The 71,438-nt window shown below is 45.5% G+C and overlaps 1 protein-coding gene across 2 annotated transcripts; it reads left to right on the top strand.

Moving 5' to 3' along the window:
* The first annotated feature begins 32,061 nt into the window (after nt 1-32,061).
* On the top strand, nt 32,062-71,217 carry ANP32A (acidic nuclear phosphoprotein 32 family member A). Of its 2 annotated transcripts, none has more exons than XM_012768352.3 (7): nt 32,062-32,275; nt 62,499-62,648; nt 62,854-62,976; nt 65,266-65,464; nt 67,427-67,524; nt 69,675-69,738; nt 69,988-71,217. In XM_012768352.3, exons 1-7 carry the CDS (start codon nt 32,222-32,224, stop codon nt 70,047-70,049), a joined length of 750 nt encoding a protein of 249 aa, XP_012623806.1. In that variant the 5' UTR covers nt 32,062-32,221; the 3' UTR covers nt 70,050-71,217. The 2 variants fall into 2 exon arrangements, with proteins under 2 accessions (XP_012623806.1, XP_012623805.1); XM_012768351.3 differs by lacking the exon at nt 32,062-32,275 and adding an exon at nt 33,164-33,479.
* Nucleotides 71,218-71,438: the final 221 nt, after the last annotated feature.

Genomic DNA, 71,438 nt, shown 5'->3' with positions numbered 1-71,438 from the left:
TTTTATTTTTTGTGTATCTGTTTTTGGTTTTTTGATTTGAGATTACTATGAGGCTTGCAGAAAACATCTTATAATCAATTATTTTAAACCAATGATCAACTCTGATTACAAAAATAAACAAGCAAGCTAAGAGAAAGCCAAAAAACCACAAAAACCTCTATGCTTTAACTCCATCTCCTCTGCTTTTTGACTTTTTGTTGTTTCTATTTATGTCTTTTTATACTATCTCTTTAAAAGTTGTAGTAGTTGTTATTTTTGATATGTTTGTCTTTTATTCTTCCTACTCAAGATATAAGTAGTTTACACACTGAAATTATGGTGATAGAATATTCTGTATTTGTTTGGGTACTTCTGTGGCCAGTGAGTTTTATACCTTCACATGACTTCTTATTGTTTGCTAACATCCTCTTTTTTCTGATTGAAGAACACCCTTTACCATTTCTTGTAGGACAAATCTGGTGTTGACAAAATACCTCAGCTTTTGTTTGCCTCGGAAAGTCTTTATTTCTCCTCTATGTTTAAAGGATATTTTTGGAGGATATAATATTCTAGGATTATTTTTTCCTTCAGCACTTTGAATATATCATGCCAGTCTCTCCTGGTCTATAAGTTTTCCACTGAGAAATCTGCTGCCAGATATTTTGAAGCTTTTTTTATATGTTAGCTTTTCTCTTTCTACTCTTAGAATCCTTTCTCCATCCATAACCTTTGGTAGTTTTTTGTGGGTTTTTTGTTGTTGTTGTTTTTGACACAGGGTCTTGCTCTGTCACCCAGGCTGGAGTGCATGGGAGTTTGATTATTAAATGCCTTGAGGTAGTCTTATTTGGGTTAAATCTGCTTGGTGTCCTATGACCTTCTCGTACCTGAAAGTTGATATCTTTCCCTAGGTTTGGAAAGTCCTCTGTTATTATTTCTGTGAGTAAACTTTCTACTCCAATCTCTCTCTCTACCCCTCTTTAAGGCCAATAACTCTTAGATTTGCTCTTTTGAGGCTATTTTCTAGGTCTTCTAGATGTGTTCATTTTTTTTTTCTTTTTTCTCTTCTGACTCTGTACTTTTATATAGCTGGTCTTCAGGGTCACTAATTCTTTCTTCTGCTCGATCAATGCTGCTGTTGAGAGACTCTTATGTATTTTTCAGTTGGTCAATTGAATTTTTTTAGCTCCATAATTTCTCCTTGACATATTTTTATTATTTCCATCTCTTTGTTAAATTTTTCTGATGGGATTCTGAATTCCTTTTCTGTGTTGTCTTAAATTTCATTGAGTGTCCTTAAAAGAGATCATTTGAATTCTCTGAAGGGTCACATATTTCCATCACTCCAGGGTTGGTCACTGGTGCCTTATTTAGTTCATTTTGGTGAGGACATGTTTTCCTATATGTTCTTTGTTTTTTGGGTTTTTTTTTGAGACAGAGTCTCACTCTGTTGCCCAGGCTAGAGTGAGTGCCGTGGCATCAGCCTAGCTCACAGCAACCTCAAACTCCTGTGCTCAAGCAATCCTGCTGCCTCAGCCTCCCGAGTAGCTGGGACTACAGGCATGCGCCACCATGCCCAGCTAATTTTTTCTATATATATTAGTTGGCCAATTAATTTCTTTCTATTTATATTAGAGACAGGGTCTTGCTCTTGCTCAGCCTGGTTTCAAACTCCTGACCTTGAGCAATCCGCCCGCTTCAGCCTCCCAGAGAGCTAGGATTATAGGCGTGAGCCACCGTGCCCGGCCTTCCTATATGTTCTTGATACTTGTGTGTGTTTGTCATGTCTGAGCATTGAAAAATTAGGTATTTATTCTAATCTTTGCAGTCTTGGCTTGTTTATATCCACCGTTCTTGAGAAGGTTTTCCAGGTATTCAAAGTGTTGTGATTGTTGGTCACTGCAGTAGTACCATCACCAGAGGGTGCCCCAGCCCAGTAACGCTGCGACTCTTGCAGACTCCTGGTGGTACTGCCTTGGTGGGCTTGAGTAAGCTATGGGAGAATTTCCTGGATTATCAGGCAAAAAATCTCTCATTCTTTTTCCCTTCCTTTCTCCCAAACAGAAGGAGTCCCATTCTCTGTGCTGGGCTGCCTGGAGTTGGGGGGGTGGGGAGTTGAGTCAAGTACTCCTGTGGCTATTCCAGCTGGGACAGTGCTGGGTCACATGTAAAGCCAGCACAGTATAGGGTCTTGCCCAAGGCCCATGGTGACTGCTGCCTGGATACTGCTGATGTTTATTCAGGGTCCAAGTGCTCTTTAGTCAGCAGATGATGAATGTTGGCAGGACTGAGTCCTTCCCTTCAGGGCAACAGGTTTCCTTCTGGCCCAGGATGGGTCTAGAAATGCCATCCAGGAGCTAAGGCCTGGATGCAAAAAACGATACCCGAATGCAAAAAAAGCATCTTCATAAGAACCAAAAATCAGGTCAGCAATCGTGGTACCTGGGCTTAATATCATCAGGAAAAGAGGCACCAAAGAGGGCAGGAACAACAGTCTTGCATTGCCTGCACAAACCCTTCCCTTCCCTTAGCAGGGCCACATGGAGAGAGAATCTGTATGCTTGGAGGAGGAAGAGTGAGGTGACTGTGGGACTTTGCATCTGTTTGGTACCTGATAGTGTTTTGATACCTTTATTTTACTCAGGATGAGCTTGTACCCCCGTTGTAAGACAAAGTCCTCTGTGATCTTTCCTTTTATTTCCCCAAGTACAAAGAGTCTTTCCCTGAGCTGCACTTCCTAGAGTTGGAGGGGGGTGACACGGTTACTCCATTGGCCACCACAACTGGTGTTTCACTGGGTCATGTGCGCCCCAAGTCCACTGGCTTCAAGCCCAGCACAGCACCAGGACTTGCCCATAGACTACAGTCCCTGCGGCCTGACTGCCTTTCCCAAGACACTTTAGTCAGCCTGTGGTGGAACTAGCCAGATTCCTATCCCTGGAGCTGAAGATTCCTATCCCTGGGGCCGAAGATTCCCTCTGGCTAGGGCTGGTATAAATGCTTGCTCCGCCTGGAGTGGGGGCTTATGCCTATAATTCCAGCATTTTGGGAGGCCGAGGCAGGAGGATTGCTTGAGCCTAGGAGTTCAAGGTTACAGTAAGCTATGATTGCGTCATCATAGCAGTGAGACTCTGTCTATAAATAAACAAATACTCCCTCTGCAGGCACCAGCAGAATTCTGCCCTGTGTTGTGTTCCACTGTGACAGGGCAGCCCTGAATTCCAATCACAGTCACCTCACTCTTCCTCCTCCAAGCATACAGATTCTCTCTCCATGTGGCCCTGCTAAGGGATAGGGAAGGGTTTGTGCAGGCAATGCAAGACTGTCTTTCCTACCCTCTTTGGTGCCTCTTTTCTTGATGATATTAAGCCCAGGTACTACGATTGCTGACCTGATTTTTGGTTCTTATGAAGATGCTTTTTTTGCATGGATAGTTGCTCAATTTGGTATCCTGCAAGGGAACAATCACTAGAGGGAGCATTCTATTTGGCCATTTTGCTCCATCTCCTTCCCCAAAGTTCCCATCAATTTTTGAGCACTTTTTAGCATTCAGGCACAACAATATGTCTCAGATTTCCTTTGGGCTCATTACTATTGGGAGGCTTCTTCTCCCAGACTCCTTCAGTAGACAGAGCAGGGGAATATGTATGTACAGACACATAGTACATATACATAGATATGGATATAGATATATATGAGGGCACTTCAAAACATTTGTGACAAAATTGAATTAAAAGATAAAAATAGAAAATATAAATTTTATTTCTCAACATAAACTCCATCAAGTTCAAGGCACTTTTGTAAGTGATAAGACCAGCCTTTTAGTCCATCCCTAAAGAAATGAGGGTCCTGGAATTTAACCAGGTGAATTAAATATTTTTTATATTATTATTATTTTCTTTTTTCTTATCAAAAAATTACTGTATAATTTAAATTTTTTATATTCTTAACTTAAAAAAACTCTTTTTTTTTCTTTTTTTTTTTTTTTGAGTCCTACAGGCTTGGAAAAAAAAACTCTTTAAAGGGAACAAAAAGAAGTCAGAAGCCAAATCAGGACTGTATGGTGAATGGCTAAAGATTTCCCAACAAAACTCTCACAAAATTTCCCTTGTTTGATGAAAGGAATGAGCCAGGAGCATCGTTGTGGTGGAGAAAGATTGTCTAGTGAAGCTTTCCTTGGCGTTTTTCTGCTAAAGATTTGGGTAACTTTCTCAAAATGTTCTCCTAATAGGCAGATGTTATCATTCTTTGGTGCTCCAGAAAGTCAACAAGTAAAATGCCTTGAGCATCCCCCCAAAACTGTTGCTATGATCTTTGCTCTTAACAGGTCCAATTGTGCTTTGACTAGACAGGTCCTCCTCTTGGTAGCCATTGTTTTGATTGTGCTTTGTCTTCAGGATCATACTGGTAAACTACATCTCATGTGTTACAGTTCTTTGAGGAAATGTTTCAGGATCTTGATCCTACTTGTTTAAAATTTTCATTCTAAGCTTTCCTCTTGTTGATAGCTGGTCAGGGCACAAAAGTGCCTCAAACTAGACCCTGTTCAGACATGTTATAGCAAGTCAGCATGAGTTTATTTTGGCACACACAAAAAATTAAAATTTAAGAATAGTTTTATCATAATATGCACTTTCCATGAACATTTTGAAGACCCCTTATATAGGGCCACACACACATACACATATGTATTTCCATCTATACTTATTTCTATCTCTATTTATATAAATTGAAAATTGTGAGCTCACACTAACACCTTGAACTCCAGTCCAACATCTCAAGAGTTCATTCATGTTTTATCCCTTTCCATGTTTGTAACTCCCTTCCCTGACAGTGAGAAACCTGGCTCCAGTCATTCTTAATATATTTGGTTCTTCAGCATCTGACTAATTTTTCAGTGCTGCCACCCACCCCTCCCTCATGCAAAACTCACATTCAGATTTCAACTTTTCACCTTGGACTAGCTTCCTGCGTGAACACCCTCCTCTCTCTGCTCGAACTCCGACACCCAGTACCTTTGACATGCATACCCTCCTTTCCCCCGCTTAGCCTCTGAAACTCCAATTGTGGCCTCCCCCAGTGCCCACATGCATGCCTTCCTCATCCTGCTCAGGCTCTGGTACCCACGACAGCCCTTGCCCCTCCCCACAGATTTCTTCCTCACCTTGCCTGGGCTCTGAATCCCCAGGATGGACCACTCCACTTGAGAATGTGCCTCTCTCCTGGCTCTGGGCCACTCCCCGTGCCAGCTTGGCCCTCCCCTCACCACACAGACACCTTCTCATCTGCACTGGACAGCTTTCCTGTGCAATGCCCTCGCCCTCCTCCCGTTGTTCTGGATCTGACAACGTGCCCTGGGCCCCCTCCCCCATGGATGCCATCCTGGCTCTGTCGGACAGAGAAGTGAGAGTAAGGCAGATCATCTTGCCCAGCTGAAGCTGGTCTATGTCCGGTTTGCACAGGGCATAGCCTGTTCACAGGTCTCAAGTAAAGGGCCTGGGTTTTACCAGAGTGCTTCATCCATGGCGAATTCTGAATGCCAATATTTGTCTCCTCATAAATAGGAAACTGCCAAAATCTCTGCTTAGCTTTTTAGCCCCTTGGCAACTTTCTGTTCATTTGCTAGGAAACTTATGAACCCAACTTCAGTGTCAGTCAAATATCTTAAGAGGAGATTATAAATAGAATCTCAGGCTCTCTTTTTTTGCATTTTCCTTTTTTTCTGGGATCTTGACCCCTCAAATCCTGGCTGCATAGGTAGCCCTGAACTAGAATATTTGTTTGCCTAGCCCAGTAATGTTGCTAAAGGTTCTAGGCTGCTGCTTTATATTCAGGCTTTAAGGCCAGAACTGTGAATTTGTAAATGCCCTGAGGGGGAAAAGCTACTGAGAATGTGGAACACAACTCAATGTACTTCTCTTTGCTTCAGGATATTGGTCCTCCAAGTCCTCCTTGTCTTGCTTACTCTCCAGTGCTTTCAAACAGCTTTCATAAAATAGCTTTTTAAAATCTATTTTTCATAGTGGTTCTCAGTAGGAAAGTACACATAATACCAACTATTCTGTTATAACTAGAAGCAAAAGTCTACATTTGAGTTTTGGTTTTGTTTTTTGTTAAATATTTCTTTGAGTTGGTATGTCTATAGGTTCACCGATTTCAGGGAAGGTGCGTAGGATTAGAGTGTGTGTAGACAACCACCTTCTAGAGTAACTGCTTACTCTTGTGCTAGAAGAAATAAGGTATATTCTGTTTCTCCCTTTAAAAAAGCTAACATAAAGGGCCAGGCATGGTGGCTTATGCCTGTAATCCCAGCACTTTGAGAGGCTGAGCTGAGCAGATCACTTGAAGCCAGAAGTTTGAGACCTGCCTAGGCCACATAGCAAGACTCCATCTCTACAAAAAAAATTTTTCAAGTTAGCCAGGCATGGTGGTGTATGCCTATAGTTCTAGCTACTCTGGAAGCTGAGGCGGGAGTATCGCTTGAGCCCAAGAATTTGAGGTTACAGTGAGCTATATGATCACAGCACTGTACTCCAGCCTGGGAGACAGAGTGAGACCCTGTCTGTAAAAAATAAATTAATTAAACATTTTTAAAAAGAGCTAACATGATGGTTATCCATATAGGGTTCTCTGTATCTTGAATGACTCAGATGTAGAAATTGTTTCTCTTGGTAGATAACCTAGTTCTTCCTTGTATCAAACCTATATTATAAAATATAGAAATTTCAAGGCAGAATTATAAAAATTGGAGCATATTTTAAATGTTTATATGTAATGAATATGACCTTTAAAATACAGAACAGATACAATCTTTACATTATATTATTTACTAGGTAATTATAAGAATATTAATTCACAAAGCACTATCAACACTGGCGTTCAGTAAAGAACCACAAGTTTAAAGTTATAAGAAAAACATCATTTTCCTCTACTCATGAATGTGCCCTATGAAGAGAGATATAATCTCATTTGGATACAACATTCCTATTCTAAATGTGAATGTCATTCTGTGCAATGTGAGTCCCTGGCCATGACAGTCCCTGGGAGGACTGTCCCAAAGCAACAGAGGTTAGAAGAAAACACTGACCATGGACTTGCCCCTGGACATAACTTTGGAAGGAAAAGAATTCAGATATAAAAAAAAAATCACCAGCTTTAAAGGTGTTTTACCATGTCGTCTTCACACCAGAATATGGGTACGGAATTACATTCACTTCCTGGTCTCACTGTGAGTGTCCCAGTTGCTGCAGGACAGTGTGGTCTAGTGGGAGGGTAGGCACGCTGGGTAGCACCAGGGCCTAAACCCCAGCTCCACCCACCACTCACTCACGGCGTGACCTGGGGCTGTTGTTTAACCCATATGGGTTTGTTTCCCCAGAAGTGAAGAGAAATTAATATCCACCTCACAGAGGTGTTGTGAGAATTAAATGACACAATAGTACACAAAAGAACCTGGCCAATAGTATTTGCTTTTTTAGTGACCGTTTTCAAGGACGGTTTAAGATCTGATTAGTAATTGCTAAAACTATGTGAATACAATATCTGGACTATTGGTTCCACATATAGAATATTCTAATTTTTCCAAAATGGCCAGCAATAAATTTCATTCTGTAGTCTATCTTGGTGAGCATGGCTGTATATAATGTACATATATTAGTAGTTTTCATGAACATGAAACAGTAAAGATCTAGAAGATTCTTTAGGAATATCCTGGTTGGCTCTCTTCATCTCACCGATGAGGAAACCAGGCCCAGGAGGTGAAGCACCTTGCTCTAGGTATCCTCATTGTTTACCGGCAGAGCCAGACTGGTGTATGGAGGCCCAGACTCTAGTGGTACTTTATCTTGTCTGCCTCATTCTAATGACCAAAGCAAACCATGCGGCCAGCCCACACTCCAGTCTGGGAAATGGACTCCACCTCCCAGTGGGAGGAGCTGCTAAGTCACATTGCAACAAACATGGACATAGGACAGGGTGAAAAATTGAGAATATTTTTGCAATGAATCTACCATAAAAGGCCAACGTCTTCCACAACCCTGATCTTTCCTCTGGACACTTTTTGAAGTGTGAGTATTACATGTGTCTTTTGACTTTCTAAGCATCTCCTTTCTAAACTGTGGGGAAGCCATAGGGAGGTCTGTGTCTACTGAGTGCCTTTGTGAGCTCAGCACCGCTTGAGGAATCTTACAGAAGCCTGCATCTGTAGGAATCAGTGGGCTAGCCCTGGGCTCATGAGCAAGATAAGATACACGTGGGAACAATCATGAGCCGTGAATGGCAGTGAAGATAAGTGACCCAACAGTCAGGACAGAAAAGGCTCCTTGAAGGAAATGAAATTTACACCAGGCAGGGAAAGGCAGATAGGACTTAAACAGCCAGACAGAGGGAGGGGAGAATGTCTTAGCTGAGGGAAACGGCATGATAAAAAGTGCAAAATCAGGGAGGGGGTGAGGCTGGGCTGCTGCCTGCCCGAAGGTAGAGGGCATTCAAGGTAGAAGGACAAGGTTAGGCCAGGCAATGGAAACCTTTCAGCCAGGATGGCTGGGACATTATGATAGCTGGGGCTACACCCAGTATGAGGGTCTGCGAGGCTGTGGGGCAGAGCTGGGCAACTTCAGAAGTGGAGACAACAGAGAGCAGCCTTCTCTGCCAACGGGGTAGAAAAGTTTGGGTTAAGAAGGCATGGGCAGTGGGAACCTAGAAGGGAAAATGCAAAGGCTGGTTTGATGAGAGGATTGACAGGATTTGGGGCGTTTATGTCTCTTGCATTCAGACACTACTGGCAATCTGTATCATAAGTTAATTCGGTGTTTAATGATTTTGACATATATGTGTAAAATTGAAGGTTCTTTTTCTTCACAATTATCTCCATTCTCTTATTCTAAATGCAAAAATATTGGTTGCTTGGTAGGTAAACAGAATTTTTCAGTTTATTTTTTAATCCCTGAAAAAATTCAGAACAAATGCAAATCAAAAGTACATATTAGGAACATTCACTTTGGAAAATGTTGTATTTAATACTGCTCATCTGCAGCACTCAAATCCAGTTCTATTTAGGTCTAGTATTTTTATTTTAGATCTGCTCTGTCCCACATGTGAGCCACTACTGAATACTGGGAATGTGGCTAGTCCAAATCGAGCTCTGCTGAAAGTGTAAAATATATACCAGATTTCAAAGACTTAGTACAATAAAAGAATGTAAAATATCTCTTTAAGCATTTTTATACTGATTACTTATTGAAATTATAATATTTTGGATATATTGAGTAAAATAAAACATGATTAAAATTAATTTTACCTGTTTTCTTTTTACTTTTTTAACATGATTGCTAGCAAATGTAAAATTATACATGGGCTCAGATTTGGGGCTCATGTTATATTTCTGTTGGACAGTGCTATTTTAAAGCTGCATTTTGTCTAGAAATACTATGTTATGGAGATGTCCATATCGCAGTTAATGACATTAACAGGTGGAGGTTTTACATGCTCAATGCAACGAAAGACTGTACTACTCATTTCTTTTTTTTTTTTTTTTTTGGAGACAGAGTCTCACTTTGTTGCCCAGGCTAGAGTGAGTGCTGTGGCGTCAGCCTAGCTCACAGCAACCTAAATCTCCTGGGCTCAAGCGATCCTACTGCCTCAACCTCCCGAGTAGCTGAGACTACAGGCATGCACCACCATGCCCGGCTAATTTTTTCTATATATATTAGTCGGCCAATTAGGCTGGTTTCGAACTCCCGACCTTGAGCAATCCACCCGCCTCGGCCTCCCAGAGTGCTAGGATTATAGGCGTGAGCCACCGCGACCCGCCTGTTCTACTCATTTCTATTTTCTTCCTAGGCTGAATCTGTGATTTAGTGATAAGTCATACAAATATCTTGAAGCACATGTTGTATTATCTGCTTCCAAGGATGGCCATTTATGTGATTATGATTTATTTTCCCATATGGGAGGGAATATAAAAGAAAATTGCAAGGAAGATTTACATTTCTTTAAAAATTTTAATAATAAATATTTTAGATTATCACTAAAGCATGGTAAATTAATGTGCCTGCATCATTTTAGCATTAATTTACAAAATCTAAGTGCAGCAAGCAGTAGGCCCTTACTGAACAGGTGTGTTTTGTTCTTGCAGTTGTTTAATTAGGTCTCGAGTGTCTTTCATCTACAGCAGCTCCCTTGCTGCTGCTTCTTTTCATGACATTGACTTTTTGAAGATTCCAAGTCAATTGCCTCGTTAAATATCACGTTTGGTGTCCATCAACTCATCCCATCATTCCCTGAATTCCTGGAAAATGGAGACCAGCCTAGAGAAGCTTACTTACACTCAGGTAACACATTTTAGTAGAAATACTTCCTACGTGATAGTGTGTACCTAATATTGCATCATATTAGGAAGCATATATGTCAAGTTTTTCTGTTTGTGATGCTAAGTTTGATCACTTATTTAAGATGGTGATTGCCAGATTTATTCATTGCAAAAGTATGTTTCCATTTGCAATTAATAAATAATCTGCAGGATGATACATTTGAATGTTTGCTTCCCTAATAATTGTTAACCTAATGACCATATGAGGTGTACATCTATTGCCAATCCTTGCTTGAACCAATTATTTCCTTAGAAGATGCAAACGATGATTTTTAAATTCTGTAATTCCGTTTACATCTATTAGCTGGCACTCTTTCATAGTCATCTTTTTCTCTTTTTATTACCCTGAATTCATGGATTGTTATTTATGCAATATTTTACAATTAATTCCAGTCATTATTTCTTTTGATGCTCAAATTGTCGCGAATTTGACCAGTGTCCTTTAGACATGTCCCACCATTCTCTGAGCACTTCCTTGCTGTCTGGCACAATGAAATGTCCTAGGTTCACCTTATATAATACTTCCTCTGCACCAAATTGGGCCCTCAGTAGTGAAGAAAGATATTTAGAAGCTAAGATCTGGACACTAGGTGTGCTCAGTGGTGCTAGGGTCTCTCGATAAACAGATTTTTAAAATTGAGATATAATTCACATATAAAATTCGCCCTTTAAAAATGTACAGTTCAAAATGCAAATCAAAACTGCAATGAGATACCATTTCATACTATTAGGATGGCTATTTTAAACAAAAACAACAATAACATCAGAAAATAACAAGTGGTTACATGTTTCATATTTGGCCAAGTAAAAGGAAAATAACAAGTGTTAATGAGGATTAGAAAAATTAGAATCCTTGGTGGAATGTAAAATCACGTGAAATGTAAAATCACACAGCTGCTATGGAAAACAGTAGGCAGTTCCTCAAAAAATTAAAAATAAAAATATCAAAATTATGATCCAGTAACTCCACTTCTTGGTTTATACCTAAAAGAATTGAAAGCAAAGACTTGAATAGATATCTGTATATCCATGTTCACAGCAGCATTATTCACAAATAGCCAAGTGACCATTTATGGATAAATGAATAAATAAAATGTGGTATATACATACAATGGAATATTATTCAGCCTTGAAAAGGAAGGAAATTCTGACACATGCTATAACATGGATGAACTTCAAGATCATTATGCTCAGCGAAATCAGCCAGTCACAAAAGGACAAATGCAGTATGATTCCACTTATATGAGGTGCCTAGAATAGACAAATTCATAGAGACAGAAAGCACAACAGTGATTGATTGCCAGGGGCTAGAGGAAGAAGGGTTTGGAGAGCTAGTGTTTAATCGGCACAGAGTTTCAGTTTAGGAAGATGAAAAAGTTCTGGCCATGGATGGTGGTGATGGCTACACAACAATGTGAATATACTTAATGGCATACTTAATGCCACTGAGCTGTACACTTAAAATGGTACCTTTTAGGTTATGTATATTTCACCACAATTTAAATTTTTTCAGTGCCTTTTAGTATTTTAGAGTTGTATTACCATCATCCCCATCTAATTTTAAAAAACTTTTATCTCCTCCCCAAAGAAACCCAGTGTCCATTAGCAACCACTCCCCATTCCCCCTGCCCCAATCCCTACTTTCTGTCTCCATGCATTTGCCTATTCTGGACATTTCCTATAAACAAAATTATAAACTATCTGGCCCTTGTGCCTTTCAGTTAGCATAATGTTTTCCATGGTCATCCATATCATTGCATGTGTCAGTACTTCATTTCTTTTGATGGCCAAACAATACTCCATTATATAAATATACCACATTTTGTTAGTTTATCATTAGTTGCTGGACATTTGGGTTGTTTCTATGTTTTAACTATTATGAGTAATGCTGCTATAAACAATAGTGTACACATTCCTCCACGAACACATGCTTACAATTTTCCTGGATGTGTACATAAGAGTAGAATTGCTGGGTTCTGATGATAACTCTATGTTTAATGTTTTAAGGAATTGCCAGACTCTTTTTCACAGTGGCTAAACCATTTTATATTCCTTCCAGTCTATGAGGGTTTCAAGTGAACAGTTTTGTCATTTTCTAAACTTCTAAAAAGTTGTATAACTTGGCTTAAATGATACAGCTTTTGTTTTGTTCTGCTTTGCAAATTTGTAATAAAATAAACTGGGAATGACACACGCATGGAAAACGAACTATTTTAATAATGAAACATATAGTGCAATATAGTCATCTATAATCCAGATGATTTTCCTACTCAACCTGTGACCTTCTGACTACTTGCCTGACTCTGACGGGTAAGGACAGGGACGATTCGCAGGCCCACCTGTCCTGTAGTGTTCTGTAGACCGAGGTAGCGCTCAGCATCACTCCCACTCCCGCTCCGCAATGCAGAGCAGCAGGGACTACATTTCCCAGAACGCCCCCTTCCAGGTTGGCATTTGCCTGGAGAGGAATTTGGGGGAAATTTGGAAGGCAGAAGGGAAGGGGGATCCACTATGCCCCAGAGGCGGTGACAGCCCGTCGCTTAGCATGCTCCGAGCCCCCGCTTCAGGCGGACACCGTCAGCGTCCACTGCCGTCCTCGCAGCCGGACTCGCGCCCCCTCGCCGAGCCTGTGCGCCCCGAGCCGCGTGCGCTACCCTCCACCCCAGCGCGGAGAATGGCTCGCGTTTCCCCGAACAGACCCCGAGTCGTGCACGTGTATGGGGGGCGGGGACCATACTGGAAATACGATCAAGAACAAAACAGAGACAGTGTGTTTTCACCACCGGGAAGTTTCTATTTCAGAGCCCAGTGAGTTCATCCTTGCTATCCTTTAATCTACCATGCGCATTCTTTTTTAAGGCATGCTATTACAAACTCTTTTGCAAACACCATTTCATGGTAGAACAATAATCTATCAGACGGATGTCCTGTAATTTAAGAATTAGTCCTGCAATGTTGACATTTAGGTTATTTTTTTTATTATTTTGGCTATTATAAATAATCCTGAAAAGAGTGACATTTTTTATTGTTTCCTTTAGATAGATTCATAAAAAGTGATATTTCTGCTCAAAGAAAATAGGCATATTAAAGATTATCAACATACGTGGCTAGCTCAGTGTTCAGAAGTGTAACAGTTTATACTCCTGCATGAATCGGCAAGCATTTGTCTGGCCACTCCATGGCTGCCATCACATGCTGTCGTTTAACAGTAATGCTTGCTAATTTGATAGGTACAATTTAGGTTTTAAAATCAGGTTTGCTTTTTGTTCACCTCTTGATTAACCATTTGCGTTCTCTCCCTCCCTTCCTTTCCTTCCTTCTTAACTCTTTTCCCTTCTCTTCCGTTCTTTTCTTTTCCTTTTTGTTATCTTTTCCTTCTTTCTTTTTTCCCTTTCTCCATCTCTCGTTTCCTACCTTCCTCCCTCCCTTCCTTCCATTCTTTCATCCTTCCTTCGTTTCTCCCTTTCTAGAATTTACATCTTTTGGCTGTAAACCTGTCAAATGTTGTTACATTTTTGTAAATTCCCCCCAACTTCCTACTGCATTTAATTGCTTCTATTTTATTATATATTTTAACACTCTCATGCAGCAAAAACTGTCCCTCTAGAGTCCCTAACATTGGTTTTAATCTTTGAAAGATTCTTTGCCATTCAGATATCAGATAAATGCTGACCTCTATTTTCTGTTGTAAAATTTATGTCTTGATTTTATATATTAACTCTTTGACTCACTTAAATGTTTTTAGTATACATTAAAAGAAGATCTAATTTAATTTTTCTTAAAATAACTAGTTGCTTGAGCACCCTTTGGACAAATCCTACCTTCATGTAATTATATTTTTAGATCCTCAATGTGGCTCTTTTATTTTTTTAAGACTCTTTTTAATAACTAAGACATACTTGTTGAAAAGAGTTCAAAACTTCATAAATACATAATATGTAAAGTAAAAGAATCCTCCCCCTACAGATAACCATTGCTGATTATTTAGTGAATTATTTTAAAATATAGCTTTTAAAATTAAAATGTATTTTACAAAAATAATACACATTGATTTTAAGTATACCATTTTATGAGTTTTGACAAATATATACCACCACCCAATCAAGATATAAAACATTTCTGCACCTAGAAAATTTCCCCTTACTCCTTTCCAGTCAACCCCCATTTTCCCCAAAGCAACAATTATTCTAATTTCAATCATTATAGTTTAGTTTTGACTGTCCTTGAACTTCATATAAATGGAATTTTAAGTGTAAACTCATCTGCGTCTGACTTCTTTCACTTAACATAATGCTTTTGAGATTCATCCATATTGTTCTGTGTATTTACAGTTCATTCCTATTTATTGCTAAATAGTATTCCATTGTATGGATAAACCACAATTTATTAATATTTATCGATTCACTTATTTAAAAAGAACATTTAGGTTCTTTCCAGTTTGCAGCTATGTCGAATAAATCTTCTAAGGGCATACAAGCACTTTTGTGGACATTTCTAGGAGTGGAATTACTGGGCCATAGGGTAGGTGCAACTTTATGAGAAACTGACACACATTTTCCAAAGTGTTTGTGGCATTTATCCACCCTCCAACAGTGTGGACAGCAGCTCCACATCTTTACCAACACTTATTATTATCTTGTGTATGTGTGTGTGTGTGTGTGTGTGTATGATATGATGATTTTAATAGTTTTAATTTTTTGGCATAATCACAAATTTAAAGCAAGTTGCAAGTACAATACAAAGAACTTTTTTCCCAAGCCATTTTAGTAACAAACTATAGAAATGATCCCTGAAAGTCTTCCCATTTTAGAATATGTTGCCAACCTGATGCCCCATTACCCCTAATTCTTTAGTGTATATTTCATACAAACAATGACATTCTCCTACATAACCACAATATAACCATCAAATTAGGAAATTAATATTGATACATGCAACCATCGAATTCTCCGACCCTACTCAAGCTTTAACAATTTTCCCAATAATGTTCCTTCTAGTACAAGGATACAGTTCTAAAATTATATGCTGCATTTAGTTGTCAAATTTCTTTAGTTTCTGTCGAGTTGGAACTATGCACAGGTTTCCTTGACTTTCAGGACCTTGCTACTTTTGAAGTTTACAGGTTAATCATATTGTAGAACAGCCCCAAATTTGAGTTTGTCTATATCTTTTCATAATTACATTCAGGTTATGCATCTTTGGCAAGATTATCATAGAAGACACACGACTTTAATTTCCCCCTTACTAATGATGTTCACTGATCACTTGAATAAGGAGGTGTTTGCAAGGCATCTGCACTATGAAGTTACTGGAGAGGTTCTTTGAGATTAGATAACCATTCTGTTGCTCCCCACACTTTTAATTTGTTCATTTATTAATGTATATCTGTATGAACTTGTGATTTCCTATATTCTTCGGTGGGTCATAACCTATCACTTACTTTGATACTAAGAGTATACCAGATTTAGCCCTTCAATCTGGCTTCTTTATCATTTTGATGTGTCCTTATAATTCTTGGAAAAAAATATCTTGCTTTTTAGAATAAGAATATCCAGAGTCACTTGTACTTTTCCTGCCCTTGCCTGGAACCACCCATTTCTCCAAGTAGCCCTAGTCTCTTTTAGTGGAAAATGGTATTTAGAAACCAAGATTTAGGCACTTAGTGTGCTCATTGTTATTGCCACATCACTGCTTCCAGGGCTTCTCTCAAGACAAAACTAGGGCAAATATGGAAGGATACATATGCACACCCCAAACACATACATTCACATCTATCTTTCTTTCTATTCCTGTCTACATGTATTGAAAACCATGAGTCTACACCACTATTTCTAGTTCCAATCCAACACCATAGGGTTCATTTTAGTTTTCTCCCTTTCCATATTTGTAGCTCCTTACTCTGACATGTTATCCTTATTATATATACTTATTTAATCAATATGCTGAATGTATCCAGTCTCCCATGTTCACTGCCATCCCCTCCCCAACATGGTCACCTTCCTTACCATGCTTACTCTGTGACACTCTGCTCTAGGTCATCCCTCTAACAGAACATCCTGCTCGCCTTGCTCATGTTCTGAAATCTTCTTTGGGCCTCCCCTCCATGCAATGCCCTCCTTACTCCACTTAGGCTCTGACTCCCCATGCTGGGCCACCCTCACATGAATACCCATCTCATCCAGGTCAGGCTCTGACTCCCCAGGTTGAGCTCCCTCCTGTACAGACTCCACTCTCCCAGCTCAGGTTCTGACATCTAACACTGGCTTCCCCTATATGGGCACCCATGTTACGCTGGGGCTCATGCTCTAATATGCCATGTTGGGCTGTCCCTGGACATGACTGCCCTCCTCTCTCTGCCGACCTCTGACCTGCCATGCAAGGCTGCCTCCCACGTGGATGGCCTCCTCATGCTGCTCAGGCTCTGACATCCATACCAGGACTTCCCACTATGGGGATGCTTTCCTCACTCTGCTCAGCCTCTGAACACTGTTCTAACCTATCATGGCTCTGTCCCCTACCCCCCAAATCTCCATCATGTGACATGTTCTTATTACCTACTTATACATCTTCTTTTGCAAGTGTCTATTTGAGGTTTTTGCCCATTTATAAAGTTGTTCTTGGCTTTTTGATTTGTAAGAGTTCTTCATATATTCTGGATCAAGTCTCTCTCTCTCTCTCTCTCTCTATATATATATATATATATATATATATTTAAATATATGTGTTGAGAATGTTTTCAACCACACTGTGGCTTGCCTTTTATCTTCTTAATGGTGTTGATGAGTATGAAATCCAATTTATAAGTTTTTAAATTTATGCTAGTGTTTTTTGTGTCTCATCTGAAATATTTGCCTATCTCAAATTCAGAAAGATATTCTCTTATGTTTTTCTTAAAAAGCTTTAAAGGTTTAGATTTTATGTTTAGGTACTTACTGCGTTACAAATTAATGTTTTGTATGCTGCGAGACATAGATCAAGGTCTTTTTTCTTTTCCATACAGATATCCAGTTTTCCAACACCATTTGTTGAAAAAGATCTTCATTTCCTGATGAATGGCCTTGGATCTTTTGTCAAAAATCAATTACTGTATAATGGAAATTTATTTCTGGACTCTATTTGGTTCCATTGACTTGTAGTCTATCAATACACCAATACTCCATGGCACTTGAATAGTATAGCATTATAGCCAGGTGGCATAAGTCCAACAACTCTGTTCTTTTTCAAGATTGTTTTTTCTGGTCTTTGAATTTCTATATAAGTTTTAGAATCAGCTTGTTGATTTGCTACAAAAAATACTGCTTGGCATTTTGGTTGAGATTATGTTAAATCTATAGATCAAACTGGAGAAAATTGCTACCTCAATAATATCAAGTGTTCTATTCCATGAACATTATATAACTCCATTCATTTAGGTCTTTGTTAAATTTCTTTACAATGTTTTACAGTTTGGAGTATAAATGTCTTGCAGATATTTTATCAAATTTATTCCCAAATATTTTATGTTTTTGATACTAATGTAAATGTTATTTTGTAAAGTCCATTTTTCAATTGTTGGTAGAATATACAAATACAGTTGATTTTGTATATTGATCTTGTATTATGCAATGTTCCTTTTTTTATATATATAGAGAGAGACAGGGTCTCACTCTTGCTCAGGCTGGTCTCCAATTCCTGAGCTCAAGTGATCCTCCCACCTTGGCCTCCCAGAGTGCTAGGATTACAGGTGTGAGCCAACGCGCCCAGCCTTATGAAATGTTCTTAAAGTCACTTTTCAGTTTTGGTGTGCTTTTCATAGATTTTTAAAGATTTTAAATGTAAACAATCATGTCTGCAGTAAAGACAGTTTTGCTTCATTCTTTTTCAATCTGTATACCTATTTTTTTTTCTTGCCTTATCACACTGGCTAGGACTGCCAATACAATGTCAAATAGAAGTGGTGATAGTGAACATCTTTGCCTTTTCCTGATTTTAGGTAAATATCATTCAGCATTTCACCACTAAATGTAATGGTAGTTGTATGATTTTTTTTTTTAGATGCTCTTTATTAGATTGAGGATGTTCTCTTTCTCCCTGGTTTGAGATGTTTTAATTATGAACTGGTTGTTACTTTTACAAAATGCTTTTCCTGAATCTATGAGGTTTTCCCACTATACTTCATTATTGTGGCAAATTTCATTGATTTGTTTTCTAATGTTAAAGTGCTCTTGCCACCCTGGAATAAATCCCATTTGCTAAATTTTGTTTGGAATTATACCCTTTATAATTTTAAACTTTTGAAATTTGTTGAGACTTGCTTTATAAAGTATATTTTATTTGATAAATATTACATATGCATTTAAAAAGAATATATATTCTGTACTTTTTGGGTATAGTATTCTATAAATATTAATTGGGGTAAAGTTGGTGGATAGTATTGTCTAAGTATTCTATATTTAATTTGGTTTTCTGCTTACTCTATGTTACTAAGAAAACTGTGCTGAATTCTCCAAATACAGTTGAGGATTTGTTTATCCTTTTATTCTGTCAACTGTTGCTTTATGTATTCTAGAGCTATGTTCTTAGTTGCATATAAATTTAGCATTGTTATTGCTTTGTGTTGAATTGACCCCTTTATCAGTATAAATTTTCTCTCTTTATTTTGAGTAATACTTCTTGCATTAAAGTCCACTTTGTCTGGTATTAATATAATCATGTGTGCTTTCTTTGATTAGTTGTTGCATGACATATTTGATCCTTCTTTCACATTAAGCTTATTTGTATTTTCAGATTTTTGTATCTTGTAAGAAGCATATAATTGGGTATTTTAAAAAAGTTTTCCAACAATCTGTTTTTAAATCAAGCATTTTGTTCCTTTACCTTTACTTTAATCATGGAATAATTAAGTTGGAATTAAGTCTACCACTTTGCTATTAATACTTTTTATTTTTCCCATCTGTTCTTTTCTTCCTCTCTTCATGCCTTCTTTTTATTAATCAAGTATTTTAATATTTTTTTATTTTTTTTGTTTTCCTTTTACTGTCAGTCTTTTAGCAGTGTATCCTAGAATTTACACAAAATGTATTCTTATTACAGTGTGACTGTTACTGTCACAAATAATTCAAGAATCTTACAACAGTTTATTTCCATTTATCCTCACAAACATATTTGTATTGATTTCATATATTTTACTTCCTGTTATAAACTCCACAAATATTTATTATAATTGTTGTTTTAAAAGTGAATAGTCTTTTATATTTAATCAGTATGATGATGTCTAGTGATTTTTCTTCAACCTGAATAAACTATTAATACTTTAGGATTACTTACCATGTTAGATCACTAGGGCTGCAACTTCACAGTTCTTTAATGTGTGATGACAGTTTTTTTATTTTATTTAACTTTCACATTTAAAGGTTTTTTTTTTATTTTATTTTACAGAATTCTAGGTTAACAGGTTTTTGTTTTATTTTATTTTCCTTTCAGCATTTTAAAGATGTTTTGAGGGCTGGGTATGGTGGTTCATACCTGTAATCCCAGCTCTTTGGGAGGCCAAAGTAGGAGGATTGCTTGAGACCAGGAGTTTGAGACCACCCTGGGCAATGTAGCAAGCCCCTATCTCTGCAAAAACAAAAATAAAAATAAAAAATTAGCTGAGCGTTGTGGTGCAGTGGGTGGTGCATGGTGATGCGTGGTGGGTCTGCAGTTTCAGCTATCTGGAATGATGAGGTGGGAGGATTGCCTGAGCCCAGGAGTTCAAGGTTATATTAACCTATGATTGCACCACTGCACTCCAGCCTGGGTGACAGAGCAAGACCCTGTCTCTTTAAAAAAAAAAAAAAAGTTATTCCATTGTCTTCTACCATTCATAGATTTTTGTTAGAGATCAATTATTATCTTAATTGTGTTCCAAGAGATAATGTATCTTTTTTCCTCTGGCTGCTTTTAAGATTTTCTTTTTATCTAAGGTTTTCATAAATTTTTCTCTGCTGTGCTTAGGTGTGGTTTTATTATCCTGCTTGAGGTTTGTGAGGCTTTTTGAATCTGTACCTTTATCATTCATAAGATCAGAAAAATTCTCAGTTATTATTCCTCAAATATCGCTTATGTCCTATCTCTCCTCAGTTTCCGTAATACTAATTACATGTACGTTAGACTTTTTGTCTGTACCTCATGTCTCTGTCTCTCTTACTTGCTATTTTTTTGCTTATGTGTTCAGTTTAAATATTTTCTACAACTAGTTTTGAATATGGAATGGTACTATAACCATTAAAATAGTTTTTAATTTTAGATATTTCAACTTGCATTTCTAGAATGTCCCTTTGATTCCTACTCATAGATTCAAATTCTCTATTGAAGTACTCTATCTTTTCATCCATTTTGTCTATCTTTTCTGCTAATTTTTAAAAACATACTAATGATAGTTATTTTAAAGTCCTTGTCTGCTAATTCCAATATCTGAATCATCTCTGGGTCTGCTTCTTTTACTATTTTATTTCATAGTGATTGATTGGTTTTTTTCTTTTTTCTTTGCATGTTTAGTGATTTTTTTTTTTTTTTGGTCTGCTGGATGTAGTGGTTAATACAGAGAATGGGCTCTAGATGATATTCTTCTGAATGTTGAATCTTGTTCTAGGAGCAAATTTCTATTTAATTTAGCCTTCACTCTTACTGTGTAACTCTAGTAGTTCTTAGTCCATAATCCTAGGATGTGGGCCTTCTAAAGTCTCCACAAATTCCTAGGCATTCATTAAGGTTTATACATTCTACATTAGGCTGAGCCTAGCCTCTAGCATATCCCATTATTGTGCAACCTCTGACATCTCAGTGTAGCTTTCAGCCTCCTAGAAACTGTTCTCTGTTATACCTCTTGGAGACTTGCCTTGTACATACAAATCTTAACGGTGGGCCAAATACCTGAGGGAAATTTATATGTAATTTTTAAGGGCTTTGTCTCTGTAGTTCCTTCTTCTAAGTGATCTTACCCTCCAGACCCAGCTATGTTAGAAGGCTTAAGCTCTGATCTCTGTTTCCTCTGCCCAGAGACACTGCTGTTCTTTGCTTGGGCTCTGTATCTCTGTGCTAGGATGAATGTGGGGTTGACCTCATGTGCTTTCCTTTTCTGAAGGGTAATAATCCTGCCTTGGTTGCTGTCCAGCATCTGCTCATCATTGTTTTACATAATGCGTCTAGCTTCTATTGTTTACATGAGAAAAGTGAGTCCAATGCTAGCTACTCAATCATGACTAGAACTGTTTTAAAAGGAATGAATTTAAGAAACCATTATGTTTTTCTCATCTCTAGCTGTAGTGCAAGGTTAAACATACAGAGCCTCTTACCACATGTTCACACTAAAATTCAGATTACAAATTTAAAGTTTCACATATTTATATATATTTTTAAATTTTTTCTGGCTAGTGGTAAGAGCCAAGAAAATTCTATATTTTTATAAGGTTCTGTCTTTGATTTTCATGCCTTCCATGAAACACTTAATAACTTAATAAAATACACTCAACTTAATCTTTGCTAACTTTTCTATTACTCATATTATTGGAGTAAGACTAAAAAATTTACATATTGATTTTCGTATCAATAGAACATTATAGGAAAAGAATATGTCTCAGGTCAAAGATAGAACATGGAAGTACAAGTGCTCAGATTTCCTTCAAACATTAAGAAACACATGAGCTTTGTTGTCCCATTCCTTCTTGCTCCTTGATGAATGCAAAACCTAAAGGAATAAAAGCTGTGTATGAGGACCTTCACTATAAAACTGGCATATAAACAAAATTAGATTGGAATTAGGGAATCTGTAATTCCCATTTCTCCTGCAAATTGCCTCTTAAAACAATTCAATTCCTGTGTAGGAGCCTAAAATAAAAGACAAGACAATTCCTGGGTAGGAGCCTAAAATAAAACTGGTATAGTAGAAAAGCTTCTGTGTTATGGTGATAGAAACCAGAATTTATTTTTGTTTCCCTCATGTTGGAAAGAATAAAGAAGCTACTTAGCAATCCCCGTTTCCCTCATAGAATGTTGCTACCTGACATTGAAGATTAAAGTCATTTAAATGTTTTCAATGGTACTTTTTTTTTTTTTTTTTTGAGACAGTCTCACTTTGTTGCCCAGGCTAGAGTGAGTGCCGTGGCGTCAGCCTAGCTCACAGCAACCTCAAACTCCTGGGCTCAAGCGATCCTCCTGCCTCAGCCTCTCGAGTAGCTGGGACTACAGGCATGTGCCACCATGCCCGGCTAATTTTTTCTATATATGTATTAGTTGGCCAATTAATTTCTTTCTATTTATAGTAGAGACGGGGGTCTCGCTGTTGCTCAGGCTGGTTTCGAACTCCTGACCTTGAGCAATCCGCCCGCCTCGGCCTCCCAGAGTGCTAGGATTACAGGCGTGAGCCACCGCGCCCGGCCTCAATGGTACTTTTTAAAGTATGGTGCCTATGATGTTCAAAGCATTTATTTAGTCACTAAATATATATTGAATATCTAATGCTCAAATAATGAAGGGTAATAAAAATGAGTCAAACATTTTTCTTATCTTCAAGGATTTTTGTAATTTTGTCGGAAGGGTAAAGAGACAGCATGTGGAAGTAAGTGGCAAGTTGCTATACTTTATAGTGTTATGAAAGTTCCAGGAGAGGAAAGTTGTTGGTTGCGTGGGTAGAAAGGATCATCAGAGTTTTCATGGAGGAACTGGCATGAAGTTTGGTCTTAACTTTTAGGTATGATTTTGACTGGTGGAGAAGAAAGGATAGAGTGGACAAGGTGAAAGAATCACATAGTCAAAGATAGAAAAGAAGAGGGAGGCCAGGCACGGTGGCTCACGCCTGTAATCCTAGCACTCTGGGAGGCCGAGGCAGGCGGATTGCTCGAGGTCAGGAGTTCGAAACGAGCCTGAACGAGACCCTGTCTTTACTAAAAATAGAAAGAAATTAATTGACCAACTAAAAATATATATACAAAAAATTAGCCAGGCATTGAGGCACATGCCTATAGTCCCAGCTACTCGGGAGGCTGAGGCAGCAGGATTGCTTGAGCCCAGGAGTCTGAGGTTGCTGTGAGCTAGGCTGATGCCTCAGCACTCTCTCTAGCCTGGGCAACAAAGTGAGACTCTATCTCAAAAAAAAAAAAGAAAGAAGAGGGAATAACAGAGGGTCTAATTTGCCTGGAAATTAGAAATAACACTGGAAAGGTAGTGTGGGGTCTCCTTGTTGGGAGCTTAAACGCCAGGTGGGGAGAGCAACACACAGGGAACCAGAGAGGCAGTTGTTGATCAGAGGAGCACTGCCGCCTCAGGGGAGCCACAAGACGATATCAGACCACAGGGCCAGTGCTGGGCTAAACAAGTGTTTCCAACTACCTGATCTTGGACAATGTAGCAAATTCTCATAAAATAAAATTTTATGAGAACAGAATTTAATTCCATTCTGTCCTATATTCTGAAGGACTGTCCTATATTCTCAAGCTGAGTCCTCCCTACATTACCATTTTAAAAATAGTCTATAGAAAAATAAATGATAGTTTTTTGAAAGAATATTTTTATCTGGCAAAAATTAAAAGTTGGAAATTCTATGTTGGTCCTCAAGCACTTTTTTGAAATGTTATTGGTGAGAAAACCAGAAGCCTGGGAACTACTGCCACAGAGGGTAGATTTAGAAATGGGGGAGAGTGCAGCTGCTGGGAGCTCTCTTGGATACAGTGATGAGAAAGAGGGGCTCCAAGGAGGAAAGATAGTTTAAAAAAATTAGAGGACGAGGTGGTGACCATTTGCCTATGGGAGTCAACAGAGCACAATTCCAAGGATGCCACTGATGAAACAGGGGAGTCAGGAGGAGAGTGGTATTGTGGTGGAGGTAGAGCAGGCAGAGGCTGGCTGGGAAGATTAGTTTTGGAAATGTTGTGTGGTTGTTGCTGTAGGACAGCTGTTTGGAAACGGCCAATGAGCCATTACCATGTCAGTCTGCAACTTGGGAAGGGGGCTGGCTCATTCCTGATGAGAAAACAGACATTTATTTTATACCTATTATGAGCCAAGCACTAAGTTTGGGGGGAAAGAGATATATTTGTATGTTATTTCTTTTCTTCATTAAGTACTTGTTATTAATATGTAATGCAATCCTTTTATCTCTGTTGTATGGTACTTTGAACCTGTAAACTCAAAGATGCACTGCAAATATAACAATATTCAAATTTACAACTCATCTGCAAAATCATACATAAATAGAAAACTAAGACTGAAAAAAGAAACTTTATTAGTGTATTAGTTAGCATAGGCTACAGTGACAGACTCAAAGCTATAATGCCACAGCCCTATAAAAGTTTCCATCTTGGGCACAGTTTATTTCTTGATGGGCAGGTGAATAGGCTGGTGGAATGGCTCTCCTAAGAGACACAGGCTGAGGGAGGTTCCACCGCATGAACATGAGGTTTCTAAGGTCCCTCCAGCTCAGCCAGCATGCATTGGCGCTGCCAGGCCTTGAAGTGGCAACATCATTTCCACTTACCCTCAACTGGGCCAGATCCCAGTTCCCATCTAACTGCAAGAGCATCTAGGAAGCACAGTCAAGCTTTGTGTTCAGGAAGAAGAGGAAATGGATTTTGTTGAACGATTAGTAGTCTGCCGTAATTTGCATTAAATCGTCTGAGAAAAGTTAAAGTCTAATAAACATAACACTTGGTCGTGAAGAACACTTTGTCTATCAGTGAACAGAGTCTTCAGCCCTGCTTCTCTGTAAAGAAGTTCTTGGCATTTATAAAGAACTTCTATTCATGTCACAGTTAAACCATGCTTTAATAGAACTGAAAACCAGTTGAATGTCTATAACATTGTTTAGAGTCCTTGCAATGGTATTATTTGCTTTTTCTAGCTGAAAAGCAATCTAAGCTAACTGACCCGAAATGATGGGAAAGAAGACAATATTTCAGTATTAATGTTTTCCACAAGCACATCCTTGATGATCTTCCTCTTTGTTCCCAGGAATATAGAAACACATGCCTCTTTGATGTGTTTGTGGTTTTTGTGTTTCTTTCACCATCATCGTTTTTGCTTCAAAATTGTCCTTCAAGTCATGGTATCCTGCTGGGAGCCCTTGGCCTGTGACCACTTGCCTACTTCTAATATTTTGACTACAAATCTCATACCCTTCTGCTTAGTTCTGCACTTGAACCTGAACATGTGCTTAGAGTAGCAGATAGAAATTCATTAGCAGTAATCCATCACTACTCAAGATCTTATGTCATTTGGTATCTACAGATCTCTGCATTTATTCATGAAATATAACATGTAGATTATTCCTATATTTAGATTATCCCTTAGGACTAAATTCCTTGTAATTTAAAATCAAATATCTCTACTGGGGATATTTTCTCTTAAAGTCCTAAGGTTATCGTCAGCTCTGCTTTCTTAAGTTTTTTATTGACATCAACAATAATATATTGTTTCTTTTGACCTAGGATTTGGATAGGGAACCATCTGAAAGGAAAATAGGATTTCAGATATTAGCTCTGCTTTAGATTGATCCTCAGTAGGTGAGGCAGTCTCTTCCCGGTAAGTAGTAGTGAGCGGGAGAGAAGCTAAGATGCGGGTAATGTGGATCATTAGACAACTTTCACAGTATGATTTTATTAGAACATGTTGGTGGATTTTTAGTTTTGGTCACCTAGCACCAGAACACTCTTTGTTTGGGCAGAATCCTAAAATAGACAGGAGGCAGGGTCACACATCCCACTGTGCGAGCTAAAGGGGGCAGATCATCTTTTTCCCTGACAGCTGGGGCATTTGCAAATGTTCCTGCCAAGGGCTTTGAACTTGGAGGGAGTGACACAAAAATGCAGGATGCTGAGAGATCATTTGCAGCCATGGTGGGGTGCAGAGTCCACAGCATAGAGATGACTTTTGCGGTGTGGGGTCCTCTGCAGACTTTACCTAGAGTGCCATCCTGGCTGTGCTTCAGGCTGCCCGGCTTCCCTTGTTTCCTGCTCATTTCCTGGGCCTTGTTCTTCTTTAGCTCTGTGATGGCCTCATAAAAATTGCTTTCTGCTTGCATTGGTCAGGGTAAATTTCTGTTGCCTTCAACCAAAAGTTCTGACTAGCACAAACATCCCAGTTATCAACTACATCTATATTTTCTGTTAAAAATAACTGTTTTTCTTATTGCAAAAATTACTTATCAACTAAGAAAACTTTAAAAATATATACAAATATACCCTCAAACCAAAAGAACACTTTAACTTCATCACTCATACAGAGCCATTGTTTAAAAAAATTTTCAAAAACATTTTTTAGTACATACCCTGCCAGACTTTTTCCCTGGGCATATGAATTTTCTCTTTTCTTTTCTTTCTTCCTTTCTTTCCCTTCCTTCCTTCCTTTTCTCCCTCCCTTCTCTTTTTTTTTCTTTCCTTCCTTCTGCTATTATAAAAGTGCTACGATGCCATGGCTGACATGTCCGTTACACACCTTCACACACTTACATCCTGAGTTTGCTTGCTCTTCTGCGACAGCTGCAGCATTGCTCCTCCACGTGGGCACTGACATGATGAGTTGGTCCAGTCTAGTGAAAAGTGTTTATCACACTTCATCAGGTTGCCTTTGCATAAATATACGTAGAAGTGATAATTATCCTACACAAGAGGGCATATAAGATAATCTCAGGTAAATTATTGGGTCACAAGGCCAATCCAAGAGAATAAAACATGTGTTCCTCTCCTGGGTAAAAGCCTCAAACACCTATCATGGCTATCTCATTTGGTCACGTGCAAGCGAATTCAAAATTTTATCTTAAGGTTGCTAAGATCCAGAATTTCCAGAGAAAGTTTAGAGTACACACATACTCTCTTGAAAAGATCCAATATTTCAACTAGAAATACAATTAAAAATTTACTCATTTCTCAGACTACATTTTAAATTAATCTCTAATTCAAGAAGAGTTGTAGAATATATTTTTAAAAATAGATCATTACTTAGAGGTACTGATAATAACTGCCATTACAAAGCAGAGAATCTGAGAGGACAATTTTACTATGCATGTTCAAAATTATAAATACTATTTGCAAATAGTAAAGATATTAAAACTTCTTAGAAAGTCTGATCTCTACCTCTTATACTGTAATGAGTTTTAGTACCCTTTTCTTCATGAAGGTAAACTTCAACCCCAGGAGGACTAAAACAAATTAGTAGACTCTAAATTAATTGCATTTCTATTTTTTTTCAACCTAAATTGCCTTTAGTCACAGTCTTTGTTCTATAGCTCTTCATTCCATTATTTGCTTTTAAGGCATTTATTTCTTTCCTTTACTGCCATATTTTAATACTAAAAATAAGAGCTTGAAGCTCTAGTTTTCTTCCTGATGAATGGCAAACAAACTTTTCTCTGATTGATATCCCCAAATTATCTTTAATAAATATATTTAAGAAATGGATTCACAACATGTCTAGTGATTTCCAAACAAGTGTGCAGGTGATTTTTTTTTTCCTTTTCACAATAAACCATCTCTAAGCTGAGTATAAGATTTCTACTATTCGTTTATTTTATTTTATTTTTTTAAGAGATAGAGTCTCACTATGTAGCCTGGGCTGGTCTCAAACTCCTTGGCTCAATTGACCCTCCTGCCTCAGCTTCCCTCACACTTGCAACTCTAGGCACACACCATCCTGCTGAGCTTACTAGTTTAAAGTCACATATAATCACTGTTTTCATGCAGTGCTTTTTCTCCATGACCAACCCATTGATAAGGTAACTATTCAAACATTTAAAAAAAATTTTTCTTACCCAAATTATACATGTGAAGATTAAAAACTTACATTTAAAAATCATCCAATGCTTTATTAGCAAAAGCAAATGAGGAATATTTCACTATTCAATCCATTTAAAAAATTATTTCTTTTTAAAAATTATTCATTCAATGCTTTACTAAGGTAAAGAAATTAGGAATATTTAACTTTTTAGATCCTAGGCCTCAACATTATTTTGTTATTCAAATCAAAATGTAGTAGTCTTCACATTTGTTACCATGGATTTCAAAAGAATAATCTACATTTCTAAAAGCTATTTATATATACAGACAAAAGAGAATATAATTAGGCTGGAGTTTTTCCATATCATTGTCTTTGGGGTCCAAGCAGAACCATGACGTAGGTAAGAGTACTGTGGCGAGGTTCCAGTCCATGTGATTGAGGCTGAAGAACAAAAAGTTGAACTGTGAATATATTAGTTTGACTCAAAAAGGATGCCAACCAAGGGTCTCCATCTTTAGAGCCCAAACAAGGGTAAAGGAGCTAAAATGGCAGCAGCCACCATGTGTGTCTGTATTTATAAAACAGTACTTTCCAACACATATCAAAGAGGCTAAGGACACCCATTGCTTATATGTCTTTGAGAACAAAACAGGCTGTTCATTTGTTTGGAATGGTTCTTGATGGAAAATACTCTGGAAGGCAGGAAGATAGCTTTCCTTCCTTGCCCATCTTTCTCTCTAGGGGGCAAAACTTTGTGTGTCTCATTTATTCTTCTCAGTGTGAATCAAACCCAGTTCCAGAGGTTAGACATTCTACATCTTTCGTAACCTAATCTCTATTGTAGAATCACTCAGTAGTTAGGAACTTCACCTGTTCCCACTCCATTTTACAATTCAGCCAAGATTCCTTGATATCAGGCTTCTTATTATATTATCTGATATGCACAGCTATTCAGAGCACTTATTTACTATCATGTGCAATAGAATGTAACTTAAGAAACAACCTGTAAAACAAGAAATATAGGGTAGATTTATTTTTTTAAAAATATTTGGTCAAGTCATGTGGAGCAAATGGGTCAGCTTTAGCTGTGTTATAGTCCTATTTCCTCTTGATAACAAAAGATCAAAATCATATTAAGATTTCCTTACAAGTGAACTACAGATAAATTTATTTGTAGACTGAGCATGTGGCTCATGCCTGTTTTCCTAGCACTCTGGGAGGCAGAGGCGGGAGAATCACTTGAGGTCAGGAGTTCAAGTCCAGCCTGAGCAAAAGCAAACCCCCCAAAAACAGAAAAAAAAAGCCAGACATGGTGATGTGCACCTACAATACCAGCTACTCAGGAAGGCTGAGGCAGGAGGATTGCTTGAGCTCAGGAGTTTGAGGTTCCAGTGAGCTATGATGACACCACTGTACTCTAGCCAGGTGACAGATTGAGATTCTGTCTCAAAAATAAAATAAACTAAATCTATTTGTAACAGAGAAAATTTTTTCTTTCAAAGTATGTTGGGAAAATGGGAAGTATTCCATTGGTTATATATGCTTTGGGGATATTTCAACTTCTGTATTGAGTAACATCCAGTAAAGCCTTCTTTCAATTTTCTAACACTAATACAAAAGCTCTCATTAAAATGTATAAGGTAAGATGCTTCTAAAACCAACTGTTACATTTAATATTTTGATTTAGTGATCAGGCCATGATTTTTTTCAATCCTAATTTTAGTTTGTTTCTGTATACTTCCTTTGATGGGGGTTTTATCTTTCGAAGTCTTTATCTTCAGCCCTTGTATGCTAAAGTGAGCTATTTGCTGCTTTTCAGCAGAGCTGGATGTGGCACATCTCTGCATTTGATTGGTTTGCTTTCAAAGGATTCCTCCTCTGAAAACACGGTCTCATATTGCATTGCTAGCTATGTGGTATTAACCGTGGTTAAAATTTTACATTGAAGATGAGCATTTACCATCAAAGAGAACATAAACTTCAGGACTCCTATGTTACATAAATTGTACACACCATATTGACTTGTTTTTAATGAAGAGCTCTGTTTGAAAACAGCCTTAAATATCATAACCAGAAATAACAACTGACTCAATGGGAAGAGGCAGGTAATTTGGTGTTCACGTTTTAAAAAGAAGCCAATACAACTGAAAAAGAATAAATTCCAACTACAGAAATAGGCTTCAATAAGATTAACAAAATCTGAGGGTGACACATATGTCAGCTAAGTCAACAAGTCAAATAAATTATACTATTTATACTCAGATGAAATAAAACAATGACTAATTTTTAATAATTTTAATTTTTCATAATTTTTATTTTGCACTTCCCAGCAACTCAAGGAGTAAACATCATATTTCAGATTCCATTTCTTATTTTATCTGAAAAATCTACCGAGTAAAATGCTTATTTGCAGCACTTTACGTTTGCAATCCATCAGGTTGCAATATTAAAGTTACTACAGCTTCTTCCCAATGTGTAAGCATTCTATGTGTTTTATTTACATTCTATCACGTTTTAATTCTTCCTAAATTTTATGTTTAAGAATGAAACTGTATTGGTGTTATGTAACAATATTTTAAATTTGCAACATACATACATACTGATTTATCACTCCCTTAAACCCACGTCTCTGAAAAATAAACACAATGTATCCAAAAAGAAGAAACTACCTTGGGGTATGTGGGTAAGAGTGTAGACATGTAGAAATAGACACTGAAATACAGTTGTGTGGAAAGGTAAAGTAAGGATGTATCTATCCTTGTTGACAATCACCTCCGTGATTTATTAACAACCATAGGAAGCCAATTTAGAGCCATAAGAACTTGGTAACCCAGTGGGAATCAGGGTTTTAAGGTCTCTTAAAACTTAATGTGATTCAAAAATACCCAAAACAAGCAAACCGAAAAGCCTGGAGAAAGTGCTCCACTTAGCGCTTCCTTGGCAACCCAAATCGAACCAAATGACTCAGATGGACGATTAGAATAAACTGTGCGCCGTTCTTTTTCACTAAGTGTCTAAAGCCCATAAATTATGTTTGGTCCAGAAAACCAGGAGTTATTAGCACCCTCTTTTCCCACGTTTTAATATTCTATATATCCAGCAACAGTTCTTAATCCATGGTCTTCATTCATTTTTCGCCTAAACAAGATCCTCGGTGCCTCTTGGTGATCTTCTTCCCAGATGATCTTATATGACGGCAAAATGAAATGCCCCTTCGTGGGGAGGGTCGAGACCGCGCAGTAACTCATCCAAAGGTGGAAGCATCTTGCTTTTATTTACTTGTTTATTCGAGGGGTGGCGATAGCAGCGGCCTGACTGGACGAGGCGGGAGGGGAAGGGGCGTGCTGGCTACGAGCCGCGGCCGGGGGCCGGAGGGCGCGGCGGAGGTGGTGGCGGGCTACACTCCCCCAGCGCGACCTGCCGGACCCAGAATATGACGAGCCCCTCCCCCGCGCTGCACCCTTGACCCCTCCCCCTTTCCAGGCCTCTCCTCGTCCCGCCCGCCCGGCAGCCTCCAGACCTCGCGCCACCCACCTCCTACCGCAAGCCCGTCGTGCGGAGCGGGCAGGCCCCGGTGGGCCCGGCGAAGCCGTCGGCCCGGCGGGGACCCCAAACCGACCCCTGCGGCCGCGCCCCTCCCCCTCGCATAACGCACCTGCGGCCCCGCCCCCGGCCGAACGCAGAGGCGGCGGCGGGCTGGCGAGGCCAGGCTGCTCGGCCCTCGAGGCACAGTCACCTTCCCTTCCCCCGCCATTCCGCCCACCCCCCTCACTCAGCCACCGAGCTGCCGCCGCGCTCCTCGGCCGCCCCGAAATCTAAAGGGGTCCGTCTCCGGCACCACAACCAAATGGCTGAGCCTCCCTGGCCGGCTGCGCAGTCCATCTATTGGTCCCTCCCCCCCCCGCCGCCGCCACCATTGGCTGTTGCCCGGAGACCCTCGGCGGCGATTGGCTCAAGCTGCTGCCGCTCGTCCGCGGCCGCAGATCCCGCCTCCACGGTGATCAGGTTAGTGTGCGCCGCGGGTGCTGGGGGCTCGAGAACCGAGCGGAGCTGGTTGAGCCTTCAAAGTCCTAAAACGCGCGGCCGTGGGTTCGGGGTTTATTGATTGAATTCCGCCGGCGCGGGAGCCTCTGCAGAGAGCGAGCGCGAGAGATGGAGATGGACAAACGGATCCATTTAGAGCTGCGGAACAGGACGCCCTCTGATGTGAGCATTTGCCAAAAATATCTCTGTCGGTCCATTCTCCTACTTTGTGTGTGTGTGTGCGTCGGGGGGAGGCACTTTTTTTGAGGGGGGTCGCCCGGGAGGTGCGGGTTTGGAGGTCGGACTGCAAATGAATTGCAGGGCTGGGGTTGCAATGCCATCCGAGCCTGTTCCGGCTGCCGCCGCCGCTGCCCTTGGTGTGTGACTACCTGTGCGTGTGCCCCGCGTGTGCGAGTGTGGGTGCGAGAGTGTGCGTGCGAGTGTGCACCCATCGGGGCCAGCGGGCGCACGCGTTTGGGTCGGGGAGAACGAGGCGAATAACCCTCGGAGCCCGCTGCTCCCGTGACTCCGTCTGGGGGGAAGATTAACGAGGGAGGAGGAGGAGAGGGGCTGCCTCCCGGATTTAACAACAAAAAGGGGGTTTATATTTTATAAATGTATCCCCCTTCCCGCCCCCCTCCCGCGCCCCCCTCCCTTTCTCTCGCCGCTCGCTCGCACACACAATAAGTTTCGGGCTTCGCGAGTCCGGTTTAGTTTCTGATAAATGTGGGCCGAGGCCCCCGGGGAGAGCGCGTGGGGAGGGGGCTGCCGCGGAGTTGGGAAGGGCTCGAGTTTAAAGTGCGTCTTCATTTCTTTGCAGTGATGAGGCGAGAGACGGGGGAGCCATATTTGTAACTTTGTAGTGTTCGTGAACGCGCCCTTTCTCTCCCTCCCTCCCTTTCTCTGCCTCCCTGCCTCTCCTCCTCTCGCTCCCTCACTCTTTCCACCCCACCTTCGGGCCAGATGCTGATGTTTCTTCCTCTCCTTCGAAGGGAGGATAGACTGGGAGGAGGGGAGGGATTTTCGAACGTGCCGAGGCACAGATAATCCCCGCGCCTGCCCACCTCGCGCGGTCGCCAGTGCAAGTTGCCCGCAGGCTGCGTCCGGTCCCCTCGCCGCGATGCCGGCCGTCGGGCCCTGGCGCCCCGGCTCGCACCCCTGGCCGCCGCTCTCAGGGGCGGGCTCCCGGCAGCCATTCGGCGCCCGGCTGACAGACGGGCTCGGGAAACTTTGTCAGGACGCGACTGCCCGGAGCCGGCGCCCGCGGTGGTGCTGGCTGGGTCCGCGTTCCTGCGGGCGCGGCGAGCACGCAGCTCCGGATGGGAGTTTGCCCTCGCCGCCGCCGTCGCTGGGCAGCGCGGGAGCCGGCCGGAGGAAACTTGCTCGGGTGGGGACTGGGGGCGCGGGCGGAAGCCCAGGCCGAGGAGGGGAAGGTGCGGGGGGCGACTGGAACGCTCGTTTTGATTTCCGTCTCGCTCTCGCTTGCAAACACGAGTGTTTTATGCGAGTTGGCGGCTCCGCGGTGGAGCCCCCGGGTCTGGCGTGGAGACGCCGGCCAGCTCCCCACGCGGCGCCTCCGGGGTGACGGGGCCGGCGGACACCCCCGCCCAGCCTCCGTGGCCGGGGTTCCCCCGAGTTGGGGATTGGGCAGCACTGCGCTGCCCCGACGCCCCTCCGGCCCGTGAAACCCGAATCCCGGGGGAAGGCAGGCCTTGCTTCCTCTTTGCCTAGTTCCTCCCCCGAACCTGAGTGAGACTTTTGAAAACAAGATCCTTTTTGTCTCCCCCTTGCCATCGCAACGCAGCTGCGGACCGTGGACGTGCGAGTGCCTTATGGCGCGCAGGGCGGGGAGAGGGGTGCCGCCGGAGGCTGGAGTTTCCGCGAACAGTCCGCGGGCGCCTCGGCTTTCCCCGGCGGCCTCCGTCCGCACCCGGAGCCGGACCTTTGGGGGCTGGGCGTGGTGGTGGGGGAGGGGGCCGGGCCCGGTCTTCCCGCGTACTTTCCGGAAGCCCCCTGTGCGGAGGGGGAAGGGCGCCAAGTCGGGGCCGGGGTAGCGGCTGCCGGCCGTGGCGGCGACGTTCGCCCGGCAAGCCCGGTCAACACCGCCGGCCAACTGGGAGCGAGATCGAAAGCGGGTCGAACCGGCTCTTTAAACTTCCCGAGTGTGTGCGGGGGGAGGGGCGCGGCGCCGAGCTGGAGCGATTTCTCACGCTTCGCCCCCTCGCCCGCGCGGCTCCGGCCCACACGCCGGCCCCCTGCCTCGAGGCGGGGTGGGGCGCGGGTGGCGGGGGAGGGGGCACTTTCTGCACATTTGGGGGGAGGGGAGAAAGCGAAAGAGGGACAAAAGGGGTGGGGGAGGAGGAACTGTATTTTTAAAAAATCGTTCTTAAGACAAATAACTCCGGGAGAGCGCCCCCTGCGCCCCTCCCGCCGCGCTCCCCCGGCCCCCACACACCCACCTTCGGAACCTCTCCCAACTCGGATCCGGGGGCTGGTGGCCACGCCGCGACGCCGAAATAGGACGAGCAGCCATGTTTCCCGGGTCTCTCGCAGCCCGCCCCGCCCCTCCCCCACGGCGCGGCCGGCGCGGCGCGCGGGGCTCGGAATGCGGGCTCGGGCTGGGCTCGGGCTCGGGCTCCATGCGGCGCGGGGCGCGGGCGGGCGGGCTGCGGGGGCGCCGTTCGAGCCGGCCGGGGCGTGGGTGCCGGCGGGCGGGCCTCCTGCCTTCGCGAGCTGGTTTCCAGCTCCAGGTGTTTTATTTGTTACAGGATTTTTAACTGCTAGGCCCGCCCGGGGCTGGGCCCGAAGGGCGCCGTGGCGTTGTTGGGGGGCGGGGGCAGCCGCCGAGGCCCTGCGCGCCTGTGGCACGACTGCCGGGCGCCGGGCTGCCATTTTGTCACCGAGGCTGTTGTCGCTGTGGGGGGCGGGGGAGCGGAGCCTTGCGCCATCGCCCCGACGGCCTCGGCGCGGAGGCGGCAGGGGGGGCGGGCTCCTGGGACCCCCAGTTGTGCTCTGGGCCCCGCTGGGGGTTTTCGCCCCGCGCCAGCGGCCTGAGGCTTGGCTGGCGCGCCGGGGCGGCCGTTGCACTGCGAGGACGACGATCCTCTTCGCAAGTGTCCCCCCACATCGCGCTCCCTGCCTCCCCGCCCTGCTCTCGGGTGTCTCGCCGTCCCTCCTGCAGGCGTTCTAGACGCAGTTAAATGTGGCCTAAGGACTAACCGTTCGCTGTGGTGTTTGCTCCTTCGGCGGAAGTGGCAGGGTGAGAGGAAAATTAAACTAGAGGTTTCTTAGGGCTGGGGGAGGGGGTCGCACACGCGACTCTAGTGGCCCTGACCGAAGCCAAGGACGGCAGCCTCCTACCCGGGAGGGAAGAGTTGTCGTTGTGTTGGGGAAACGCCCTCCTGGGCTGGGCTCTCCGGGAAGGTAGGTCGAGCTCCGCGTCTCAGGTGGGTGTTGCAGCGCCCTGCGGGGTAGGGAGGCCCCCTCGCTCTTTTCTTGTCCCTTCCGTTTTTTATTTTTGCATAGGGGACGGCAGCTACGATAGTGAATGTGATCCTAAGCCCAAAGAGAGGGAATAAAGTTTGCTTTTGAAAATGTAAACCGTCTTTCTCTGGCTATTGACTTAAGAGCCAGAAAATTTGTCGTGTTGCGTCCTCCGGACGCTGTCATCTATCTCTCTGGGACTTTTAAAAAGCCCATATAGGTGCTGGTTAAGCACCTCACTAGTTGAACTCTGATGTCGACATAGAGACTAACTTTCATGGCGGTGTCCAGCAAAGGCTGTCTTGGAAGCCAGCTTTTACTTGACCTTTGGAATACATCGCATGATGTTTTCCAGGCTGACTTACTGCCTAATTGGGTTCAAGTAGCATGATATTAACTTCTGTTTATGCAAGCCAACCAGGAATTCACAGGCAGAAAATCGAGCGTGAGTTCCGTATAGTCACGGTCAGTTGAGCTCTGTTACTGGGTGCTGGTGCTGATGGTAGTTTTGAGTCTGGGGGCTCCATGGTGAAGCTGGGCTCTGGGACTACACAGATGTGGATTTGAATTCCCCCTGCCACGAGGAGGTAGGATGATTTGTTTAACCTACCCTTGTGACCTTGGGCAGATTAATTTAACCTACCTTTTTGAAGCTTGGTTTCCTCACTTGTAAAATGGGAACAATAATCCCATTTAATCAGTAAGTAGCAACAAAACTGGTTTGATCTGGCCCTCAGTGAGTGCTCGGTATGTGATAGTGTTATTCTCAGGGAGATATGCTGCAAGGCGTGACTTAGAGCTTCTGGGGCTTTAGAATAACAACAAACAACAACAATATCAGCTAATGCTTACATAGCATCCATGCTGTGTCTGGCCCATTTCTAAGTGGATTATACATATTAATTTAGTCCCTACAACAGTGCTGTGAAGTAGGTACTATTGTTATTTTCATATAACAAGTAAGGAAATCAAGGCATGGAGGGTTATCACATGACTAGTGAGTAGCAGAACCAGGATTCAGTCTCAGACAGCCAGTCTGCATACTCAGCCTGTACACTCTACTGCTTGCCTTGAAGCACCTTTTTTTGTAAGACACTGTGGAGAAGAGCTTTTTTCCCCTCCAACTTTTCAGGGGTGCCACCTTATGAAGGGAGCGGGTTTCCTGTTAATTGAACATATTGTAATAAAGACTGGGTAGTCTCCCTGGTGAAAATGGGGGTGTGGTTTAGGACCAGAGGCACTGCAGATTGTCATTTTAAGGGGGAAGCCATACATTTAATTTGGTTTAGTACATCACATCTGGTTAGGCTGAAATGAATCTGGCCTTTTAGGTGCTGGGGGACACATTTTGGGTAATGAGAAGACAAGCAGGAGCTACTCTTATGCAGTCTGCATCTATAGCCAAAAAACTGAACAAAATTGGCCTGTTCTAGTATTTGGGACATAGCATACTACTAACATCTCATGGATGATCTCACTCAATCATCCCAACAACTCCTTAAGGGTTGTGCGATCTCTCTATTGTGAGGATGAATAATCTAAGGTTTTGAGAGGTCAAACAACTGGCAGGTAGCAGAACTGGATTCTGTAAAATCAGAGGCCCCTTTGCTGGACAGTAGGAACTTTGAGGATTTGTATAGCCCATTGGGGCCCTAACATTGCCCATTACCAGAATTGCCTGAGGAGCATGTAAAATGCAAATTCCTGGGCTCTGCCCCCAGGCATAGGTTTACCACTGGGGTTGTCAAACTACAGCTGAGCTGTAGCCCATGAGTTAAGAATAATTTATATATATAAACATTACAGTCAATTTGATTATATGGAACACTAACTTTGAATCCCAATTAAGTGAAATGTTATCCCCTCCAAAAGAATTTTACTTGTCTCACTAGCAGACCTGCATTACAAAAAAGAAATTGTACTCAATATATTTTGAATTTTATCAATAAAAGAATTGTGGAAATTCTCTCTCTCTCTTGTTTTGTTTAAGCAAGCCATATATTAGTGTGCCATCTTCCAGATTCCTGTGTATGTGCCCTTTGACTTATTGGTGCCTAGTGGAAATCACCCTTAATCTAAGGACTTCCATAGGAAGAGACATTGTCTTTGTTACCTATCTAGTATTGAGCACTCCTCTTTTCTAGAGAAGTTCCGAATATTTCAAAAAATTTTTGTGTATTTTGTACTTACATGGATACTCTTTAATTCTAGATGTCTTATCAGAGGTAGAGGGAAGGAGCTTTGAGGCCTGCCTAAGGCGTGGCAACTGTGTGCCCAGTAGCTAACATCAGACTCTCAGGGCACAGATCACTGAAAACTGCAGATAATACTGGAATCTCTAGCTTTGGTGCTGCTCTTGCACTGAGCATATTTCCTGGGGAATGAACCAGCAGCAAAGTGGCTTTGAGTTTCAGGGTCCTAATTTTCCCTCTAGCCTCTTGTGCCTGAGCTAATGAGTAGAAGGAATGGATATAAGATTGGCCAGGCTGAGGAGATAAATTCAAGGGGACAAATCCTAGTCCCCATAATGGCAGCCTGTGCTATGACAACAAACTACAAACCCAGTTCCCTCTCTTGGCCGCTGTTGCACCACCAGCCTCTCGTGGTGACTTACTCTAGACTTAAACAGTCTGCAGTCCTTTGTAATCCTAGGGCTGGCCACGCCAGAGCTTCAGTCCAAATTAATTACTCCACAGTGAAGTAAAAACTTTGGAGCTGTGGTGAGCCTGTACGGAGACTGTGTATGATCCTTGTCAGATGTCCCCTTACCATTGTGCCCGCCCTCTCTACCTTGGTGCAGTCACTTAGGAAAGGAGCAGAGAGCTTGTTGCTGAGTGGTGACTGGGCCCTGGTGGGATGAACTTGGCCCAATTGTCTGGCCTGAATTCTGACTTGGTTTAAGAGAAGGCTCATTATTCTGGTGTCCAGAGGGGGTGCTCCCTTAGAGAAGTTTGCTGCCGCCTCCCTCCCCTAACCCCTATTTTGGCTGTCTACCCCCTGCTTTAGCTGGTTCTCTAGTCTCCTAGGATCTGCCCTCCCCCAGGCCCCCAAAACCATTGCTGTCCTCCCCCAGAGTAGGGAAACATGGACCTGATTCTGAATCTTGTATCACATAGAAACATAATTATATGACAAATGAATGCCCAACAATGACGTTTTCATTAAAGAGATGGAGTCTGGTAGGGATGGAGATTGGTGAAGGCATCTGTTATTCAGAACTTCTCATTTAATAAAACTTACGGAAACTGGATGGGCAAAGCACCCACAGTCCTGAGCCACCTCCCCAGACATGGCAGCAGCCTACTTGTAGAGGGTATTTGTCCTGATGGTACTTGTTAATGTAAAGTCTGTAGATAAGATAAAATGTCTTTATTCTACGGCATCAAGCTGTCCTGTGTTTCCTGTGCCACACCCTGCATCCCCCCTTGTTTTCCCTCAGATTTATTTTGGGATTTATTTTGTTTTAGCACCACAGCTGCCCCCTGAATTCATTCATGTACGGTTTCCTTTACCAAAACTTGCTCCAGGCAGCAGATCTAAAGATTGGCTTACTTACTATTATTTACTCTAATGTGGATTAAAGTCAGCGCTGTTTTTCCCAGAGGTATTTACATTTGGAGATTCTGGTTTGGTGAGGAAATTACCAGAGAGCTATTAAAGACTTGGATCCTGTCCTTAGCTGTGCTGTTAACCACGTTGGACAAGTTGTTTGGCCTTTTGGGGCCTCTGTTTTCTTCACTCTAAAATGGGAGTGTTGAACTGGATCAGTGGCTTTCAAAATTTTTGGTCCCAATTGTAAGAAACATGTTTACATCACTACTCAGTATGTACACGCATCCGTACATTTTGCAAAAAAATGACAACTCACTACCTTACTGCCTGTAAAACACTTTATTATTCATTAAAAAGGAAACTAGCTGATTTTGACCTATAAATTGATTTCGTTACTTATTAATGTTTGAAAGACATTAAAAGGTGGGTATTAAGTTATCTTCATACCCAGATACTTTGCCGTTTGGTTTGGAGGGTTGAGAGGAGGATGCCTTTTGTAGTTTCGTGAAGTCTCCACTGAGGGTCAATTGTGATTTTTCCTGTCTTAAACCAGTGTGGCTCATGTTGTCAAGCCACTCTCCTTCCGTCCAGCTCTTTCTCCACTCTAAACCTTCGCACAGCATAAGGAATCATTATCCTCACTTCCTACCCCAGACAGGTGCCTTTTAAGGTTCCTGGTTGTGGAGTTCCCTCCGCCAACTGTGCTCCCCCACTCCTTTTCTGTGCCCTCATGGCCCACGGCCCCCATCCTGTGTGCAGCACACGGAGGGGCGGTGGAGGGCTTTGTTGCCTGGGGCACCCCCACTCTTCAGCACTGGGAGGAGGAGAGTGGGCCGGGATTCTCCCACCTAGACTACCCAAGGAAGTGTCCTGCCGGTCCCCTCTTCCAGCCGTGCATGTCCCTTCACCTCGCAGAACTTTTCCCTTTGGTCTCTGTGAAGTGGGTTGTGCTAGTACCTACCACAGTCTGGCACACAGTGAGCACTCAGTGTTAGCTGTGCTTGCCATTGTGGTCTGCTCTGCTCCATCACCATAGCTAGCATTCACTTAAAAAGAATAAACTTATCAGTAGAAACATTATGTAAAAAGGTAACATTTTTTTAGAGATTCATACTTGTTGGAAGTTATTTTTCCCTATAAGCGATTTCAGTAGTAAATGTGGTATTTCTAGATTTGGGGATAGCTATAACATCTAAACATCATGGAGCAGCCTCAGCACTGGGTTCTAGGTAGTTTCTACTGAGGATAATTGTCACGAGGTATGTGTCACCTTCCACCCTTTCTTTCCCAGCTGGGAGGTCCTCCTCACAAAGAAAATTGAAACCTACTGGTTTCCTAAGCAATCCCTAAACCAGACTCGCCTAAATTCCTTCCCAGCTCAGCAGTCCTTTGGGTCTTGTCTACTCGTGCCTGCAATTCCTTTCTCCTCCTGGGCTCCTCTTGCATGGATTCTTCTCAAATTCAGGGTGCTTCTCCCCTCCTAAAAGCAAACTGAAAGGCTACCTTGGTGGATCGCGTATCCCACTGTACTGTACCTACTGCCCATCTCTCTTCTCTTTACACTATAACTTCCTGAATTTCTGTGACCATCTCTGCTCCCTCGCCTCCCTCACTCCTCAGCCGTCTTCAGTTTGGTTTGTTTCCTAAATAGTGCAGTGAATCCCAGAAGCCTTCGTTTCTTCTCTTGCATGGCACCTCAGCAGCAGTGCCCAGTATCCTTGACCTTCATGAACTGTGTGCCCCTCGGCTCTCCCTGTCTCTGGTATATCTGCCCTGGCTCGGTCACTCCTCAGTTTCTGGTGTCCTTTTGCTCTCCTGTGTGCAGCCATGAAATCTCATCCTTACTGACAGCTGCAGGTGCATTGTGCTGCCTGGGATTTGACTTTCACCTCTTGGCTAAGCTCGAGACCCGCCTGATAACTCCACCTGGGTATTCTAACGGCATCTTGCTCTCAAGTCCAGAGGGAGCCCATGGCCTGTGTACCCTGCTCTGCCGACCTCCCCCACGTACTCTCGTGGTCCTCTTTCCATCCATCGCAAGTCCTGTCGATTTAAGATAACCTGTCTTGCTTGCCAGCTGATCTTCTGCATCCAGGGCTGGTCCTCTGGAAGCCATGCTTCCAACTTCAGCCAGAATGGTCTTATCAAAACACAGATGTAATCATGTCACCCCATACCTAGAATTCACCATTGTTCTTAGCCCAAAATCCTCAATAAGACCAGCAGTGTCCTGCCGTGGTCTAGCCACTGCTTGACCTCCTCCTCTTGTCTGTCCTTTGTCCCCCTTCTCTGCTCTGGCCTCACCAGCTGCCTCTCATTCCCTCAAACCTCCATGCTATGACTGCCACCGTCCTCTGATTAGCATCTAGTCATCTTTACTGTCTCCTTCATCCTCCTTCCTCAGGTTTAGGTCTGATTCTTTTGTTATAAAACTCTAAAAGAACTTCACCTTCAAAGTGCTCCAGTTTGTAATTATACATTCCAGATTATGAGTATTTAATTAGTATCTGTCCCCCTGCATAGCGGGTGCACTGCATATTTTAAGGGACCTGCTTTTGCTCACCATTGTGTATCCTCAAAGCTCAGCACTGTGCTTGGCATATGATCACCATACTAGAAGTACTGACAGAGTGAAGGAACGCGGTATTTACACCTTCTTGTCACTTTCATCATCTGCTGTCCAATAAACCAAGCATGAAGCCACTGAAACACAGCATCTCCCCCGTCCCCCACCTCCACCCCAGGCTGGTGTGAGTTTCTGATTGAGTTGCCTGTGGGTAGATATGTACACTTTCTCAGCTCAGTGGTCTTCCAATTTTTCTGACTTTTGCATCCCTTGTCAGTAAAAATTTGAACCTGAGCCCCAGTATGTCTACTTTGTAGTTATGGATTATTCACACATACTGCATATAAATATGTACATTATAAAGTATAATGCCAAAAATATAATTAAAAAGGATAAGTTAAAAAATATTGAGTCCTAATAATATTTTTTTCCTACATCCCAGTGGATTGTCTTGGGCAGTCATATACCACTGTTCTAATTAGTTGCTTGTTTTATTTTTAATTCAGTTATGAAAGTTCATGCTGTAAAAGAAATGTCCATACCTTGCCAAATACTATTTCCTTATTAAGATCTTCCCAGCCCAGGTGTTTGATGAGTAGGAGTGGGGACATTCATAGCCCCCCTTGGATAAACTGGCTTGCCTGAGATCCCCAGCGAATCGGGGCTCCATTGCCACATGTCAGTTTGGTTAGGCTGTGTATACAGATCCACCACAGTCCCCTCCAGTCATCCCTGGGGTCCCACAGAGGCAGACCCCTGGGTTCTCCCTGCAAATATCCTGAGAAATCAAGAAGTGGCTCTGATGAGAGGATTCCATCAGCCATAGACTCGGGGCCAGTGGGTGCGTGGGTGGCTTTCTCCTACTTATCTTCAGGCTGGGAACAAGTGAGGCAGGATCTGCTGCTGCAGGCTGGAAGAGCAGGGATGGGGGTGCGGGGCGCACAGTAAAGCTTAGAAGAGAGGCCTGCGTGTTTTGGGGTGAGACTTCAGCAAAGTTGTGCTGGGAGTCTGCAGCCGGCAGTGCCCAGGTCTGGGTTTCTGGATTTGTTGTGTCCTGCAGAGGTCATGAGAACAGTACGTGTGCACGCGTAGGGGCTGGTGGGGGGTAGGCCAGGACCTGTAATTATAAATTTAGAGGGATTGCTTTCAGATTTCCTCAGGAGCCACGGATCCAGGGGAGAGACTCATCTCTACTTTATGTAACCAACTCTCCCCTCAGCCACGGCCTCACCAGCAATCCCACGTGGTGTGACTGTGAAGGGAGGGGTCAGGGGAGCCCATTTTCTTGACATGGCCTGTGTGCCCAGCATCCAGAATGAGGCAGGGAGTTATGCAAAGGCCACTTAAGTATTTGTGTAGCAAACTTTCTTTTTTGAGACAGAGTCTCACTCTGTTGCCCAGGCTAGAGTGCTGTGGCATCAGCCTAGCTCACAGCAACCTCAAACTCCTGGGCTCAAGTGATCCTTCTGCCTCACCCTCATGAGTAGCTGGGACTACAGGCATGCGCCACCATGCCTGGCTAATTTTTTCTATATATTTTAGTTGGCTAATTAATTTTTCTATTTTTAGTAGAGACGAGGTCTCACTCTTGCTCAGGCTGGTTTGTAACTCCTGACCTTGAGCGATCCTCCTGCCTCAGCCTCCCAGAGTGCTAGGATTACAAACTTTATTTCTTGAATTCAGTCCCTGAGTCCTGGGCTGGGGAGGCGTGGGGGGCATGATTACAGAATGGTGTTGCCTAGTTCCTGTGTTGGGGTTGGGCTCGGGTGGTGGAGCACACCATACAGACAGGAGGGAAGGAGGCTCGTGGTCAGTAAAGCAGATTTCAACGCCTGCTGTGGGCCAGAACCACCAGGGGAGGCTCTGAAGAAATTCCCAGGCTCTGCCCCAGCTACTGAATCAGTCTCCCAGGATGGTGCCCTGTCTGTGTATTTTTAGAAGGCTCTGTAGGGGACTCTAAAGCACAGTTGGGAACCACCCCATCGTGGCAGGGTGCAGAGCTTCCCAGCAGGGAGGAAGAAATAACTAATGGAAACCAGAGGAAAACAGGAAAAAGGAAAGGAGGATGCAGGAGTTAACCTGTTGGGGTACAGGGATCCACTCTGGCCTGTCCCCACAATGCCCCTCCACCATGGGGAGTTCCCACACACCCACGGTCTGTTCAATTTTTTGTTTACCTGTATTTTGTGTGGCTGCTACTGGGAGTGTCGAGTGGGACTTATTTATCGAGACTGGACTTGGCCCATCCTTCATCTCCAGGCGATGGAGAGGCCAGTGGACCTTTGTAAGAGGGAGGATGCCCTGGCCAAGCAGTCAGGTGCGCTGTGCAGTGCAGTGCCTGAGGACTGCAGGTTGAGGGGGTTGGCAGGTCCCCTCTTTGAGACTGGGTTGCCACATCTACAAAACAGTAAAAAACAATAATATTAATACCTGCTCTGCAGGGGTTATTGTCAGAACTGAGAGAAATATGGTTTGTGCAGGTGTGTGCTGTAGATAGACCCTGAAGGTTAGACTCTATCTAAGCCTAGGCTTGAATGAGCTGTTTAGACAGGGGCAGTGGGGGTGGGGCCAGCCCTCTGAATAAGGCCTTGCTCAGTGTCTGAGATGGTATGTGGTGGAAGCAGTTCTTGGACCTGGAGTTGCTTGAAGTGGGGGTGCCCAGGTGAAGGACAGAGCACCCCTCCAGTTTTTTATGGAGGTGAGACTGGAGGGGTACCAGGCAAGCTGCGTCCCCTGCTCCAGGGCCTCCTTTCGAGTGGGGGCTCTTCACCTGGCCTTTGTCCTTCTGTGACATCTTTGTCCTTCTTGCCTCTGGACTCCCTTCAGCTGCAGAAATCTGGGTCAGGCTCTCCTAATCCTTTATCTTTCATTCAGACAGCTCCTGAGAAGGCCCCCTTCTCCAGGAAGTCCTCCTTGACTCACTGGAGCAAAGGGAACAACTTTTGTCCACCCAGGTGACATAAAGGTAAAAGTCCTCCTTCCTGGTCACGCAGCAGCATTCTTCTCTGGGATGTTCCTGTGGCACTCTCTTGGGTGCGCGTTTGTGACTCCTCTCTTGGTTGGTCCCCTGCCGGAGGGCAGCGTTGAGGTGTGACGCCAGCATGACCCTGCAGCTGGGACAGAGGAGGCTCCATGATGACGGCAGATGTGGCTCTGCAGCCTCCCCTGGCTGCCTGTGGGAACGGGCTGTGTATTTTGGCACAGGGGCCTGTTCATATGGAGGCCAGGAACTGGCCATCACAGCCACCCGGCGTTCCTTCCACTCCTGCACGTCTCCCCTTCCCCGTGGAGATTTAGGTGTGCCCTGGATGTGGCCTTGGAAGACTGGGCAGGCATAGACTCTATAAAGCTCCCCAGCTGTCTCTGGTGGGCCTGACGGAGCCTGTCTGCAGAGGTTGGCCTGCAGCCACAATGAGCGGTTCTGCCCGTTAGCCCCCTTCTAGTTTGCAGCTCTGTTGCAGACATGCCTCTCGGTGTCTTGGTTAAGAGTACTGGTGTCTGTACATTTAGGCGTGGTCTGTGAGTCTGGGGAGGCTTCTAGAGGAGAGCCCTCCAGGGCTGCTGTTTGGGGTGGGGGTGGCAGGAGCTGAAATGTGATGCTGGCTGTCCTCTTGATGCCAAAAGGGTATTTGGTTCAGGGCAGGCAGTTGGCCTCTGTGGGGACCTTCCATCAGTGCCAGTGGCCAGTGTGTGGTCATTGTCAGGAGGGACTGCAGGGCAAAGTCAGATGGGAAGAGAGAATGTGCCTCTGAGGTTGATGGGTGGCCGTAGACTCCAGCAAAGTGTGGATCTAGGTCTGAGACGTGCCCACTCTCCTGGAAAAGGAGATTTGTATCAGGCAAATGATTTGTTAGCCTCAGGATGCTTATGATGGCCACACATGTCCCTGATAGTGAGCAGCAGTGGCTGGCTACCGTCTGATGTTAATCAGGGAAATGGGATGGTTTCTGCAGATAGGAAATATTGCAGAGGGGTTACGTGGCTTGCCCAGAGTTGCCCAGATGGTAAATGGTGGTACAGGGTTGGAATCTCTGTCTTTCTTGTTGACTCGTAGGCTTGACTAACTCATTCATTCCTTCATTCACTCCACACACATTGATGAATGCCTGCTGTGTACTGGGCGCTCTGTTCTAGGCATTCTAGCTACAGCAGGGAACTAGACAAGCACATAACCTATGCTGCCCACATGAGGCTTCCAGGTCACGGGGGGAGGTGTCAATAGTGTGCCATCAGACACAGGCATGGCGGCTGGTGTGGTGAGTGCCATGAAGACACGTAGAGCTGTGTTAAAGGGAATGGGTGGTCCAGGAAGGCAGCCTCTCTGAGGAGGTGGCATTTGAGCAGACACTCAAGTGACCTACACTTACTGGATTTCTGACCCCATGAGCCAGAAGCGTGGAATATCCGATCTAGAAGTACCTTACAAGTCATCTTCCCCATAAGCAAGGTAAGGCCCAGGTGGGCAAGCTAATGCCCAACAAGGTTAAGGTGCAAATTCATGCAGTAATTTGTAGGAAAGATGAAATGATATGAAAGAGGGACAAAGCATAGCGGCTGGCCAGTGCTCTGCTCACATCAGCCGCAGGCACTGGCCCTCTTGCCTTTTCATCCCAGAGTGTGTTTTTACTATCCTCAAGACTCACGCGTTGGGAGATTTGAACGTCCAAATTGCATTTATTAACAATAATAGATTTATTTTCTCATTTATGGCTTGGTGTGGGAGGGGGTAGAAAATTTAAACACACCTGTAACTATTGTCAGTCCTCCAGGCAAGGCAAGGGCTGACTACCTGAAGCTGGTCTTTTCCTGCCCAGGCAGAGATGCTGCCCAATTTTGGTAACCAGAGGCTCTTGCTGTCTATGAGAATGGGATTTCCATTGGTCTTTCTGAAATAGCAGTGTTTCTTTTCTTTCCTTTTTTTTAATTGAATATAGAAATGGGGTCTCAGTCTTACTCAGGCTGGTCTCTGACTCCTGAGTTTAAGTGATCCTCCCACTTGGCCTCCCAGAGTGCTAGGATTACAGGTGTGAGCCACTGCAGTGTTTTATCTTGGAGGAGCCCCATTACTACTTTTTGGATTCCATCTGGGCCTTTCAGGCTCTCACCCTGGTTTGGGGGTCCAGGTGCTTTTTGTTGGGGGCTGGGAGTAATCCCAGTCCCTACTGATGCCGGGACCAAAGACAGTGAGACAGGACTCAGAGTGCCCCTAGGGGATGGGGGAGGAAAGCCGGCAGCTAAGTCAGTGGTCACAAATACAGTGGCAGGCCACCCGCCTCTTCCAAGGACCAGGATGAGCCATAATTGGCCGATAGTTTCATCTAGAAGCAGACATCTTGCATAAATTTGAAAGGAGATACTAGTTGAAGTAAGACTTTACTGATTAGTCTGGTAGGAAACCGACCTCACGGTATTATGGGGGCTGGATCATTCATGCCTAGTGTTCTCCTTTGAGCTTCTAAAAGGAAAACACTAGATTTTCATCTCTTTACTAAACAGTGAGGAAAACGTAATATCTTTTTTATGTGTTTTGTTTGTTTTCAACTGTTGAATACCTATGTGTCAGACATATTTATTCTTCTTTAATCCATACAGAAACGCTGCAAGCTGATTGAGATTATTCTCATGCTAACAGATGAGGGAATCGAGGCTCAGAAGGGTTAAGTAACTAGCCCAAGGTGCAAAGCCACTTCATTTAACCTGGAATCTCAGCTTTGACCTCCTGCCCCCTCCGAGCTACTTGGGATAACATGGAAATACTCTAGACCACTGACTACCATTGCTTTCTCTTCTCTAGCATAAAATCTCCTGCCTTTGTTTTCCCCTTAAAGCAAAACAAACAATGCCACAATTTCTGATTTTTAAAAATGTTTTCTTGTGAAATACAGCACATAAAAGTAAACAAAATAAATGTGAGTTTTAATGATTTTTTCCTTATTTTTTTCCCCATTTAAATGATTATTTTACACTTTCAGTGATAGCCCAGTAAAATCAACTTCCCATGTGCCTGCCCATGCCTCTCTGTGCTAGGGTCTTAAGAAATGTGTCTGGATTTTCCCTTATGACTCTGACATATGCCAAACACCTGGGGTGCCTCAGACATACTGAGGAGGGTCTGGAAAGTGGGAGAAGGGCAAATGGTTCTTTAATAAAAGCAGGCTAAGGCATAATTCGGGGCTTAGGTGCTGCTTCAATAAATAAGTGGCAGTATGTTGCAGGCTCCTTGCAAGAAAACAGTGTTGCTCGTTGTGGAGCGGGCATGACAGTGCTGTGCATTTTGCCTGGGATGCCTGGCTGCCCTTGCCGTCCCCAAGACTCTTCTGAGACAAGAGGAGGTGTACCCCTTATTGAGCACCCACGGGGAGCCTTGCATGGGATTTGCTTGCCGGGTATTTGGCAAACATTGCCTTTTGATCCATTGGAACACCCCTGAGGTGTAGGTATGGTCACCCATTTCCAGACAGGGATGCTGGCCCAGAAAGGTCAGAGGTTTTCAGGGCACTGAATTGCCCCTATGTGTTATAATGGTCCCTTTTGCTTGTTCCTCCCACACTGGATACTCTGGGGACAGAAGGCAAGAATACCTTTATCATTGTATCCCCAGCACCTGGTATGTCTTCAATATGTCTGGTGCTGTGCCTGGCATTTGGTAGGTTCTAAAAGTAGCATTTATCTAATGAAAGGAGGTTAACTTGTGCACATAGGAAGACAGTGGTGAGCCCATTAGATTGTAGGACTCCATGGCTCTGTCACTGCCACCCTGTAGGTCAGAAGCAGGATCTGATTCCAGCTCTTTCATCAATAAGCTGGGTGGAGGCAAATAACTTGTGCAAGCTTCTCCACATAGCAAAATTATTTATTATAGCAAAAGATGGGAAGCATTCCAAATACTCATCAACAAGGGACTGTTAAGAAAAATGATGGCACATTCACACAATGTAAAATAGTTGAAAATAAGAAACAAGGAAGGTTTTTTTATGTGCTTTGTTACACGAACTCTATGAAAAAGAGGCAGAGCAAAGATTAGTGTAATATGCTAGTTTTTAGTAAAAGGGAGAAACATAAGATTCTGAATTTGCATGTGTGTAAACATTCTGGAGGGATGCTTAGTGGGTGGGGTAGTTAACCGAGCAGACCAGAGGACAGGAGGGAGAATTGTGTATCTTCTTACACTTTTTGGTTTTGAAACCACAAGAACGGATCTGTTAGCCAAAAAATTGAAAAGAAAAAAATAAAAGAAGTGACTTTGCACCAGCGATCCACTTACCTGGGCTGCAGTCCCCACGTCTCTGTGGTGCAGCCGCTGAACCGAGTGAGGCTTCTCAGTCTGCAGTGGAATGTTGTGAGTATTGTGCCTTCCTCCTGCTCTCAAGGGCTTTCCCAGGAGGCCCTGACTTGTGCTAGGACAGTCCTGGGTCCCTTCCGTTGGCATCCTGGCCTGGCCCTCTCAGGACGTTCGAGAAAGGTCGAGGTGGCGTGGAGAGCATGGAGCCTTCGCTGGAGTAGTCGGGACTCATTCCTGTCTCCACTTCTGGAAGTCGATCCCCTCAACATGCTGCCCTGATGTGACTCAGTTGGTTCTTCCCCTAAAATGAAGGATTACGGCGAAGAGAAATTGTTCTGGAGCATTCTGGCAAAGTGCTACAGTTTAATAGGAAGAAGAAATGGCAGAACATTTTCCCAGGTTATTTTTAATACTTTTCAGCAAACATTTGTTGAGAGCTAAGTGCAAGGCAGTGTGGGGGAATCCAGTTGCATAACACTTTATCTGCTCTCCGGGGTGTGAGGTCTTGGGTAAGAAACGAGCTCATAAAGTTAACCACAGGGACCTCTAGGACAGTGTGACTTCTCAAGCACTTTCATGCCCATTATGGTATTTGGTCCCATGGAGGTGTGGGATTGGTAGGGATTCTTCTTGCCATTTTATAGATGGAGAAACTGAGTCTCAGTGAAATCTTGCCCAAACCCACACAGTTGCTAAGTAATAAAGCCTGGAACCAAATCAGATATTCTGATTACTTCTCATGTGTCCAATCACTTGTAATCAAAACATTTTCTCATAGGCTATTTCCCAGAGGTGTAGATCAAGCTCATTTCTACCTGTGCTTCCCACTCTGGGTCTTTGCCCTGGCTGGAAGGCTCTTCCTAGTTCACTTGGCTTCAAGTGTCTGCCGAAAGCACTTTCTAAAGTAGTGTGCCTTGTCACTATTGCTTTTCTCTCCTTTTTTCCTTTGTAGCACTATAATATACTGGTGTATACATTTATGGGTTTATTATCTGGCTTCCCAGCTAAAATGTAAACCCATGAGGGCAAGCACCTAGTTTAGTTTACAGCTGTATCTCTGGCACCTAGCATGGTGCCTGGCGTGGCATGTAGTAGTAGATACTCCCTGAAGATTGTTGAATGAGTAAACTGGGCCTGTAACCTAAGCAAGTAATGCTGCTTTAAGAGGAAAGAATCAAATCATAGCATTTTAGGAGGTGAAAAGACTTGGCTCTCTTTGCAGGGCTTCATCATTAATATTATTAATTCATTTAATAACCATCTAGCACTGTTCATGTATGAAACTCTTTGCAGGTGGTCACTTAGCAGTCTTTGACTCATAGGCTTACTGGGACAGGGAGCTCACAAGTTTTTGAGCATCCTATTCTTTTCTGGGACCGCGATAATGATCTAAAGACCCTCTTAGTAAAGTTTTACTCTGGGTGGCAGACTGCCTCTTCGTAATTACCTGCACACTGTGGAGCAGCAGAATAGAGGCACATGACACTCCTTCAAGTACTTGGAGAGAGAGCAGTCACGGGCTCCCCACCCTCCAGCCTAAACATCGGTAGTTCCTTCCATTGTTCTTCCAGTGTCCCAGTTTTCAGGTGCCTTCTCACCCTGAAGTTTGTTCAAGTTTTGGACTTCAAGGTCTGGTCCTGTTGGCACAGAATGTTTTGGGACCCACCAGACCAGGGAACCCATTCCACCTGTTTCAGCACAGTGTTGGGTGGCCTTGTCTCTGTCAGCCACCACGCCAGGGGCTTCCTTTGTGAGCTTCTGATGAAAACTAAAACAATTAGTTTCCTTTTTACATTCTCTAGTCATCTAGTCCCTCCCTGACTCTTTGGAGGCTTTTATTTTTGGTTTTGTTTTTGTTTAGCATTTTGAGATTAAAGCGTCTGTAGACCTGTATAATAATTAACTAAACCTATATTTTTTAAAAAAACATGAAGTATAAAGTTCTATTACCATAACCCAGGTGAAGAGGATAGAACACTGGAAGTTAAGCAAAACCTGCCGAGCCTGTGGCTTTCTCCTTCCTTCCCCGTTTTAGTCTCTGTCTGTGTCTGTCTCCTCTCCCCTTCCTCCCAGCAGCCGCTCATCTCCCCATTACGTCCGTGCTCTCCCTCCTTCCATCGCTTTTATTTATCCCCTTCCAGTTAGTAGAAGTGTGGAGCTAGCATTTACATCTAGCATTTCTTGCACTTTCATCACCAATATTTTCACTATACACACGTTAATTTATCAGGTTTAGGCAAGTTGCACATTTCACACTTTTCTAAGGAAGAAAGAACCTAGATTAAATTACTTCTTATGTGTAACCCCTGGCTAATTTGTTTTGTGGTCTTGGGTAGAAAAAACTTTAGGCCCCAGCCTTAGGTTCTTCTGCATGATTGGTTCCCATTTCTGCCCAAATCAGCGCTTTCCCGTTGGTGGCTGGGCACGAGGCTTCAGTGCCGAGGCAGCGTTCACTCTGCTGCCATCGTTGCTGATGCTGCTGTCATTTTGGGTAGAGGTGGCAGGGAAGGAGGCCAAGGTCGAGGTTTTGTCTCTGAGGCCATTTAGCCTTCCCTGCCTCTTCTGTACCTCCAGCCCTGCTGGGGTGTGCATGGAGGCCTGAGCTCTTTTCTGACAGCTATTTTTATTTTCTGCCTTTGTTTCTGCTTGCTTCAAGGAATTCACTATAGACAGGCCTGTGACTTTGGGGTGTGGGCCCTAAGGTCTGTGATTTGATTCCACAATAGGCTAACTGTGTGACCTTCAGTGAGTCACTGGGTTGGTTTCCATCCAGTGTCATCAATTGCTGGGGAAGTTGGATTGGATATAGTGGGTCCCCTAAGGGTGGCATTGATAGGGTCCTTTAGTTCTTTGAAGCATTTTTAAAAAACTAACTGGAAATGGGGCAGGTGGTCACACCAAGGCTGTGGGAAGCATCCCAGCCTATAAGTCTGAGTGGCAGGGTGTTGTCTTGGGTGGGTTATGCTGGGAACTGGAATAGACAGAAGCTTTCAGTTTTTAGCTCATGGATCTCTGAGTAGTAAAACTGGGGAAATGAATTAACCCTTTGCACTTGCTTGCTTTTTTCTCGATTCCTTTATTCTACTCAGGATTTAAGTTTTTAAATACCCCAGATTTTACAAAGTGCGGCAGTAGAATAAAAAACTGGAGTTTCTTTTCATACAAACTTATTTATTTGGATTTTTTTATACTTCAAATTATTGATACATTCAAAGAGTAATTTTAATCTCTATAATTTTTGCTAACCGTGTCGTGTCACACTCGACATCCGGGTGCAAAGGGTTAACTTTTTGTTTTGCAGACAGTTCTTCCACTCTGGGTCCACTGGGAGTTGGTAGCAGTCAAAGTCCACACTAGACCCCAAGGCAGAGACTCTGGGTCAGGGGTCCTCAAACTTTTTAAACAGGGGGCCAGTTCACTGTCCCTCAGACCATTGGAGGGCCGGACTATAGTTTAAAAAAAACTGTGAACAAATTCCTATGCACACTGCACATACCTTATTTTGAAGTAGAAAAACAAATGGGCAAAAACACCCGCATGTGGCCCCAGGGCCATAGTTTGAGGACACCTGCTCTGGGCTGTGCCCCAGAGACTCTGATGGGATTTCATCAGCAGACAGCTCCTGCAGTCTACAAGTGATCTCAGCCCAGCTGGGCTTCAATCTCCCAGTCTGGTTTCAGGAGCCAGAATCAACTGTATCAGTCAGGTGGGACCGTTGATTTGCCCAGGAATGGTTTTAGTGGACTGCTTTGCCTCAGAAAGTAAATGGAAACCAGATTATTCTCAGAGCCATTGCCCACCCTCACCCTAACCCTCCTGTAGACTGAGTTTGACGCCTCAGCAAGCATTTGCTGAAAGCCAGCCCCTCTGGGCAAGGTACCTGGGGTACTCGGTATTTGGGGGAGAGACAGGAGGAAGAAACGCCGGCCATTCAGTGTCTCTCAGAGGGCCCTGGTGGACAGGAGCAGGTTCCCTGGGAGGGATAGAAGGGCAGAATAGTTCTTGTCTATGAAGGGTAGCACTTTGGAAACTGACATGCGGCACCAGGTGGGGTCTCCGTTTTTGCAGCAGATCAGGGAGGCAAGCAGAGGGGTGAGGTGGGGACAGACTGCCTCGGAGGAGGCACAGGGTGTCCACCAGGGAGCACTGACGGGTGGGGGCCTGGAGATCTTACTCAGAATTTGCACTTGATCTCCATGGCCATTAAAGGATTTTGGACATGGGGTAATGAGACATGATGTGGTGCGTGCAAAGCAGCTTTTTAGGGACATTGATCAGGATTTATCCCCTTTGCACTCTAGGCCTTCCTCTTCAGTCTCCATGGCTTTTCTGTTGCTTGGGTACAGTGCTGTGGCTCTTTAATAAGCTCATCGAAAGCAGCTGTGCTTTTTATTGTGAATCACAGAATTGATGAGCTGGAAATGGCACCCCGTGAGTCGAGGTGCCTGGTCCTTTTGCCCCAGCCCCCAAGGAGGCTGGAGGCCACTTGATGACCTGTGAGATGACAGACGTCAGGTGGGATGATGCCAGGCTCCCACATTTGCAACCCGGCACCCAGGGCTACTGGGGACTGTTTTTGTGATCCTGGTGTGTTTCTTAATTTGCATATGTATATATATTTATTAATTATTGACATGTTGTATGTATTTGGGGAGGTATTGATGTGTTTTAAGAGACTAGAAGATTATTTTTTTTTCCCATTTCACTCATTACCTGGGATAATTGCCATGTATCCCAGATTCCTTGCAGCCCTCAATGATGAATCCTGGGCCCCTCGGCCCATGAAATTGCCCGCCTCCTCTGGGGAGCAGTGACCGAGTTTGGATGTGGGGTGGACTCTCACAGGCTCACAAAATTTTGGAGATAGGAGAGACCTTATTTCTGTACTCAGGCTCTGTTGTCCAGTATGTGGATTAGAGGACTGGCAGAAACCCAGAGAGTTGCAGTGACTTTCCCCAGGGTACACACCAGGTTGATGGCAAGGCGAGACCAGAGCCCAGGTCGTCAGTGCCTGGCAGCATCCTTTGCCTGCACCGTGGCGCTTCTTGTCCCCTTTCCTTCTCTTCCCTGGTTACTAGTCAGACACCACCTGCGTGGACTAGTGTGTTTGTTTTTCTACTTCCAATTCCTGCCTCTTTCGGCCTCCCAGCACCCTCCCAGCACCCCCTGACAGTAGGGAGGGAGCAGCTGTTTGGAAGATGGAGCTGTGAGGTTTTCACTTGATCATGTCACTTGCCAGTTCCAAAGCCCTCATCTCCCTTTCCGCACCGCAACCCGCTGTCCCCCAGCAAAGTCAGATCCAAGACCCCTCCTTCTCCAGACCCCAAAATAGTTCCTGCTGTCCTGCAAACACTTTTCCTACACATACTCTTACATCAGGAAGGACTAGATTAGGGGCTGGGCAGTCAGGGAAGGTTTCCTGCAGGAGTAGAACTGACAGGTCCTTGACAGACTCTGGAAGTAGAATCTAGACTGGCTGGAAGGTAGGGATGAGGTTTATAGGGAGGAAAGCAAAGGCTCAACATCAGAGAGGGCCCCAGCTAGGATTCACCTGATAAATAGGCCATTTGGCAAGCCCAAAGCTGGGGTCCTACCCCCCACAGGCAGTTAGGGTACCGCCATGAGTCTGTCTTTCAGGCTGGAGGAAGCATCTGCAGTGGAACCTGCTCCTCTGCTTTGATGGAACGGAAACCAAGTCCCCCTCACACCTGCGGGAGGAGAGAGGAAGCCGGTTCCAGGCGGTGCTGGAGCAAATCACAGGGTTTATGTTAATGCGGGCTTCCCCCTCCCACCCCCACCCGCCAGCGGCTTAGCCTATGAGCTGGGGCCTGGCGGACAGCTTAATTACTGCTGCAGCTTGCCTCAGCTTGCGTTCCTTGGCTCCCTAAAATAATAAGGTTGGCGTCACCGACTTCCCTGGGCCATGTGCTCCATGCTTGCCTTCAGAGCTCTATTGTAGGAAGCAACAAAACAATCAGACAGAGATGCATTTTTCTTGGGGAGATTTTTTTGTTTGTTTTTAAAGTAACGTGGGACCCTGCCCCTAGTTAAGATTTTAAAAGATCTTTGAGGCCGGACACTGTTGCTCATGCCTGTAATCCTAGTACTCTGGGAGTTTAAGGCAGGAGGACCCTTGAGGCAAGCCTGAGCAAGAGTGAGACCCTGTCTCTACCACAAGACAGAAAAATTAGCTGGGCGTGGTGGCACATGCCTGTAGTCCCAGCTACTTAGGAGGCTGACACAGGAGGATCACTTGAGCTCAGGAGGTTGAGGTTGCTGTGAGCTTTGATGAGGCCAGTGCACTCTAGCCTGGCAACAGAGCGAGACCTTGTCTCAAGGGAAAAAAAGATCTTTGAGAGGTGTGCAGACCTGAGCATTAGCTACTATTGAGGCTGCAGAATTGCCTCCTCTTAGTTGAAACGCGAAAGCTATGTGGATGGTCTGTTAATTCTACAGTCTTCCGCTGGGATTGTCATTTCTGATCCAGAGTAGTGATGTGTTTTAAGTAATAGAAAAAAATAATCGTGAGGGTAAGATTTGTTTCAGTTGTGTGTGTGCCTATACACACACACACACACACACACACACACGTGTACATTGAGCCAAGGTGTAAAATGTAGAAAGCCACTGGCCATAGAAGATCCTTAAGGCCCTTCTAGTTTCTTTATGTGTCTGACTTTTCTCCCAGAGCTTTGGCTTCTCCTCCAAAGAGGAACTTGACTAATTTTTTTGAGAGAGGGGGCAGATTTTGCCACAGTTGCTGTTAAGCAAAACTATAGATTTTATGGTTAAAACAAGAAAATCACAAGCATTTATCACTGCGTTCTAAACCCTTGGTGTCTCAGACAGTTTGGCCTTCTAGCTGCCACGGGATCTGCAACAGGGGATGGCCCACTTAAAAGCTGACCTATTTAAAACCCATAAGCACCAAAAACCACGGGGTCAATTTGATTTGAGTCTTCTCTTCTGTGCAAAGACTGGAACCTGAAAAACTAAATTGGTTAGGGACTGACAAGGTTGGAACCGAAGCTACAAGTATTTATTGAATTCCTGCTCAGTGAAGGAAAAGAAAATCAACGCTCAAGGTTGGTGTAAAAAAACAAAACAAGGTGTAGATATAAAATCCAGAGGGGCATGTTTTGAGCACACCGTTCTTGCTTCTCCAGCAGGTTAAGAGGGCCTGTATCTTCCATCAAGAACCGTACAGGGAGCTTGGGTGACTCAGATCTGGTACCCTGTATTTTGTTCCCATTCTTGTACCTTGACTGGACGCCACAGTAAAGATGGCTATGGATTAAGGGGAAGGCAAATGCTTTTTCCAAGCTGGGGACACTCTGAGTACATTCTTCTTTAACCCAACCCTAGGGGATGAGCATTAGTCACTAGAGGAAACAAGCTCAGAGAAGTGAGATGGACTAGTAGGGACAGCAGTTGACCTCAAGCCAGGTGTCTGACTCCAGAGCCTGCCTTCTGTTCTCCTTCCACAGTGCCTCGGGAAATACGGGGCAAATAAAGAGCACTTCTCACTCTGAGCTTCCTTCTCTCTGGTCCTGTCCTTCAGAGGGCTCTGTTCTAGGCCCAGGCGGTCCCTTTTAGTCAGGGCCAGCTTCGCAGGCATGTGACCTGTGCAACATGTACTTGGTTTAATGTGCTGTTGTCACTGTCTTGGAATTCTTAATAAATTTTGAGCAAAGGGACACACATTTTTCTTTTTATACTGGGTCCTGTGAGTTAAATGGCCACTCCTGGCTTTGATACAGTGCATCCCCTTTCTTGGTCGTCCCCTGGGTCCCTCTTGTCTGCCGTGAGTGCGCCTGTTCTATCCGGAGGCATTTGAAGAATGTACTCTGTCCCAACCTCAGGCCTGCTACCTGGCACACTGGGCTGGAGTTGTTTACTGGCTGTTGTCTCCTCCCCACCGGCTACTGCATCTCTCACTGGCAAGGCCCCCAGCCTTGGCTCACCGTCTCTTCTGTGTCCCTCAGCCCTGTGTGCAGAGGGCTGGAGACCCATGCCAGTGCGCCGGTCAGGTCGGCGGGGGTGTGCACAGCTGACCTGCCTCCCAGGGGCTTATGCTGCTTATCTCGGGCTCAAGACACCCTTTAAAACACATTGCTGTTGTTGATAAAAGGTAGGGTTCTTTCAGCATTTATTCGTGAAACTTGCAGTTTCATGATAGCTCGACTTCTTTATTTGCAGCACCTAGTGTTGTGCCTGGCAAAATAAACAGGACATTTGTTAAGCAGTTGCTCTAGTGTCTGCTCCCTGCTAGGCTGATTACGGAGAAGGACAGTCCCTGACCTCTAGGAGGATCGGATGCTTAATACACGATTAAATGATTCATGCAGCAGCTGCCCTTGGTGCCCGGGGATGCACAGAGCTGGGCTGGCTGGCTGCCTGGGGAGGGGGCTTGAACTGGATTTGTAGTGCGAGAGCGAGAGGAGGCAGTGCTGGGGATGGAGGAAGGGAGAAGTCGCTCTTAAGAATGGAGAGTCTTGGAGGTCGGTCGTGTTTAGGAACTGGAATTTTTCCCAAGGCAGTGGGAAGCCAGGGATGCTTTCTGGGCTGGAGTTTATACTTCATAGGTTAAACAGATACCATGAGCCCCCTTCTACAGAGGCAGGAGCCTGGGAGTATTCAGGCCCCGGGTCAAGGCCTGGCCCCTGTGGTCCTGCCTACCTCCTGAACACTTCCAGCAAGGTCGCAGAGACCCAGTTTGGAGGCTAAAGCAGGCTTAAAGTGACTTGAGGTGACAGTGACCAGGGCTGCAACGTTGGGAATGGAGAGGAAAGGTCAAATTTGAGAGACTTGTAAAGACAAGATTTTAGTTTTGAAATAACTGTCCTTATAGTAACAATGTGTGTGTGTTTATCATGGAAGTTGCGGCTCCCATTGGTGAGAAATGCCTAACAAATCCTTGCTCTGGGAACAAGTTTTTTAGGAAATGCAGAAGGCCCGGCAGTCTGACTTCTTGGGGGCCTTCAGTACCTCCCCACTGACGTCTCCCCTCTTGGATGCTAGCACTGGAGGACCAAAGCGTCGGGCCCTGCGTGGGTTGGTCTTCGGGGTGTTGGAAAAGCTTCTGGTACAAGGAGAGTAATTCCAGTTGTTCAGCTGGAGAGTAACCACGTTCGGATATTTTTAAATGGCCAGTGGCATTGGGAGAGAGTCTAAACCTAAAGTACAAATTTTCAGTTTAATTTTAACTTGGCACTTCGCTCACACCCAGGACTTGGCAGGGGAAGTGAGCCTTTTTTTTTTTCTTTTTCAAGCAGAACACACCCTGATGTAAAAGCGATGGGAGGCTGGAGCCAAGTGCAGAGGAAGTGGGTGGTGGTGTAGCAAGAGTGCAGGGATGGTCTGAGGCTGGGAAGCTGGAGCCCTAAGAAAGCGTGGCCCTGGCGGAGGCGGGCGGGGGATGCACGTGTGACTTCCACAGGCCAGCTGCGGGGCTCCTGTTTTTGTTTTGCCTTGTCCTGTCCGTTTCAGACACTTGCAGGCAGCTCACCTGTTGTCCCCATTGTGACACGTCACCCCCAGGATGAAGCAGTAGGCTTTTCCCCCACCCGGTTTGGGCTTTTTGGTGATACCGGCAACCTCAGGACCTAAGCCCTGGCCCGTCCTTCTCCTGTTTGATGTCACCCTACGCACTGGCCGGCCAGCAAGGAAATGCAGGCACAGTGGCGTTTCGCAGATAGCCCGCTCCCGCTTAGAAACGTGGGGCTTTCCCAGGGGAGTGGACGCAGCCTCTCTCTCTCTATTCGGGGATGAGCAGGGTCCCAGGCCCTTCTGCAGCGTCATCTGAGCCAGGGCTGGGCTGGCTTAGCTTCTGTGCTTTGGTTGCCAAGGAAGTGTAACCAGGGCGGGGACCTCAGGGAGTGGTACCCGCCTCGTGGTGGGACAGTTAGAAGGGGTGAACGTGAGCAGTTCCAGCTGGAAGGGGGAAGGTGAGATCCTTCCCCTCACCCCTCGTCAGGGTCGCACTTGACACAAAAGACAGGTTAACAGAAGAAAAGCATAACACATTTATTTATTCAAAGCTTTTTTGTGACACAGGAGCCTTCAGAAACAAAGACCCAAAGACCCAGGGAAAACTGCCTATTTTTATCTGAGGTTTGGGAGAAAATGTGCAGTCCTGTAGAAACGAGACTGGACAGAGGTGGGATCTAATGGGAGCACAGGGGGCCGCGGCAGGGCCTGTCTGCTCAGGTTCTTCTCGGCCTCTCTGTGCAGCAGTCCTTCGCCCAGCTGTGGGGCAGGACCCTCTGGATGAGGCCTTCCAGGGAGAGCGGGGGAGTGACCTTTCTAGGCTCATGGCTTCCTTTGAGGGACAAGGAGTTCTCATTTCTGTGACCCGCCTTAGGGAAGAGGAATTCTGGTTCGAATGACGCAGTTCCCTGGGGAGAGAGGGCAAGAGACGGGGGAGAGGAGAAGGTCAGAGGAGCTTGTTTCTGCGGCTGCCCCTGAGGCCCTCCGGTCTCCTGTAGGTCAAAGGACTTGGCACGCCACAGCGCCATGCTTGGGGGCATTGTGTTCTGAGCCCCAGCACAGCCAAGAGAGCTTATAGAATCGAGTGGGGACTCCGGGAGAGCTTGTGCCCTACATGGGGGATGTCAGAGAAGCCGTCAGGGCCCCTGCTCACCTTGTGGCCGACACCAGCCACGTCGGTGTAGGAGACACCCGCTTGTGACTGATGACTGCGACCTGGTATTTTAGGATCCGTGATTCTGGTGTGTCATAAAGTGGAGAGAAGGTCCCATGGGTGGTTGTGGGGATCCAGTGGCACAGTGTGTGTGAAGGCCTTAGAGTGTGCCTAGTGGGTGCCCAAGAAAGACCTGATGGTTATTTTTAATAAAATGAAAAGTGGTGGCTTGCATAATGTCCCTGAGGGAAGTGGCCACCAGTTTGGGTGTGGTGGCAGGTGCTGGGACTGGCCCGGTCAGCATTCCGAAACCTGCGTCTCCCTGCAGAATTCCTGGGTGGCCTGCCCCGGCAGCAGCGGGCAGCGCCACCAGGGGTGGCAGGCAGCACTGCCTCTCCAGGAAAGGGGCCGACTTCCTGGAGGAATTCCCTTGACTCCCAGCACCACCTCCCCGCCCACTGGGGCCCTCCTCTCGTTGGCTAATGGCAGGAAGAAGAGAAGCCCTTGACCCAGCTAGAAAAACCATTCTGCAGTCTTTGAGGGTAGATTGGAATCTCTTCTGGTATTTGTCTTTCCTTGGTGGAGCTTCAAGAATTCCCAGGACCTTCCAAGGAAATCAATGACTAGAGAAGACCACAGGCCTTGTGTTTCCAGTGTTTACTGCAAGTGAAAGAGATGGTTCTCCTCCCCCAGTACTGCTCCTCTCCCTTCTTTTGGGCTGGTCCCTAAGGCCTGGCTTCCTGTTTCTGCACTGCCGCTGCCTCCCTGCCCTAGGGCAGAAGGCCCCACAGGGTTTTTTCCCAGGCACTCTTGTTAGCGACCTTGAGAAGGTGGTTTGACCTGACCTGGACATCTGGCCTCTTGGGGGACTGAGGGAGTGGGAAAGACTGAACTCCCCCTTCCCAGATCCCACGGGACAGTGGGCCTTGGTGGCCAGGGCCTGGGCTAAGAGCTCGTTAGCTCCTGGAAGGGCCGCTGCTCCCTACTTTCCCCTGCTGTGTGCTCTGCCAGATGGAAGCCACACATTGCCGCTGTCCAGGCTTGGCAGCTGCGGGGCCCTGCAGGGCTCTGAGATCCAGATGTGCCCCAGAGCTGCCCTGCTCTGCCCAGTGGCAAAGGCAGACTGAGGAGGGGTTCACCAGGCCTGGTGTGGACCCTGTTTCCATCTTCTTTTCCCCCCAGTTTCCACCTGGCCCAGAGGTGCTGGGGTAGGACGGGCACCTGGACCTGTGGCAGGCCAGTTATCTGGGCCCTACATAAGAAGCTGGGCGAGCTGGCCTGCTCAGGAGAGTGGGCACAGCCTGCACAGGAACTGGTTAGAAGGCCCCTCTGTTTATCCAGGAGAAAAACACTCTCTAGGGGCAGGGGTCACTCTTTGGGCATCACGGACTCTGTAGAGGAGGTCTGGCTTGCACTGTGTGGCCCAGTAGTGAGAAAGGAGGACCCGTGAGTGGAAGTCCCAGGGAGGGAGGCAGCACGCACCAGCGTGTGTCTCCTGGCAGCCATGGCGGCAGGCAGGCTGGGACGCTGTGTGCTGGGCTAAAGGGACCCTTTCAGTCAGGTGCGGCCAGGAGGGAGCACCTTTAAGGTGTCTTCCAGTCCCAGGAAGCCAGTTTTCCCAAGCAGCGGGGGCACTCTGGAGCAGGGTAGGTAGCTCGGGGACAGCTGCCTGGAGGGCCAGGCACCCCGCCCCCTTGCTGGCTCCCAAGGCCATTTCCTGCCTGAGACTCAGGCTTTGGTTGGCCTGTCTTCCCCTCTCCTTCACCGTAGCCTGCGGTATTGCCTCAGCCAAGTCTGCCTTCTAACGACCTCACGAGAGGGTGGCTTTTTACCAGTTCTTTCTGCCTCAGAAATAAAAAATTTAGGAGCCTGATTTTGGATAAGGGGCTTGAGTGGGAAACAAGACGGTGCCTCCAGAGACAGAGCTTGGGATTTTGCCAGCTTCAGTGTTTTATTCTGGACCCAGCCTAGGTTTGCGGGTCTCCATTTTCCTTCCACATGTACGCCCAGGGCCCTGAAGAGCAAAGCCTAGAGCTGTGCTGTCCGATACGATAACTACCTGTGTCTCTTTACAGTTAAATTAATTTAAATTATAAATAAATAAAATTAAAAGCTTAGTTCCTCAGTCTCACCAGCCACATGCAGGTGCTCCGTGGCCACGTGTGGCTAGTGGCCCCTCTCTGGGCCGGTACAGAATGTTTCCATCCTTGTGGGAAGTTCTGTTGGGCAGCACTGGCCAGAGATGGGGAGTTGGAGGAGCCTGGCGTCTACTGCCCCTGCCACTGGGCCCGCCAGGCCCTGCTGCAGTGACACACTGGCGAGTGGGCAGGCTCTGGCTGCGATGGCAGGCGTGGGCGAAAGCAGGGGGGTGTGTGGGTCTCGGGGTCCCTCAGCAAGCAGAGGGGCACAGGCAGGTGGAGGTGAGAGGAAGGTGGGGCTGAGGACAGGGAGTGGGCAGCTGGCCTCCAGGGGGGGTTCATGCTGGGGCACTGGGGTGGGGGCAAGGCGCAGAGGTGCCTAACAGCATTGTCGCTGGGGACTGTGGCGTTTTATTTTACAATGGGGTTTTGGGAGAATAGTGTTGGAACGAGACCGCCAACCTCACTAATGGCAGCAGAGCTTGCGGGTCCGTCTCCGGCCGAGTTGCCTGTCGGGAATGGCCCTGGTTCTGCAGCTCTGTTCCCCACCCCGTATGGCTAAAAGCAGAAATCCGGGATGGGCAAATCCATCCCTTGATTGTTGGCAGTACAGTGATCCGGGGGAGCCGGAGAAGTGAGGTTTTAGCACAGCGTGGACTGCTTCCCGGGGCAGGACAGCTCGCCGCCACCCTTCCCCACCTCAGCCCCTCCGCCCTTCCGTTCACAAGGCCCTCCCTCCCCAGGTGAAAGAACTCGTCCTGGACAACTGCCGGTCAAATGAAGGCAAAATCGAAGGCCTCACAGATGAATTTGAAGAACTGGAATTCTTAAGTACAATCAACGTAGGCCTCACCTCAGTCGCAAACTTACCAAAGTTAAACAAACTTAAGAAGGTAAACGGGGCGTGAGCCTGTGTGTGCCGGGCGGTGGGCAGGAGGAGGGCTGTTACTGCGCGGTAGGAGGTGATGGACGGCCAGGTGCTCGCACCTGCCCCGGCGTGCCAGGCGGTGCCCTGGGGCTACTCTGCCTGCCCTGCCTGCCGGGGAGGATCTTTGTTTTGAAAGCCTTTTCTGCTTTTTCTCTCCCTGCCTCATTTAGCTTGAACTAAGCGATAACAGAATCTCAGGGGGCCTGGAAGTATTGGCAGAAAAGTGTCCGAACCTCACGCATCTAAATTTAAGTGGCAACAAAATTAAAGACCTCAGCACAATAGAGCCACTGGTAAGTCATGTGGATCCTCCCCTCCCCGTGGGGGTGGGCGGTAGGGAGGCGTTTGTGTCAGGGAGCACTACTTTCGCATCTGTCCTTTCTCCACCTAATTCCTTTGACATTCATTATGTGCTGTGAGAGAGAATTGAGCTGTTTTTACTTAGGCCATAGAGAAACTGAGGCCCAAAGAAGTTAAATAGCTTGGCCAAGGTCATACAGCCAGAATGGGCAGTCACTGTCAAGGTGGGGGTGGGACCCTGGTCTTGTGCTTTTCCACCCATGGTTCCTACTCAGCTTTGGAAACCTGAGCTTAGTGTCTCCAGGCTCAGGGCATGGCCTACTGCCCTTCTCTGGGAGGGAGGAGCCATCAGGAATTAAGTTGACCCTGGAGGTGGACTCTTGGTTTTCCTCGGGTCGCTGGCCTGTGAGCCGTGGGCAATGGGTCAGTCCTGACAGAGCCCTGGGATGGCAGCTGCGTGGTGCCAGAGCCTTGTGCGGGCAGGCCTTTCTCAACGTGGTGTGGAGAAGGTGGCCTCTGGCCACCAGTCCTTGGCGTGACAATGATCAGGGCCTCGGAGACCTGGGTAGCATTTCTGGCTCCTCTGTTCATCCTCAGAGAGCTGAACATACCCCAAGCTTCACTGATTTACTAGCCAGAAAAGGGCAGATCATGGTCAGAATAATAATTTCTACATTACCAGGATCTGAATTACTCTATTCCTTTGGTTTTAAGGAAATCAACTATAAAATGTGCCATTGATTAAAGAACAGGTTTTTGAAATAGAGAAATACCATCACGTTAACCTGTTGTAAATACACACATGCGAATTGCCTCATAAACGAAGGCATCCTAGAATCAGGGAAAGGCCGGGGGCGACGTTTTGCCTTCAGTGTGGTTTGGGTCCCCAGGGTTCTTGTCCAGAAAGGCACTCCTTGCTCTCCACAGATGCGCAAGGGCTTGGCTTGTTGGTGGGCCGGGGGCCGGACTGGGAAGCTGCACTTCTTTTCCAAGCTCAGACTTTACAAGCCGTCTGTGACATGGGGCCATCTAATGGAATATGCTTCCTACAGAACTTCTTTTCATGTCTTCACTGGTCTCCTTGGAGAAAGCAGAACTATTTTGATCTGCCCAAAAGCCTTGATTTCATAATTTCATTGTGAAAGGAAAACTGTAGTTCTGTATATGTAGGGGTGAGGTATAGGGACAGAGTGTAAAACATCCTTGAAAAACACTGTGATTCAGTCACCGTTAGGTCACACACAGAGACGCACACGCACACACATACTCCCAGTTCCCCCTGCCCAGATCACACTTGTTTCAATAGCTTCCCCATCTCTGGTTCCCAGTGTGACTGTTACAGTCACCGCCTGGGGGTGCTGTTTGGGAGTGCTGGCCCCCCTGCGGAAAATGACCTAGGTCTTAATCTCAGGGTTTTGGAGAGAGCGACGCAGCTCTTGCCACTGACCCTGAGGGGCAGGGGCTTCGCTGTCCGGTTAGACTGGCCCCATCGCAACAGAGACTCAGCCTGGGACAGTATTTTTTGTATCTGGCACCTTTAAGGTAGGTGAGCTGGGAAGTTGAGGTGCAGCCCTGTTACCTACAAGCAGTGTGACCCTTCACTTCCTGGGCCTCAGTTTCCTCAGCCAGCAAGCAGGGCTGACACGGAGTAGAAGCCCCCTGGTGTACAGCTTGGACAAGGCACATGGTGTTAAGTACCGTGACAGGATCTGGATCTATCGCTTTTCCTCTTGTCCTTTCGGACAGGCACTGTTTTGCAGAGTAAGAGCAGGCTCTGAGGCTGGGCTGCCTGGGTAATGTCGACTCTGTGCTCTCCGCTTCCTCATCTGTAAAATGGTCCAGTGCCTCACGGGGTTGCGAGGGTTAACTGACTGGATACATGAAGTGCTGTGTTAACTGCCATCATCATCCCCGTTACCAGATGTAGAAGGAGTCAGTTTGTTGGTCCTTAGTCACAGGGGCAGGCAGTGACCTCTTCTTGGCTTCCGCACCCCGAGAGCCCCAGGTCAATTTCAAGCCAATTGCTATTAAGGCGAAAGCGGTAATTGCAGGGTAACAGCGCGTCAACACTGGATAATGCTGTAGAGATCCTCAGGTGCTACCCGCCATTTTCAGGTGAAGACACTGAGGCCCACAAACCCAATGTCCTTATCACCTGCCAGTCTTGGGCTGCCCACACCATCTCATGTCCCCTGTGTGTTTCCTGGGGTCATTTCCCCCACCTGCCACCCCGCACGTCACTCACACATCACTCACCGTTGATTTCATTTTTCCACTTGCAGAAAAAGTTAGAAAACCTCAAGAGCTTAGACCTTTTCAATTGTGAGGTAACCAACCTGAACGACTACCGAGAAAACGTGTTCAAGCTCCTCCCGCAACTCACGTATCTCGACGGCTACGACAGGGACGACAAAGAGGCCCCTGACTCAGATGCTGAGGGCTACGTGGAGGGCCTGGACGACGAGGAGGAGGACGAAGATGGTGGGTGGCGGCAGGAGGGCTGGGGTTGGGGCTGAGGGGCTTAGCCAGGGGAGTGGGCTGGTGGCAGGAGGCCCCACCCTGCTGCTGAGGGCTGGCTAGCAGCTGCCTCTTCCCAGAGCCGTTGGGTGGGGGGGCTGTCTGCTGTGTTTACCGGAGTCCCTAATCTGTCTCAGTGGTTGCTGTCCCTGAGAGAATAGGGCACAAGCCCCAGAGAAGCATCCTGAGACTCTGCAACTGCATAGTGACTGTTAAAACTGTCTCACTGAATCTTCACTTTAATTTCTATCCCTTTCCAAAGCCCCCCAGGGAATGAGGTTGGGCAGTGTCTCTCTATAATGTGACACCAGCTTAGATACTCCCCAGGGAGTGGATGAGAGGATAGAGGAAGGTGGGGTGTGGCCTGAGGACCCCTGTCCCGTCTGGGTGTCCAGGAGTGGAGAGGAGGGCAGAGCTGGAGAGGTTGTGGGGCCCCCTGGTGGCTGCAGCACACAGGACCACAGGCCTGCGCCTAGGGGTGTGGGCTCAGGTGCTCAGGAGCCCCGAGGGCTGGGAAGTAGGGGACAGAGGACAGCATTTTGGGCTCCTTGGTGATGCAGGGAGCAGTCAGGGCCTTCAGGAAGGTCAGAAGGAAAAGAGGGAGCGCCTACTCCTGGTGCCTCCCTGCCTTCCCTGCTGCCAGCACAGGGTGGTTCCCTGCAGGTCTTCATGCCCGGGGTAACCTTGAGAATTCAGACACTTGCCTGGTTAACTCAGACACAAGATTCTGTTTTTCCTTGTTAGATTGGGAGTATTTTGCAAGACCCTGTTTGCCTTGGCAGGGATCTTGTGATGTAGCAGAATGGACCCCAAACTAGTATTCCTGAGACCAGGATCCTAGGCCCAGCTCTGCCACTGATATGTGACCTTCAACAAGGCAGTTTTCTCTGTGCCTCAGGTTTCTCACCTTGCAAGTGAGGAGTTTGAGCCAGGTGTGGTGGCTCACACCTGTAATCCCAGCACTTTGGGAGGCTGATGCAGGAGGATTACTTGAGACCCCAGGAGTTCTAGACCAGCCTGGGCAACATAGTGAGACTTCCCCTGCACCCCATCACTTAAAAAAATATTAGCTGAGTGTGGTGGTATGTGCCTGTAATCCTAGCTACTTGAGAGGCTGAGTGGGGAGAATCATTTGAGCCCAGGAATTGGAGGCTGCAGTGAGCTATGACTGTACCACTGCACTCCAGCGTGGGTGACAGAGTGAGACCTTGACTCTGATAAAATAAAATGAGGAGTTTGGCCTAAGTGCTTTTTTTTTTTTTTATTTTGAGACAGAGTCTCACTTGTTGCCCAGGCTAGAGTGAGTGCCGTGGCGTCAGCCTAGCTCACAGCAACCTCAAACTCCTGGGCTCAAGCAATCCTACTGCCTCAGCCTCCCAAGTAGCTGGGACTACAGGCATGCGCCACCATGCCCGGCTAATTTTACATATATATATTAGTTGGCCAATTAATTTGTTTCTATTTATAGTAGAGACGGGGTCTTGCTCTTGCTCAGGCTGGTTTCGAACTCCTGACCTCGAGCAATCCACCCGCCTCGGCCTCCCAGAGTGCTAGGATTACAGGCTTGAGCCACCGCGCCCAGCCTTAAGTGCTTTTTCTAAATGAATCGACTTTGCAGCTTTCCTGGTTCCTGAAACTTTTTCCTCTGATCTGGCAGTTTCTCAGTGGTCTCAGTCTCTACAAGGAAGGCATTTTTCACTTCAGAAACTTGTGCGGAGGACCTGTCTTTTGAATCACGTTAGGATCGTTTCAGCACTTGCTGTTTATGAGCATTGAAGCAGTCAGTCTCTGGGCTTCAGTGGGCGTGGTGGGGTCATGGGCCCCACACGGAAGACCCTCCAGGCCCATCAGTCCGGGGCCTGTGCTGTGTGACGGAGGAGCCAGCTCACCACCAGCTCTGTTTTGTTCCCTAATTATATTGCACAGAGGAAGAGTATGATGAAGATGCTCAGGTAGTGGAAGACGAGGAAGATGAGGATGAGGAGGAAGAAGGTGAAGAGGAGGATGTGAGCGGAGAGGAAGAGGTGAGGAGTCTGGGCTGGGTGGGGGCACCATCTCCCTGAGCTTCCCTTCCCCTGCTGCCTCTGAGGCAGTCCCGCTAAATCCCCCCCCCCCCCGTTGCCCGGCAGCCCAGGGCGGTGGTTGGGAAGTCACTCCCCCACAGACAGGGAAGTGAGTCCATTTCAGAGCCTCTCCCTGGGCTGGGTTGGGAAAGGCCAGACCTGCAGTGAGCTCTGGGGAGGCTGGGTTAGGAATGGGCAGGAGGGTTCTGGAGGCAGGGACTATGTGACGAAGTACAGAATCCATGTCCCCATTTTCTGCCTTCTGCATTCATATGTTAATCAAGATATTCATTGTGCTAGGAAGAAATCAAAGACTGCCTTGAACTGACAGGTAGTGGAATAAGACTGCCGGTCCCAAACGAGTGCAGCAGAGGGGCCGCCTGCGCGCTGCGAAGCAGTTGCGTCAGTGTTGGCTGTTTTCCCAACAGACTGGCTGCGTCACAGTTTTTGTGACAAAGTCCGTGAAGTGTCTGAGGGGGTGAATCCCAGCTCTGCTACTTGCTAGCTGTGTCTCTGGACAACATGCTCGACATTTCTGAGCCTCTTTCCTCATCTATGAAATAGGGATCATGGTACCTTTATCACTGGGTTGTTAAGCATTTTACTTACATTTTATTTTATCTTAAGGACAGTATGTGACAAGGGGTAAGTTTCTGACCACTTACTGTAGGCGTTTACACCCTCCTCCGAATTCCTGGCACTACGTGCTGGGTTTTGTGTTTGGATGTTCTGAGTGTCTCTGTAACAGAGTCATTTTCCATGACTTGTTCAGAATTCTAAATCAACTCTTGCTGATTGCGAAAGTTAGACCCAGAAAGGTTTAAATAAGTGACAATAGCACAGATGAGGTGCCTGTGTTACTGTGCCCCCAGTTTCCTGTCTCCCTCGATGGAGATTGCAGACATCCGCCTGCCACGCAGACTGCTCAGGCAGGGCCCGGCCCAGGCTTGGGAGGAGCAGGCTGGGGCAGGTAGAACAGCTGGAGAGTGAAGCTGGGTTTCTCTCTGCTTCTGTGCTGAGTTTCTCTTCTCCCCGGATCTGGGCTACTAGGCTCACTCCTAAAGAATATTTTTAAGTATTTTAAAAAATAAAGACTTAGAGAAACAAGAACCCCCAAAACAAGTCCCCCTAGGGCAGGGACAGTAGTCATGTTGGCTAATAGATTTTCATCTTGCCCTTCCTGTCATAAGAACCATTGTACACAGGTTTAAAGTTTTTGTTTTTTGGTTTTTTGTAATCTCATTGACCATCTACATGTTTCCAGCTTCCAGTGAAAGAGAGCTTACACACACCAAAAACAGTCCTGGTGAATGGACTGATGAGGGAACTACATGGTGACATTATAAAAGATTATTTCCCTTGGCAAAAAGAAGTCTGTCACCAAATTCTTTTAAGCAGTGGGCTGCTGGATGCCCTAGGAACGGGGTTCAGCACACAGGGCTGCAACTGGGCTGTGCCTTCAGGAGCAGCATAGACCAAGGGCCTGGTGCGAGAAGGAAGTCGCACTCCTTGCTGGACCTCGAGCAAGTTGGGCGTGGCATCCTCAGGGGGCCTTGGATTTGTCTTCCCCTCCCCCGCCCGGGTGACCCAGGTTCACCAGACACGGTGAAGGGGCTGGGCAGGGTGAGGTTGGACTTGCCCGCAGAATCCGGCTTTGCTGAAACTGGGGTCTTCCCTTGAAGCCAAAACGAGATTGAGGACAGACGCGAGAAAGGATGGCCTACTTTACACGGCGGGGAGTCTGCCTGGGGAGCTCGTCCTCCTCAGAGAACAGATGGAAAGTTGCCTGTCTTGCAGGGACTTCAGATCAGGGGTTCTTAACCTGGAGTAGAGTCCACAGCCCTGAGATTGTTTGTGAATATTGTATGTGATAAGGGTACTTTCTGGGGAAGGAGTTCAAAGCTTTCTGCAGATTCTCAAATCAGTCCTTGATCCAAAATAGATTAAGAACCTCTGCCGTCCATTCATCCTGAGAGGGTAGCCTCTGGGGCTCTGAGAGGTGGGGGGTGACCCCCACCTTTCTGTGCCCAGTGTCAAGGAAGAAAGCTTCCTCAGCACATCCTGAACCCAGGGGCGTTTCTAATGTCCTGGTGTCTCCTTTGTTCCCCTAGGAGGATGAAGAAGGTTATAATGACGGGGAAGTAGATGATGAGGAAGACGAAGAAGATCTTGGTGGTATGGCAGCCTTTTTGCACTCAGCTTGGCCCCAGTTTGCCGTTAGCTTGCTTAGACTCTGGGGACCCTGGCAGTGGGCAAAACTCTCCAATCCAGGCTCTGGTGCCTCCCTGGCTTTGCAGAGACCCTGCCTCAGTTTCCAAGGATGGCAAAGCTTCCCAGATGTGTGGCCCCTGGTTTCTTGGTGGGTGGGTGCAGTTAGAGGTGGGATCAATATGTAATCTAAATGCCCTTTCCTTGCTCTTCCAGAAGAAGAAAGGGGTCAGAAGCGAAAACGAGAGCCTGAAGATGAGGGAGAAGATGATGACTAAGTGGAATAACCTATTTTGAAAAATCCCTATTGTGATTTGACTGTTTTTACCCATATCCCCTCCCCGCCCTCCAAATCCTGCCCCCCGAAACTTATTTTTTTCTGATTGTAACATTGCTGTGGGAACGAGAGGGGAAACGTGTACTGGGGGTTGCGGGGGGGAGGGAGGGCGGGAGGGGGTGGAATAAAATACTATTTTTACTGCCACTCTTTATTTTTCCCCCTACTTTTTCTTTGTGTCTGGTTTTTGTCCCTGTAAATGCGATAGCTGAGTACACGCCAAGTGAGCATTTGTTCCTTACTCTCAAAGAGGATGGCTTGGAGTTCTACAGTTCCAGGTATTTCCCAGGTCTCTTGAGTTGGTTGGAAAGCCATGGCTGGCCTCAGTTTGGTCACTCAAAGCCCAGGAGGGACTGAGTACCAGCCGTATCTTTAACTCTTGCTCTGGTTCATGTGATTTCTGCTTTTCTTGGGCCTGCTAGAGGCATCCAACGCCCAGGTTTGTAAATAGCAACCTAGAGGCGTATTTTGGCACTGTTTGGGGACATTCCCCGTCTCTCATCCCTTTTCCCCCTTCACAGATGGTGGTGGGCTTCACTCTACAAAGAGGACTCTGATGTTACTCTTGAGAGCTTGTGAGCCAGAGAGCTGGAAACGGCAGGCTTATGAGTTACAAGTAGAATGGATTTGGTAATTATAATTAGAAGAAATAAGCCCTCAAACTTAAACCTCTTTAAAAGAAAGAAAAAAATGTCCTATCTTGTTCTGTAAAATATTAGAACGCTTTGTTTTACAAAAATGACGAGAGAATTCTTCCACATGTACTTCTGTGCTTAGAACATTTTTATAAACCTAAGCGCTGGAGACGTTGCTGCATGTCGGCTGGGTTTTTTTTTTCATATACCCGAGCACGGAAAAACTAACGCAAATTGTATTTTCTTACCTAGTGGAAATCTGAAATGACTGCAAATTCCTAGTGAATGTACAGGTTTGCTTTCATGTCCCTCTTCTGGACTGCTTTAGAAGTGATGTGTTGTTCCTCACCCATGTTCCATCTGTATAAAAGAACATCGGCACCAGTTTTTCTCCTGCCCCTCAGAAGAGCCAAACTTTGAGTTTTATGTCTGTTTGTCATTGATAAATTTCAATAAATCTTTTTATACAATTTTTTTGGGGATGGCTTCTTTGAGTCCAGCAGGCTCCTGGTCTAAAATGCATTTTAGATAAACTGGTGAAGGGGGGAGGCTTCATTTTTGTTACCTGAAAAAGTAGCTTTTCTTATAGGATATATAATGTGATACTAAGTTTGGATACTTTTGGTCTCAAAGCAAGATTCAGTAGTGTGTCTTGATTAAAAAAGAAAGATATAAAGATATGAAAAGAGTTATTA

This window comes from Microcebus murinus, chromosome 6, assembly GCF_040939455.1.
Source record: "Microcebus murinus isolate Inina chromosome 6, M.murinus_Inina_mat1.0, whole genome shotgun sequence".
NCBI lineage: Eukaryota > Metazoa > Chordata > Mammalia > Primates > Cheirogaleidae > Microcebus > Microcebus murinus.
Note: the sequence above shows the minus strand (reverse complement) of the source record. Positions and strands in the feature narration are given on the sequence as shown.

What these genes read in the sequence shown, in the direction of transcription:
- ANP32A (XM_012768351.3), top strand. Translation starts at nt 33,213, where the DNA reads ATGCCGGCCGTCGGGCCCTGGCGCCCCGGCTCGCACCCCTGGCCGCCG. An exon ending in CGAGGAGGAGGACGAAGATG is followed by an intron (nt 65,465 to 67,426) that starts GTGGGTGGCGGC and finishes TATATTGCACAG; the next exon opens with AGGAAGAGTATGATGAAGAT. An exon ending in ATGTGAGCGGAGAGGAAGAG is followed by an intron (nt 67,525 to 69,674) that starts GTGAGGAGTCTG and finishes TTGTTCCCCTAG; the next exon opens with GAGGATGAAGAAGGTTATAA.